The 70,902-nt window shown below is 44.8% G+C and overlaps 7 protein-coding genes and 4 non-coding genes across 11 annotated transcripts; 4 read left to right on the top strand and 7 right to left on the bottom strand.

Annotated features, from left to right (window-relative positions):
* Positions 1–5,555: 5,555 nt before the first annotated feature.
* LOC124691232 lies at positions 5,556–9,389 on the top strand. The gene is made up of 6 exons (XM_047224504.1): positions 5,556–5,654; positions 6,020–6,152; positions 6,290–6,393; positions 6,821–6,965; positions 7,050–7,190; positions 7,307–9,389. Exons 1-6 carry the CDS (start codon positions 5,614–5,616, stop codon positions 8,999–9,001), a joined length of 2,259 nt encoding a protein of 752 aa, XP_047080460.1. The 5' UTR covers positions 5,556–5,613; the 3' UTR covers positions 9,002–9,389.
* Positions 9,390–15,082: 5,693 nt separating this feature from the next.
* On the bottom strand, positions 15,083–15,301 carry LOC124693952. The gene has a single exon (XR_007000391.1). It is a non-coding gene; the product is annotated as a small nucleolar RNA U3 (small nucleolar RNA).
* A 1,693-nt stretch (positions 15,302–16,994) lies between these two features.
* On the bottom strand, positions 16,995–17,212 carry LOC124693942. Its single transcript, XR_007000381.1, has one exon. It is a non-coding gene; the product is annotated as a small nucleolar RNA U3 (small nucleolar RNA).
* A 2,832-nt stretch (positions 17,213–20,044) lies between these two features.
* On the top strand, positions 20,045–21,825 carry LOC124689164 (pentatricopeptide repeat-containing protein At1g71060, mitochondrial-like). The gene has a single exon (XM_047222735.1). The coding sequence runs from the start codon at positions 20,045–20,047 to the stop codon at positions 21,725–21,727; it is 1,683 nt and encodes a 560-aa protein (XP_047078691.1). The 3' UTR covers positions 21,728–21,825.
* A 2,417-nt stretch (positions 21,826–24,242) lies between these two features.
* Positions 24,243–24,453, bottom strand: LOC124693954. Its single transcript, XR_007000392.1, has one exon. It is a non-coding gene; the product is annotated as a small nucleolar RNA U3 (small nucleolar RNA).
* Positions 24,454–37,620: 13,167 nt separating this feature from the next.
* Positions 37,621–37,818, bottom strand: LOC124693899. Its single transcript, XR_007000343.1, has one exon. It is a non-coding gene; the product is annotated as a U2 spliceosomal RNA (small nuclear RNA).
* Positions 37,819–44,873: 7,055 nt separating this feature from the next.
* On the bottom strand, positions 44,874–45,342 carry LOC124689163 (auxin-responsive protein SAUR36-like). The gene has a single exon (XM_047222734.1). The coding sequence runs from the start codon at positions 45,282–45,284 to the stop codon at positions 44,874–44,876; it is 411 nt and encodes a 136-aa protein (XP_047078690.1). The 5' UTR covers positions 45,285–45,342.
* A 1,765-nt stretch (positions 45,343–47,107) lies between these two features.
* On the top strand, positions 47,108–47,527 carry LOC124689161 (auxin-responsive protein SAUR36-like). Its single transcript, XM_047222733.1, has one exon. The coding sequence runs from the start codon at positions 47,108–47,110 to the stop codon at positions 47,525–47,527; it is 420 nt and encodes a 139-aa protein (XP_047078689.1).
* A 1,791-nt stretch (positions 47,528–49,318) lies between these two features.
* LOC124689160 (auxin-responsive protein SAUR36-like) lies at positions 49,319–49,747 on the top strand. Its single transcript, XM_047222732.1, has one exon. The coding sequence runs from the start codon at positions 49,319–49,321 to the stop codon at positions 49,745–49,747; it is 429 nt and encodes a 142-aa protein (XP_047078688.1).
* A 1,269-nt stretch (positions 49,748–51,016) lies between these two features.
* LOC124685916 (auxin-responsive protein SAUR36-like) lies at positions 51,017–52,055 on the bottom strand. The gene has a single exon (XM_047219940.1). The coding sequence runs from the start codon at positions 51,449–51,451 to the stop codon at positions 51,017–51,019; it is 435 nt and encodes a 144-aa protein (XP_047075896.1). The 5' UTR covers positions 51,452–52,055.
* Positions 52,056–52,427: 372 nt separating this feature from the next.
* LOC124685917 (auxin-responsive protein SAUR36-like) lies at positions 52,428–53,384 on the bottom strand. Its single transcript, XM_047219941.1, has one exon. It carries the CDS (start codon positions 52,895–52,897, stop codon positions 52,478–52,480), a length of 420 nt encoding a protein of 139 aa, XP_047075897.1. The 5' UTR covers positions 52,898–53,384; the 3' UTR covers positions 52,428–52,477.
* Positions 53,385–70,902: the final 17,518 nt, after the last annotated feature.

Here is a 70,902-nt window from a genome sequence, read left to right as displayed (position 1 = left end):
TTTTTAGCATATGAGAATTAACTAGTTTTTTAGCATATGAGAATTAACTAATATGAGGCTTTAGTTTGTCGCTAAATTTGAGAACTCTACTTTTTTTTTTTTTGAGAACTCTACTATGAGGCTAGTATTTTATCCTTGTCCTTTGGCAAGTATTGGCCGGCCCTAGCTGCAGCGTGGTAGCAGGCTATCAGCCCAGCGCAATAGAGGTAGTGTAAAAAAATAGTGTGGCCACTGCCGCCGGTTGCAGAATACAGCCGGATCCAGTCCAGTCCCAGTTTTTTTTCAGGAAAGGAGTTCCAGGTCCATCAGCAGCCCATGCCCGAGTTCAGCTCGGTTCTTCCTCCACTCGAGCGGAAACGTTGGGCGAGTGCAGGCGAAAGAAACGGGAAAATGGAGCCGATGATTTGGATCGGCTCCGGCTCGGACGGACCACCACACCACATCCCCGCGCCCGACAGTCGTCATCCGAGCCGAGCGAGCGCGGCCTCCGTCCGCACGCCACGCCAACTTTTAACGCGCACTGAACACTTTGTTAATGGCGGTGGACCACCCGTGGACGACGTGGTGTGGTCCTGCTCCACCACCACCCAGCGCGAGCTCGGCCGCCGGCCGGGTCTCGCCTTTCGCCTCGTCCTGATCCGGTGGTCCTCCCCGCGCGCCCATCATTTCCGACCCAAAATCTGACCGTTGCGCGCAGGAATCCGTCGTGTTGCCCACTTTTCCGGCTTTCTGACGCTGCCTTCCCAATCCATCCAATTCCACTTCTGTCCTTTGTGCGTCGTTGCGTATTGCACCGCACAACGGTTGAGGATACTAGGATAGGGCATCCAATCATGTACACTGTGCCACATACTAGCAGGAGTAGCACCAACGCACTCTCGAATGTTCTAACGGTAAACTAACCATCAGGTATAAGGGCATCTACAATGGAGACGCTTGTTTAGGAGCGCCAGGAATTTTTACCCAGCCAATCGGCAGTTGTTAGACGTAATCCCTGTTGATGGGCGCTTATATTCAGGCGCTGATGCTAAAGTTTGCGCCGACGCTTCCTCAGTTTTGGGCTTGTGCGGCGTAAAACGTGGACTGAGTCTGTTAGAGAAATAAGCGCTCTCAGATTGACTGCCGTTGGAGATCTTAGTTGTTGCCCTGACGCTAGGATTAATAGCCTGCCTTTTTTCCACTTAAGCGCCTAAACAAGCGCCTACCATTGAAGATGCCTAATCACGGTTCACACAATTTCGATGCACAAATTAGTGGATCACCAATTGAATTTGCTGCATCAAAAAATTGCAGAGTTAGGTCTCAAGAGTTAGGTTATGTTTGAACGGTAGCGGCATTAAGAACAAGGTTTCCCTGAAACCTCGTCGACACCTTGTCGACGGTGCTCTCTTCCCCGATGGTGCTAAGGAGGGGAGGTAATTAATCGGTTGGCCGTTGCTCTTTTGGACTTGTGGATCTATGTTCCTTTTTCAAAGTAGATTCTTCTCCCCCGATGGTGTTGACAAAGGCGGGTAATTAATCGGTTGGCCGTTGCTCTTCTGGACCTGTGGATCTAGGTTCCTTTTTCAAAGAAGATTATTCTCCAACCAACGAGGTTTCTCCTGCTTTGGCTTTGTCCCAGAGATAGTGGGTCCGGTCTCGACGGATTTGTCTGCCTAGATCCGGGGTGCTCATCGAACCCTTTTCATCAATTTCTTCTCTGGGACAAAGCTCTATTTCATACATCATTATCGCCGCCATCTTCTAGCTCAGAGCAACGACTTCTCGGTTGCCGCGTCAACACCGTTTTCGTGGTTGCAACGCGGTCCAAAGGTCAAGAGGCAGCAATGAGGTTTACATAATGTGCACCGCTAGCGAGTGCCTCAGAAAGACAGAGGACATTTCACAAGGACATGTGTGTAATTTCCTTTCTATTCTAAGGCTTTACAAGAGTCAGTTGACTTTTATTTATGTCTTGTGACTTCTTCACCAAAATGAAAGGTAGCAAAATCAATCATAGTTAGGCGTTTAAGTGGATAAAAAGTACTTCAACTTTTTTTTTTCCAATTATGAAGCATGTCGGCTAAGTGATTCTACTTACATTGAACCCAATGCTCAGGTAGTTTAACCTATAGTAGGGTAAGAAATGTTAAATAGTGATGTAGGAGGGTTTCCGAGGAATCCAAATAAGCTTTGGGGGTTTTTCAATAAATTCAAGCAAACCTTTCGCAAATTCAAACAACCTTTTCGTAAATTTAAAAAACCTTTCCGGAAATCTAAACAACTTTTTCGCAGGCATTCTCGGATTGGCTCGGGAGATCGAATTGATTATACAAACACGAGCTTAATTAATAGATTTATGAGTGAACAAGAAAAAAATATTATCTAGACGAATAAATAGATTAACCTTGAAACAACAACGATTACTTACTCTTGCTATAAAACATAAACATGCTCGTATTTTAACTTTTCTTACCATTTCGGAACTATGAGAACACAAAGTAATGTTAAGCCCATTCAATTTCAATAATTACAGGTACCAGACCTTAGTGAAGCCTAATTTTTGGTGAAAACTTTCAAACAAATAATATTTTTTTAAGAACTCAAAAGAATAATCTTACAATCGGACAATGTAAAAGAGAAAAACATATACTCTTACCGATTCATATTACTTGCTATTAAAGTAGATGTGTTTACAATTAAAATATATCTAGATACATTTATATTAATGTCAACTAATATGAGTAGGAGGAAACAGTAATAGTCTAATGAAATTCTTTGGAAGAAAATAAAAGCTCCACATTTTTCCTTTCCTGCAAAGCATCACTGGAAGTCATGAGCTGCATGCATGAGCATGGGTCGGCGGCAGCAAAGCATGTGGCAGCGTCGACACTCCTGACGCCCTTGTCTGCCTGACTGTCACCCGGAGGTGTACTCACAGGGTTCCTTCGGTTAGCCAGTCCAGAGACCCCAATTAATCAACTCTACTTTACTTAATTTGCAGCCTGACCCAGAGAGGCTAATAGATCTGGTACCTCTGCCAACTAATCTTGATGACGCACAGTGTCGATTTAATGGACACTGGCTTAGATGAGATGTAGTGTCAAGAAAGCCGCTGCCTATCCCATCTAATGATCTGCTGCTCATTCCGCATTTGTCGTCTAAAGTTCGAGATTTTGTAGTTGTCCAAAAATTCATGCATTTTCCTTTACCATTTTTAGGGCCTGTTTGATTTAAAGGAATTTAAAACAAAGGAATAGGAAAAACGTAGAAACGGTATGTCATGACATGTGAATCCTATAAAAACGCTTGATTGCATCACATGAAAAATGCAGAAATTTTATAGAGGGATCGAGTGCACATTCTAGTTGTCATAGACATATAGAAAATTTTACAAGAGATCTAACCTTTTGTTAGAAATCCTATGAAATTGTAGTGTATGAAGGAAATTCATAGGAATTTTGAATGGTTCAATCCTTTGAATCAAATGACTCCTGTAGAAAAACTTCTTATGGGTATGAACCCTACAAAATCTTTTACAAATCCTTTGAATTAAATAAGCTCTTAAGTATGATGACACGTCGATGCTTAATCGAGAATTACCACGCAACGGACCACACCAAACGTGCTACCAAGCTGCGCTACATGCCCTAACCTCAGAGGATCTCTAGCATATCCACATAACTTTGGGCCTGAAAAAATAACAGTTACTTTCCAGTTTTTGGGAAAAACGGCACGGGTAGATCTAGTAAATACATTTTGGGCCGGAAGTAATTTTTGGAAGCGTTGGAAATTGGGCGCACGAAAACCCTGTCGGATTTCCTGCTCACCCATCAGTCACGGTTGTTGGTGGAAGGGGTGATTTAGGACGGCGTATTGTCGCTCACCCGTTGCCAATCTCCCTGCTACCGCCCCTTCCAGGCGCATCACTCAATCGCCATCATGGCTCTCCCAAGCCTCTCGACACCGGCGCCCCGATAGCGTTGCCCAATCCATCGCCGACCATGGTGCTCGACGCTCGTATCAACGTCGGCCACGCCCCCAGCATGTTCGAGAAAATGCGAAAGAGGTAGAATTTCTCCCCTTTTGACAAAATGGTGAGACAATTTGGTCATGTTGCTTAGTTCTTTCAGTTTTTCAATTGTGTAGTTTAAATTTGCATTTGGTTACTACATCGGATGTGAACATGTTGAAGGAAACAGGAGTTAACATTGCTAGCACACTACTTGAGGCATTCAGTGTTGGCATGGAAATTGGGAAAAATGAGGCGTAGGAGATCAGAAAGGAGGTGTTTGATGCTTTTCAATAGAAAGGAAAAATAATATGAAGTGCCGATAACATAGAGATTGAAAACCTTTGTTCGATGAATTCGTAATACTGCCTTCATGATCATCCAACCATTTGTTCTCCCCTTTTTGTAGTATATAGTTATACAATAGTTGTAAAACATATACTCCGTAGTAGAAACGCTTTTATGTCTATCGCGATCCTAGAAGCATCTACGCACAAACAAAACAAGGACATACAAAGCAGGACCAATTACGATATGTTTCCATCAACCGGTTCATGACTGGAGCCGGCAGGATTAGTCAGCATTATGTCTGGTGGAGTGGAGAGATAATACTATGATTATAATCTATGCGATGTACATGTACTAGCACCACTGACAGCCTTAAATAAGAGTAATCAGCGCGATTAAGATTCTTCACCTATCATGGATTACATGTGAAGTCTTGAAAGTGGACATATGCTGGTGGTGACGCACAACCGTTTGTTGGCAGGCACCTCTTTATTTTAATCTGAGTGGGGGTCCAGTCTGGTGAGTGCTGTACAAAACGTACATGCTTAAATGCATTATATATTCATTTTTTTTGCCTATATTTTTTGAAGTTGAAATCACCGACAAACTGAGAGTAAATTTATCTGCCAAAAGGGAAGGCAGCAAAACAGGAAGTCATCCTTAAATACCGGAGAGAAAAGAAAAACCCTAATTTTTCATCCTTCCGCACATTTAAATGTCATTTTGGCCATGGTGAATCATCAAGCATGGCTGCAGAAGCTTTTTAAATTTGTCCAAATTGCACATGGAGGTTAGGTCTCCTAGGAAACTTTTTGTCTGCCTCTCCATTGCACAACTTGAAGTTGAAATGAAATGGGCTCGAGTCCATGCAATGCAACCATTCACACATCATCACATGGTAACTGCGCCACAAATGGACAATTGTAACTGAAAGGAGCATAAATAAATTTCCAAGATCAGTTTCTTCCTCTGACTCTATCTAGAAGCTTTTCTTCCTCTCAAGAAAAGAAAATCCAGTCAAAATCTTGTAGACAAACAAACAGAAGGGAGAGGCTTCCGGGACACCTGGCCTCTGTTCAGCACCAGCTAGCTAACATAGATTTGTTGGTCTTTCTTCTCCACCACCTCCACTTCCCCCCACCCCACCATCTCCCTGCTCCCAATTTCTCCTCTCTCTCGCATGCCTTGACGGCCACCATTGCCAGCAGCCGCTTGCTCTCTCCACCCCCGTCCTCTCGCCTGCCGCTATTCCTAGCGGAGGGAGGCGAAGAGAGAGAGAGAGAGAGGCAAGGAAAGGGGGAAGGAGGAGGAGGCGGCGGCAGGGGAGGTGAAAGATGTTTGACAGCCTGCTCAACTCCAAGTTCCACAACAAATGGTACGGCCATGGATCCCTTACTTTCTGCCGATTCGGTTCCGGTTCGCGGGAGCTTCAGCCCTTGAAGCTGGCTTCCTTGCTGATTTTTCAGTTTCTTAGCTGAATTTCGTACTCGCCTACTTTTCCCCATCTTCTGTGCTCGTCTGCTTCTTGATTCGTGTCGCTGTTGCTTTACATGTGTTCCAGCTCCGCTGTTGATTCTATGGCTGGTCTCCCAGCTCTGCTGGGTTGGGAATCTACCGTTTTGGGGATTCTGTTGCTTGCTCGAGCTGCTGCATCCTCGATTCGAATCGCAGTTGTTCTGATTCGATGTCCGTGTTTCCTCTCCTTCTAATTGCTGATTTTTTTACTGCCGTCTGATGCAGCAAGCACGCGATCAAATGCACTCGGACCCGGCTGGATCTGGTGCGGCGGAAGAAGCAGGCCATGGTCAAGTTCCTCAGGAAGGACGTCGCCGACCTCATCACCAACGGCCTTGAGTCGCACGCCTTCGGACGGGTACAGACTGCGTACTCAGCTCACCAGCTTGCATTGTTCAGTAGTAATTATCACTAATAACTAGTGCTCTTAGAAAGGAATTTAGCTTGGCGCAAACAGCGCAATGTTGAGTATGAACATTTCCTCCTGGAATGCAGATGGAAGAACTGATTGTGGAGATGAACCAGGCGTCAAACTACGATGTCATCGAGCAGTATTGCGAGTACATAGCCAAGCAGCTCAACATCCTGCAGAAACAGAGGTACCTGCCATTTGTATGAGATTGTTAACAAAGGACATGTGGAACAATGCTGCAACACCTGACTAGTCTGTTTTGGCTGTCATGTGTTTCATTTGATGACTGCAATGCAGATGCCATGTGTTTCATTCGATGACTAAGCAATAGCTTCGAATTATTTTCTTCACTATGCAAACCATACTCCAATTTCGTCATGAACATGTCTCCTCCAGGTTGAAACCTAAAATGAACCAAATTCACTCAGTATAACTAAGCGAATCAAGCAACTTAGCATTTGCTATTTTCTGTAACTTCTTGTGTGGAGTTTCCAAAGTTGTAGAGGATCTGTAAACTGCAAATCAGCATATACTCCTACTAGTTTTTGCATTCAATTAAGATTACAGAATTTCCTTCTGTGATTGGTCACTAATTGGTGGTGGTCTATTTACAGTGAATGCCCTCACGAAGCCTTGGAACCTGTATCAACTCTGATTTTCGCTGCTGCTAGATACCCTGACTTGCCTGAACTGTGTGACCTCCGACATGTATTCACAGAGAGATATGGGGCTTCCATTGAACCTTTTGTTAGCTCTGAGGTACATATCATGCTGTCCCTTCTTGTGTTTGAGCTGCTCCCTTTTGTTGCACCATGCTGATTAACTTAACAATTCTGTGGGCAGTTTGTTCAGAAGCTTCAGAACAAGTCATTTACTAAAGAGGAGAAGTTGCTAGTGATGCAAGACATTATTGAAGAATTTGCACTCCCATTTAATATCAAGGAAATTGAACGGAAGATATCTGGTGTACCTCAAAATAAAAAGGTATATTTTAGTGAACTTACTGGATTGTATCATCCAATCTTTTTAGTAACTACTTTAATTCTCATTTACTAATTATGTGTGCGGTCATTTACTTGTGATTCTTTTTTTCTCATCAGGATCTTCTGAAGAAGGGTTCATTTAACGGTGTAGAGGTTGAAGCATCAGGGCGCAATGGACACAAGGTTGATAAGCATGCTGTGCTTGAAAGGAAATCTAAATCCATACCTGAAGGGCGTGACCGCAGGCAGGAAGTTCAGATAAAGCCAAAAGATATTCATGTTGTTCCTGATTGCGTTGGTCAAGTTGGCGAGAGAAGCAGGAAGAACTATTCAGATAAACCTACTGAGAAGAAGCATATGGATAATGATGTCCTTCCTTTGGACATGAAGCGAAGGAATGGTCCAACAGAGGTCAAGAAAGATGAGAAAAAGGGTGGTCAATCTTGGAGGGAACTGATGAATGCACAGGAGTTGGATCTTAACGGCTCAAAGAAACAGGAGGTTGCTGCGGCAAAACCTCTTCAGAGAGAAATCAAGAAGATAGTTCCTCCATACACAGAACTAAAGGACACTGAGAAGAAAAATGGCTACCATCGGGCCCACATGGCTGGTGGCACTGATCATAATTGGGGACATGCTGACTTGGGGCTTAAAACCCTGGGCCTGGAAAAGCAAGGAACTGAGTCAGCTAGCACGTTGAACGGTAACACAGCAAACAAAGTTCCTCCTTATTCTAAGCCATACAGAGGAATGAGTGAGAAGCCTGCTGAAGACGATAATATTGGTTTGTATAATCAAACACGGCATATAGGAGAGTTTGGACAGTCTGTGCAAGATAAGCAGCAAATGCCAGAGAAGAAGGCAGTTAATATGCGACCTCCCTATGTTAAGCCCAACACTAACATGAAATCTGCGCATGAAAATCCGACAAATGAAACTGCTAATGGGTACAAGCATAATGGTTCAGAAGCGACAGGTCACCGGAGAGATGGTCTGGCTGCTGATGATGCACCTCGGCCTGTCTCAGTTAGAAGGAGAAGTACCAAGCCACCTGTACATGGTTCTCCATACAATGAAGTGGGTAGCGATGAAAAGATTGCAAACCAAACACCTGGTGGCCGAACAAGACGCTCAGCGTATGATGAAGCAATGAATGATGAAAATATGGCAAACCAAACACCTGGTGGCCGAACAAGACGCTCAGCGTACGATGAAGTGACTAATGATGAAAATGCGGCAAACCAAACACATGGTGGCCGAACAAGACGCTCAAGCAACAGGAATGGTCCTGGTGATGACTACGAACGACGAAAACACTCAAGCAGGCAGAATGGGTCAGCAAGCGGCAGTGACTACCAGACAGAGGAAGATGAGACGGACAATGCGATTGACTTCGGCAATCTTCTGCCGCGGGCACCTAGCTCGCATCGGAAACACAGGAGCAGGAGTGCCCATCCCCGTGAAGGCGGCAGCCACGACGACGAGGAAAGGATGATGGACAAGCTTCTGAGGCACTACAGCAAGAAGGGCATGGAGAGGGAGGAGGAGCACAGGACAAGGACAAAATCCCGGACCCCTCGCCCTCGAGCCGATCACCCTGCTGATGGCAACAAAGAACGATCCAGCAGAGATCACCCAGAAAGAGCCGTATCTCTGCCCACAGAATCTGACTCCCCAGTTGCGAAGCCGAAGACTCCTCCTCCTGCTCGGTCCATGTCACTGCAGCCGGACACAACTAGGGGCAACGTGCACCCGAGAATGCCGGACTTCGACGAACTGGCTGCGCGAATCAGTGCTCTGAAGAGGGCGTGAGCTGCCTACCATGAGTGTGTCTACGCTCTTGAGGCTTCAGCAATCGGTATTGTCCGTGTTCTAATCGCAGCATCTCATGATGCAGATCACATGAATCAGAGGATGATCTCATGATGCAGATCACATGAATCAGAGCATGCTCTTCCTCGGTGGCCTTGTTTCGACCTTTGTTTCTTTCTTTTGGTGGTATACTTGCTTGCATTGCGTTGCATTGCTCCCTGTGTGATGTCTAGGTAGATGATTGGTAGGAGAAGTTGAATGGGCGATTGATAGGCATACCATACGATATGTGCTGAAGTGGATGTGGTTGTTCGGTGTACTCATGTTCTCAGTTGTCGGAGTATAGATGCCGTTGATGAGGCTATAATGAAGTGATGATTCTTCCTTCTGTGTTGTCTACTAGCATGTCTGGATGTGAGTTTTTATGAATTTCAAACTTGAGTTTGGAGGACTAATGTTTACCCTTTTCGCATGCTAACTCGTGGAGTACTAGTGAATCCTGGCTGGAGGTGGATGCTTTACGATTTGCGCTGCCAGACGTGGCATGAGCAACTGAAGACTTGTGATGGCACATGACTACATGTTCTTGAGTCGGTGCATTTTTCGGTTTGCCAGGTAGAGTTCGGCTCAACTGCAAGTATGGTGATTCTGCTAGGGAGATGATGCATGTGGCCGTCAGCCCGTCGGCGCAATAATGCAAACACGTTCTTCTAATTAAGGGACCTTCGAATTAGTTTGGGTGCGTACCAAATTGACAAGCACAAGCCTGATGAGATTCTTTCCTCTATCACCAAGTCATTTAGAACTCCCGAGTCAGACAGACACCTAATGAACTCTCCTAACAAAACATTTTACAGTTACACAGTATGCAGATCGATTGCGGCGAGCAGCTAGCCCAGGGACCTCACGACGCCGACGACGAAATGCAGGATGTAGCTGTCGCCGCCGCCGCCGTCGAGCATGCCGTCGCAGACGAGCCGCTGCAGCGCGGGGTTCCTCGGCAGCGCCCCGCCGTGGTACAGGACCGTCGCCGCCACCGCCGCCGGCGGCCTGCTCGCGACGCAGGCCGCCAGCCTCGCCACCGCCCGGAGGAACAGCGGAAGGAGACCCTGCATATAACCAAACAGCAAGAAATCAGCAACGAAAAACAAGACACGTCGCCATTAATGGATTCCAGTTGCTCACCATCAGCGGCAGAACGCGATCACGCGTGCACCCGCCATCGCGTGGCCATCACTTCAGCTCCGACGATCGATTTGCCTACGTGTTCGTGTGTGTAATTCTAGTTCTTCCACTTATATGTACACCGGGCACTCTGAGCACGTAACTACCTAGGCTCTGCTTGCGGCGCAAGAATTTCTTAAGATACGTCCTAATTAATTGTTTTCTTGGATCACAAGGATTTACCGGATATTGAATTCCGTTTTGGCGCAAATCTGGAAGATATGGGATTTTCATGTGGGGGCCTGACGGGGTTCGCTAGGTTATGTAGCAAACGGTTGGCGATGGCAACAAATGTCGTTACAACCCTAGCTAGTCGCTTGTTTTACTTGCCACGTCTCAAGCTGTGCTCCATGAGCTTTCGGTTCCTTCACCCGGCCGCGATCATGCCAACTATTCACCTTTTTTCATCTAATTATTTGTTTTTCCTGTTGGTTCATGAATGCCAGTAGTGATGAGATGACACAGAATTTACCTTTTCTTTCTTGGACAGCAAATGTACTTTTCAACCTTCTTTTTCTTTCAAAATGGAGAACCTCCCGGTCTCTGCTTCAATAGATGTACACAGTTTTTTTTTCTATCGTGCCACCAATTTAAAGTTTCACAATTATGAATCAGACAAAGTTGAAACATATATCAACCACCGAAAATGAAAATCAACAATAAGCAATATCCATTTTGAAGACTACCGACATCTAGTAGCCTGTAAATAGAATTCTCGTGTAACCAGTACACAACAGCCATAAGCTCACGCTGATCCTCCGAGAGAAGATACGCCCATAGTTCTATCCAATGCTCAACTCATCGAATAACCTGCAAAAAATGGATTCCCTTTTATGTGTTAAAAAAATATCATTCCCGCATGTCCATATTGACCAACATAAAGCTGAGACACCAATATGTATCCAAGCTTTATCATTTTTATCCATACCATTTAACCATTTACCAAAAATATTAGTAATATTAGTTGATGGTGGTATGTTATAAGTGAAATGAACCATTTGTTATATGATTTGAGCGAAAGGGCATGCGAGAAACAAATGTTGTACGCTTTCCAATGAATCGGAAAAACAACACATATGACAATCATTCCAATTAAGTTTAGCAAGATTATCCTTTTTAGTTAACACTAGTTTGTTACTCCCTCCGTTCCTTTCTATAGTGCCTATAGATTTTTGACACGGAAATTAGTGCAAGAGTATTTTTTACACAAGACCCCCTGACTGAACGATTTGAGATTAGAATAAAATTAGGGAAATCGATAACTTCCTAACTTACCATAACAAATCCCACAATTCTGTCTGGTTAACTATCCATATATGTGCAGCCAGATTTAATTATGGAAAGAAAAACATTGCTTCCTAAATCTAAGCAATCCTTGGGGCCATGCATTAGGAATCTCAATTAATTGTTTCCTATTTTGTATGGATTTTTTTTCATGCATGTCGTGTGGGAGTTAACCGGTGGAGGGGGCAATTTGAAAAAAAGCCAAGCTACAGCCTTATATTGTGAAACAAATGCCAAAAATCTATAGGCACTATAGAAAGGAATGGAGGGAGTATTTGGGAACCACATGAGAATTTAAATTTTAAGAGAGATTTTTGTTTTCCATAAATATTTACATAAGAACCTAGCATGACCATTCATTAAGTCTACATACATAGATTTTACCGTAAATATTCCATATTCTGTAAGTTTCCACACAAATTTGTCGGTATTGTTCGTGAGCTAGACCGTCATTAACCGTTGACATAAGTGCAACCATTTATTCCACTTATATATGTTCATTTAACGCCCTTATAAAATCAGTATTCAGAGGAGATTGGGCTATAATATTTTCCACCATAACATTTTTCTGCTGAGAATGTTCTACAATGATGAATATTAATGCACTAAAGGAAGTATCCTAACCAAATGTCTTCCCAAAAAAAAGATTCATCCCCAACTTAAAAAAAAACCCTTAATGAAAAATCATTTTAACCCGCATGAGGCCCTTCCAAAAAGGAGATTGTTGGCTTTTCTTCCACTTTTGTCAAAGTTTTTTTAAGGTATTTGCTATGCAGAAATTGTAGCCATACTCCCTCTTCCATGAGTAGCTTGAACAACCATTTACCGATCAACCATTATTTTCTAATTCCAAAACTTCGACACCTAGCCCTCCTTGGCCCTTAGAACGAGAGACTATATTTCACCTTGTTAATCTATACATTTTCTTTGTGCCATCGGTTTGCCAAAAAAGAACCTTGACACAAAATAGTTCAAATGCTTCCTTACTCCTTTCGAAATTTGGAGAAAAGAAAACATAAACATAGGCAAACTCATCAAAACCAAATTGACTAAAACCGATTTTTTTTTGTTTGAGTATAATTTCTTGACCACTCTCTTAGTCTCTCTCTCTCTCTCTCTCCAGACATTTTTATTCACAATCCTCCACTCTCTCGTTTTGGACATTTTGATGAACTGGTCGGAATGTACAATTCAATAAGGTATCAAGGCCCAAATTTCCGGTTAAAAACATAGGTAGTACTCCCTCCGTTCCATGATTCTTGTTTCTGATATACAATCAAAAAGTTTGCGTCCTACATGTCCACGTGTAGCAACTGACGGAGGCTAGAGATTAGGAATTTTTGATAGATCATCGCATTAGTATTTTGACAAAAAAAAAGGACCACCTTCAAATAAAATTGATAAAACCACCGTGACCGCAAGCCTGACAAACGACACGTGGCTCTTGCCAGCACCGGCTGAGGCGATAGATCCTAGAATAGTATACCCCCTAAGGGTATGTTTTGTTGGTTGCAAAATTTGTGATTCTATAGCATTTGTTTGGGTTGTTCCTAAAATTCGCAAAGATATACCTTGATATGAATTTATGGAACCTGAAGAATTAAAATATTCAAAATAAATACCTTGCCTAAAAAAAATGGCAACGTATTTCTTGCGAATATTCTAGAGATCCACCCTATTACTTTTCTTTAGAGGCCATGGGCACTCCTTAAGTTTTGAACTACTGCCGAGGCTTAAACACGCCAAGCTCAAGCCCAAGGCTCACGACGCTGATCAAGATGGGCCCTAATATGGCCGATCGTAGAACCCCATCTCCGAATTCGTGACGAAACATGTTTGGCACCCCTGCCGTGCCGCGTACGTGTCCGACACGACTCGTAATTCCTTAGGGCAACCCGTGCATATATACACACACGTCCCCACCCCTGCCCTGCATCGCCTCACAATTTCCGTTCGTCCCATCGCCTGTCGCCGCATATCCATAAGATCGTCGTCGACATCGACGAGAGTTTGGTTCGTTCAGTTCGACAACTTCGCTCCGTGCGCAGCCATGCCGCCGAAGAAGCCTCTCAAGGCGCCCAAGGTGGCCAAGAAAGAGTACGACGAGGTATGATTATTTATACTAAGTAATCTATGCAAAGCATATTGCAGTAATCCTCTACTTATCTGTGTCTGCTACACAAGTCGGCGATCTCTAATTACCGTAGTTGCTGTCGAGCAAATCGGCCTCTGTCTCGTGAACCGTCCGACTCCGACGTGTCCCTGCAATTCAGAGTTTATTTGGCACCTTGATGAATATGAAACCTGAAGAACTGAAGTAGCAGAACGATTTTGACAAATCTAAGATATCTTTTATAGGACGAGGGAGTACATAGTTTCAGAGATCAACAGGCGGATTTGTTGTAGCAGTAGTTCAGAGGATTGGACTATTCTGGTTCACTTTGATTTGATTCAGTGCCTACATGTCTAGTTCGTAGTCACCCCTCTTAATGTTGATCATAAGTATATGAAGTACAGAGAGTTAGAGACATTATAATTCATGTTGCGCCCCTTATACAGGAACTCTGAAAACTGTTATGAATAAGGCATCCTTACTTTCCAAAGATTGAGACGAGACTTTGTATTGTTTTGAGGATTTCATATACACTATATATTAGTTGAATATATAGTTAGAATCACATGCAAAAAAAAAAAAAAAAAACTGAAGCACTGACGAGCCTGTGCTTTCTTTCTTGCAGACTGATCTCGAGAATCTGAAGAAGAAGAAAGAGGATGAGAAGGCCCTCAAGGAGCTCAAGGCCAAGGCTGCGCAGAAGGGCGCGCTCGGAGGCGCCGGCCTCAAGAAGAGCGGCAAAAAATGATGCTGCTACTGCTAGTGTTGTCCCTCTAGTTAATTAGAAATTTCTGAAGAAAAAGGCTGGACAAAACTGCTTTAGGATATATATATAGGTTTCAGTGTTTGGGAGCCCCTTTTCTACGAAGAATTGAGTTCTTGTCAGTAAGCTACAAATTTAACTGTGGATATTCTATTGCTATCTTTTTTCTTCATATGATCTTCGTTTGTCTACCTCTGTTCCGAACCAGAGTTTTGCAAATCCTATGCATGGACTGGCTGTAAGACGATTCATCAGCTGTGTTGTTGATCTGTTATGTCCGGTGTGTCGTAACAGAGCGAAGAGGGAAGTCGAATCAAACTGGTGAGAGACCAGAGACTGATTTCGAAAAGTAAGAATGCGATGTTTATATATTTCTTTCCAAATGAAACATCTAAGAGTATAAAACTAAAATTTGTGGCGATGCAAATGCATCTTGGGCATTGCTTTTATGTCAGAACACCAACAATACAATAGGTTAAAAGTGTTAGTTTATAATGTATCAAAACAAACCTTGCTGAGTGGCAAGTGCATTTATAACTGTTGATAGAATATACATTGCTCATTCATCTAAGTAGTTGGATTGGCGGCACTGAATCGTTAATTATGTATTCAAAGTGTGAGCTCTCTGTAAAACACTAGACGGTGGAATAGAAGCAAAAGGATAGTCTGAAGCTTAGGACATGGCAAAAAATATTTGGACCTGTCATACAACCTGTGAGCCACCCTGGTCAGCAGAGCTGAACAGGAACGATCATCTACAGCTATAGATCAACACCAACCGGTGTAATCTGAGCAATTAATCACGCTCTGGCCCACAGGTCAGACTTCATCAACCAGGCTTAAGTGCTTGCCTCCTTATTAGTCAAGGATGCAGCGGTACGATCCTATAGAACAGATCCTGTTCAAGTAAGGTCGTGCTACTAGCTTGCGGAGTCTGCTATTTAAGCTGGTGCAATCAGCCGTAAACTTCCGAGGTGGTACTATCTTCTTCACTAGTTGCTCACTTGCTGGTGCGGAGTGGCGCCCGCGGGGCGCTGGCCTTCCGTATTTTGCTCCGTCAGCTACCATACTGTTGGGCCGGGGGTCCTCTTTCTAGGTAGAAGCCCAATAATTTATGGAAGGATTCTGTCGTGTGATTCATTGATCATTTTTTTTGCCTTCCGTATGAGTGATCTCTTGCCTTTTTTTCCTCCCATGATGATCTCTCGACCAGCACATTAAACTCATGAGCCATTCTAGAAAAAAAAAACCAGTCATTCACTCTTTTCTCGAGTGAAATTGTAACTTCGTCGTATGTCGTAGGCCATGCCGCCGAAGAAGCCTCTCAAGGCGCCCAAGGTGCCGAAGAAAGAGTACGAAGAGGGTATGATAACTAACTAATCTACCGCAAAGCATATCCTACTAATCCTACTTATTTGTGTCTGTTACAGAAGTTCAACGATCTCTAATTACATTACTGTCGTTGTTGACTTGTTGTCAAGCAAATCGTCCTCTGTTTTACGAGCCATCCGCTCCGACGTATCCCTGCAATCCATAGTTTATTTGGTACCTTGATATAAAATTATGGAACCTGAAGAATTAAAGTAGCAGGATTTTTTCTTCTTCTGCGTAGTTATTAAAGCTCGTACATAGTTTCAGAGATCAACCTACGGATTTGTTGCTGCATTAGGTTCAGAGGAATTGGGCTGTTCTGCCTCGCTTTGGTTTGATTCGATGCATGCGTGTATGAAGTGCAGAAAGATTACAGACAAGTCAGACATAAAAAAATACTTTGTATAATTCAGTTGCGCCCACTCTTATTTTAGAAAGCTTGAGGCCAGACTTTGCATTGTTTTTAAGTTGAATCTATAGCTAGAATGGCATGCAGACAAGTAAGGCTAAAACACTAACGAGCCTGTGCTTTCTCTCTTGCAGACTGATCTGGAGAACCTGAAGAAGAAGAGAGGATGATAAGGCTCTCAAGGAGCTCAAGGCCAAGGCTGCGCAGAAGGGCGCGCTCGGACGCGACGGCCTCACGAAGAGCGGCAAAATGACCCCGGTAATTTCTGAAGAAAATGGCTGGAGAAAACTGCTTTAGGATATATAAGTTTTAGTGTTTGTGATCCCCTTTACCATGAAGAATTGAGTTTTTGTCAGTAAGCTATAAATTTAACTGTGGATATTCTATTGCCATCTCTTTTCATATGATCTTTCATTGCCTACCTCTGGTCTGAACCAGACTTTTGCAGTGCCTATGTTATGTCCAGTGTGTCGTAAGAGGGAAGGGAATCACCTGGTCCTGGTGATCAGAGACTGATTTCGAAAAGTAAGAATGCGATACTTATATTTTTTCCAAATAAAACATCTAAGAGTCATCATATAAAATTTGTTGGGATGCAAACGTATCGTGGGCATTGCTTTTATTTCAGAGCACCAGCAGTGCAACAGGTTAAAAGTATTAGCTTATAATGTATCAAAACAAACTGTTCTTGCTCATTCATCTAAGTAGTGAGTTTGGCGGCAATGAATCATTAATTATGTCTTCAAAGTGTGAGCTCTCTCTAAAACACTAGACCGTGGAATGGGAACAAAAGGATAGTCTGAAGCTTAGGATATAGCAAAAAAATTGTGACCTGTCAGACAACCTATGGGCCACCCTAATCAGCTGAGCTGAACAGGAACGATCCTCTACAGCCATAGAACACACCAACCGGTGTGATCTGAGCCGTTAATCACGCTCTGGCCCACAGGTCAGACTTCATCAACCAGGTTTAAGTGCTTGCCTCCTTATTAGTCAAGGATGCAGCGGTACGATCCTATAGAACAGATCCTGTTCAAGTAAGGTCGTGCTAGTAGCCTGTGGTGTCCGCTATTTAAGCTGGTGTAATCATCCGTAAACTTCCGAGGTGGTACTAATCTTTCACTATGTGCTAGTGCGCAATGGCGCCCGCTAGGCGCTGGCCTTCCGTATTTAGCTCCATCAACTACCATCCTGTTGGGCCGGGTATCCTCTTTCTAAGTAGAAGCCCAAGAATTTATCAAAGAATTCTGTCGTGTGAGTGATTGAGTGGGGAGATTGAGTGACCATCTATTTTCCTTCCTTATGAATGCTATGATTCTTCGGCTTTCCTCCCATGATGATCTCTCGACAAGCACATTAAACTTTAAAAGCAGTCATTAGCATTTTTCTCGACTGAAATTCTAACTTTCTTTTTTGAGACAGAGAAACACAAACTTCTAAGACATATACTACCTCATCCCAAAGTTTAATGCTTACATTTTAAAAAAAAAGTCAAACCAAGTAAAGTTTGACCAAACTTTTAGAGAAATCTATCAAAAATTATTACTCCCTCCGATTCATATTACTTGATACTAATATAGATGTATCTAGACACATTCTAACTATAGATACATCTATTTTAGAGACGAGTTATGTGGATCAGAGGGAGTATATTTTGTAGATACTATGTGAAAATATGTTTTATTATCTATTTAATGATATTAATTTGGTATTTTTACATGTTAATGATTTTTTGTAAAGCTTAGCCAAACTTGACATAGTTTGACTTTCTAAAAATAATATAAGCCTTAAGCTTTGGGATGGAGGTAGTAAGTATAAAAGATACATTGTCAGATGCACTCATGGCGGTGCTCCTGGTAGCCACAGAGGGCCTCCCGGTGTTGGTAAGCCTATTTTTGTTCGATTTCATGGAAAATCCATGTGGCCGACAAGGCATCTCCATCCATCGACACCATCAACAGCAAAAACGACTCCGCTCTCCCACCAACACCACGGGAAATCGACTCCTTTCATCATGTAGAGAGTAGCGCAGAGACCTCACGCGTCACTCCTCGCATGTGCCATTCCCCAGGAAGAAGGTGTGGTGCGCCCACTTCGTAGGGAGCTCCTCCCGCACACGCACGGCCCAAGAGCACCGCCACCCAACAAACAGAACCTGGTCATGGACGACGGCGCCGCTCACCTCATTCCATGTCGACGAGCGGAAGTCGGCCTCAAACACAATGATCGCCTCGTCTATCTCGCCTCCGGTCCTCATCCACATTGGCTATACAACAAGAGCCTTGCTTTTCTCTAAACTCAAACCAAGAAGCTTCCAAGGCTAAAGCCAGGGCCGGTCCATGGGCCAGAAAAACATGACCACAAATACTAAAAGTATGTATTTATAACTTACACTATTGGTTCGTATACTTCCTCTACCAAAAAAAATCATATTTTAAAGTACCGATTTTTTTTGAAAATTCTGCATGTACAACTCCATAATATACGTGCATTCGTCAAGTTTCACGAATAACCAATATTTTTTGTGGTCTATAAGAAAAAGAGAAAATTTATCTTGTAAAAAACACTATTTTTAGCACTGAGTTTTGTCTTTTTAGTGTAGCACGTGAAAATGTAATCTCCCATGTTCCAAAACACCACTCCCTATGTATGAAAGACTATTGAATACTGATAATAAACAATATAAAAGTCAAACTTAGTTTACACAAATAATTGCACACAAGGAACCAATACAATTTACCTCACAAGAACAAACAAATAATAGTCTCCACTATGGATGCCTTACAAATGTTGTACTAAAATCTGCTATTTATGGAGCATTCTGTCCTTTCTAATATCGCTCATCGCTACAGTACTTTGAGAGTTAGCGCCGGTGAACCGGGCCAACTAGTGCTCTCAGTGCCGAGGCCAGCTGGAGGTGGTTAGGAGGCGACGACAAAGTTCATATGTAGTAGGCGTAGGGCCCTTAGGTTTTGTTTTCTGTTTTAGCTTTTTTTATGAGTTTTGGATCTATGTTGGGAGGATGGCATTGGGCTCCTCCCTAGGTTGGGTCCGGTTGTTGGCTGCCAGTGCTTCTTCTCGTGGTGGGTGCCAAAGGCTATCAGATATAGGGTTGTCAGAGACTCCAACAATAAGGCATGTGTTGATCGCTTGGCTTCGGATGCGGATGATGCTATGCAAGCTTCTCCATCTTGTGGTGGGGCCTCTCTTAAATCCGATGATGATTCCCAGCGTATCTTCAACATTCCAAGCGGATATCGTGTGAGCAACTCGTGGCGAATCTCCTGGTCTTCTCGAAGCCAACTGGTGTTGTCCCCGACACCGGTGAAGATGGTCATGGTTCGATTCCCATTTTCTTCGGTAGCGGCGGAGGACCTGATTGCATTTTCAAGGATCTTTGCAGAGTATTCTATGTAGAAGTTATGAAATACTTTTAAATAGTTTCATTTCCTCTTGTCCGTTGCACCCGTCGTTGTTAATTAGTGGTATTCATGCCCTTCGGGGGCCTCTCCATGTTCAAATAAAAAAGGAAATACTGTACTATATTAAAGCATGTGCTAGATATATTTTCATGTTTAATTTCACGCAACTTCTTATCCGAGAAAATAACAAGAGCACATATATCCGAGAAAAATATACAGCTCGTTAATTATATCCTGGTAGTGAAGCCTGTATATTTTTCAGGATGTTTTGAGATTGAAAATTTAAGTTTTGGATTTTCAAAAAGAAAACCTAGGTCTAACTTTTTGTTTTTGTACCGCCTGACCTGCCACCGCCGCTCAGTTGGTAGATCATTTCTTCTCTCCTCTCCTCACAGCTCACACCGCTCCGAAATCGTTCTCCACAAAAACAAGCCCGCCACCAAGCTTCACTACCAGGATGCGCTCCCTCCGCCGCACAGCCGCCCACCTGCTCTGCTACGCGAGGACTGTCCCCGCCAATGAAGCCCGCATGGCGTTCGACCAAATGCTTCTTCCGCCTACCACCGTCCTGTGTCGGCCGCCGCGCGTGCACGCCGGCAACATGCTCGACGGAATGCGCGGCTCGTGGTTCTGCAGCCAGGCGGGATCTACCGGCACCCACGAGCTCGCCATGGACCAGAAGTTCACGGTGGTCCCTGGCTCCGACGGCTCCGAGGTGGCAGAGAGGGTCTGCCCCGCCGCCGTGGACCAGCAGTTCACGGTGGTCCCGGGCTCCGACCTCTCCGAGGTGGCAGAGAGGGTGTGCCGCGTTCTCTCCACCCAGCCGGAACCGACGATGGCGCCGGCTCTTGACGCGCTTGGGGTGCCCATGTCGCGGGAACTGGTGGCGGAGGTGCTCAAGAACCTGAGCAACGCCGGCGTGCTAGCCCTCACCTTCTTCCGGTGGGCGGAGAGGCAGGAAGGCTTCGTGTACACAGCCAAGAGCTTCCACAACCTGATTGAAGCGCTCGGCAAGATAAAGCAGTTCAGGCTGGTGTGGAGTCTGGTCGAGGCTATGCGGTGCCGCGGCTTGCTTTCCAAGGACACATTCAGGCTCATCGTCAGGAGGTATGCCCGAGCAAGGAAGGTCAAGGAAGCCGTCGAGACGTTCGAGAAGATGGGCGGTTTTGGGCTGAAAACAGACTTGTCAGATTACAACTGGCTGATCGATGTGCTGAGCAAATCCAAGCAAGTCAGGAAGGCGAATGCCATCTTTAAGGACATGAAGAGGGATGGAAAGTTTGTGCCTGATCTGAAGACCTACACTATCCTCATGGAAGGCTGGGGCCATGAGAAGGACTTGTTGATGCTCAAGTCGGTGTACCAAGAAATGCTGGATGCAGGCATTAAGCCTGATGTCGTCGCGTACGGGATGCTCATTAGTGCATTTTGCAAGTCCGCCAAATGTGACGAGGCCATCAAGGTGTTCCATGAGATGGAAGCCACTGGTGTCATGCCAAGCCCTCATGTGTACTGCATGCTTATCAATGGGCTTGGTTCAGAGGAGAGGCTGGATGAAGCTTTGAAGTTTTTCGAGCTTTCTAAGTCCAGCGGGTTTCCCATGGAGGTACCTACGTGCAATGCAGTTGTTGGGGCTTACTGCAGATCCTCAAAGTTTGAGCATGCCTTCAGGATGGTTGATGAGATGAGAAAGAGTGGAATTGGACCAAATTCTCGGACTTACGATATTATTTTGCAGTATCTTATAAAATCTCAGAAGATTGACGAGGCTTATAATGTTTTCCAGGAAATGGGTAGGAGTGGCTGTGAACCTCAGATCAACACATATACAATAATGGTTGGTATGTTCTGCAGTAATGAAAGGGTTGATATGGCCTTAAAGGTGTGGAACCAAATGAAGGAGAAGGGTGTTCTCCCATGTATGCACATGTTTTCCGCGTTGATCAACGGGTTATGCTTTGAGAACAGGCTGGAAGAAGCCTGCATCTATTTCCAGGAGATGTTGGACAAAGGAATTAGGCCACCTGCTCAGCTTTTCAGTAATTTGAAGCAAGCTCTTATTGAGGGAGGAAGGATTAGTTTGGCACAAGAGATGGCTTTCAAGTTGGATACGTTACGGAAAACACCTTTGCGTCCTTGAGGGAACATGCAAATGATGTAAGGCAACAGCTTGACGGCAATAGCTTGACTCTCTAAATCATTTTCTGCACAATGTGCCATCCTCCAGTTTTGTGATGAACATGTGTCCTCCAGGTTGGCAACCTCAACTGTAGCAAATTTGATCATTCCAGCTAATTAAGCAACTTAGCGTTTGCTATCCTATGCAATCTTTGCATGGTGCTTCCAAAGTTGAAGAGGATCTGGAAACTGTAAATCAGAATATACTAGCTTTCCATAGGATTGTACCGTTGTGGTTGTGTGTGCGTTTCCCAGTGCTTGTAGCTGCGGATAATTCTTTGTTGTTTGTCGAAGTTTACCTGATCAGGGAGTATATGTCAAACTTTCATACTAGATTGAATTTTGTTTATATTTTGCTATCTAATACGAGTTAATTTTGATATATTAAGTCTGCACGTCTTACAGAACTTAGGAATACTTCTGGTTGCATTCAATTAAAATTTCAGAAGATCCTTTTTGTATTTGAGCTGCTCCCACTGACGTCCATATGATGCTGTTTCTTTTTGTGTTTAAGCTGCTCCCTTTTGTTGCTCAAATAAGATAGGCACAAATGCCAGAGAAGAAGGCGGTCAATATGCAGCCTCCCTATGTTAAGCCAAACACTAACAGTAAATCTGACAAATCAAGCTGAAAACAGTACAGGAATAATGATGCACTTTAGCCTGTTTCCTTCGGAAGGAAAATCACAAAGCCACCTGCATATAGTTATCTGGATGATGAAATGACTAATGATGAAAGATGGCAAACGAAACACCTGGACAAGACGCTGAAGCAACGGGAATGGTTGCCCTGACTACTACGAACAATGAAAATACTCAGGTAGGCAAAATAGATCAGCAAGCGGCAGTGCTACCAAACAGAGGAAGATTAGATGGATAATACAATTGATTTTGGCAATCTTCTACCGTGAGCACCTAGTTTGCATCAGAATCACAGGAGGAGTTTTCAGCCCCGTGAAGGAGGCCATGGCGAAGAGGAAAGGCTCATGGATAAGCTTTTGACGCAAGGGCACAGAAAGTGAGGAGCACAAGACAAGGACAGAATCCTGGACACCTCAAGCTCGAACCGATCAACGTGCTGATGGCAATGGAGAACAATCCAACAGAGATGGAGGTCCTTGAAAAATATACATATGGCTGCCCACATAATCTGAATCCCCAATTGTGAAGCTGAAGGCTCCTCCTCCTGCTCGGTTCATCACTCCATCTTGCTGCAGCTGGACACGTCTAGGAGAAACTGGCGACCTAGAATGCCAGATTTCGACGAACTGGCTGCGCGCATCGGCACTCTTAAGAAGGCTTGATCTTCCTGCTGTAGAATATCAATAGTCGTCAACATCGACGAGAGCTTGTTTGTTCAGTTTGACAACTTTCTTTTTTATCACCGCTCCATCTCATTGTTCGCCATGCTGCCGGAGAAGCGTCACAAGGCCCCCCGAAGTGCAGAAGAAAGAGTACGACGAGGTAGGTACTACTAATTTACAAAATATACATGCGTGCTTAGTATGTTCTCACTGCTTTCATTGTTGATCATATATGATATAAGTACAGAGATTAGAGACAAGTCAGAAACGTCAGTATACTTTAGTTAACCCCTTTAACACGAACTCTGAAACATGAAATTAATAATCTTAGATGAGACCTTGCCTTGTTTCTGAATATTGAGATAGTAGTTCAAACTAATCACATACAAGAAAGTAAGCTGCAGCACTGATGAGCCTGTGTCTCTCTCTTGTTTGTAGATTAATCTGGAGAACCTCCTGTAGAACAAAGAGAATGAGAAGGCTCTCAAGGAGCTCAAGGCCAAAAGCTGCACAGGGCGCACTCGGAGAAAAAGCGGCAAAAAATGATCTTCCGCAACAATTTATCTTTCTACTTAGTTAGAAGCTTCTGAAGAAAATGGCCGGAGAAAACTTACTTATTTAGGATAGTTGCAAGTCTTCTTTTCTGTGAGGAATAAGTTCCTGACACTAGGCTACAAATTTGTGTGATGATCTTCTATTGCCATCTTTTTTTATACGTATGGTTTTGTTTTCTCGTCTGACAATTGCAACAGGCTGCAACGTGGAAAGTAATGAGCATACATGGTTACTTGTGTTTGGGTCTGGGATTTATAAATCTTGTGGGTCTGAATGGGCAAAGAAGAGGTTGATTTTGAGGGTCCATGTTTTTTAATTAAATGCATACGAGTCATAGACCGAGCAGCAAATTTTGTGAGGATGCAAAACATAATGCCCACTTTGCCTTCATATCAGAACACTGACAGTGCAGCAATTCAGAAGTGTTAGTCTAAAGTTAAAAACAAACTGGGATACATTCTCTAAACCTTGCAGTAAATGGGGCTAGCCGAGCACGTGAATGATCTCATCATTCTTATTTTAGAATGCGTAGCTCATTCATGTAAAATAGTCAGGTCTGTTTTCCAGTGAAACCGTGGAGCAGAGAATAGCAAGTGCAACAAAAAAAAAGATATAGTTGTACCTGTCAGACAACCTGTGAGCCACCCTGGTCAGCAAGCTGAACGATCCTCTACAGCCGTAGAACACACCATCAGGTATAATCTGGGCCGTTAATCACGCTCTGGCCCACAGGTCAGACTTCATCAACCAGGTTTTAGTGCTTGCCTCCTTATTAGTCAAGGATGCAACGGTACGATCCTATAGAACAGATCCTGTTCAAGTAAGGTCGTGCTATACAGCTGCAGGGTCTGCTATTTAAGCTGGTGCAATCCTCTGTCAACTTCCGAGGTGGTACTATCTTTCGCTAGGTGTTGCTGCCGTCTGTCCACACTGGCCCTGTGCCACTGCGTTGCGTGATTTTGCTGCGGTGCATCAGCTGCACTTCATATTGGGCCGGCCCCTTAACGCTAAATAGAAAAGCCCACCTTTTGCAGAACCATCGTTCTGCTCATTAGTCTACTTTCCGAAATCACTCTGTGCTGTCATCTCCAAAGCAAAACTATGTGAAATGGTACTTCTACCGCACACAAGACAATGTACGTCAGTTTTTTTTAAAAAAAAACTTCAACAATTCTTTGGGGTGTTTTGTGCTGTTCTGTTGGTAAATATAAAAATAAAATAGACTATGTTTCTCGCAAAAGGCAAACTTCAACAGTTTACCAGATTTTAACTGGAAAATAAAGTTTGGGGATTATACCCTATTTAATACCTAAAACATTTCATTCGTTCATTGCAAAGACAAAAAACAGTTTGGACGTCACACGCTGAGCAATTTGAACCTTTTTTTTTTCTGAACTTGGGCTTTATATATCAGGAAGACAGAGTTTGGTTACATTCACGGTTGATCAGCCCCTCCACACAGGGTGGAGCTAACCCAATCAACACATGATGATCCTCTCCACGCCCAAACCTGCTCATGCGCGAACGTGACTTTGTTCGCTGACCGATTAACTTTTCAGAAAACTGACGCCCGCAAAGAACTGAGAATATTTTGAGCTCCCTGGTTGTGCTACTGATCGCAGATCTTGGACTTGTTTCTCTATTTACTTCAGCAATCAGAGTTGCAGTCACTCTCCAGTCTCCACCTGCTCTGAAAATCAACTCTCGGAAATCTGAAAACGAAATCACATAAAAAAGTACTCCGCCAATATGCCTCCATAAATTACATTATAATTTACTAACTAGGACCTCATCGACAGGATGCTCCTAGGTATATGCTGACTCCATCCCGTGGACTCCTTGTGGGCATCTCATCTACTAGCTTACCATTTTTCCTGCATGTTGAGCGCGTGTGCTCCTTAATGATTCTTAGCGAGCGCTCGTTAACGCATAAGTCTTCGGCCACGATTGGAGCATTTTCTTAAATAGTACTATTAATTTTAAACATTTTTTATAGATAATATGTGATTTTAAAAAAAAATCTCGAATCTTGGACTCGGTCGACTGCCCAGCTGCCGATCGGCACTCCGGTAGGCGGTGGCCGACCAGGTACATGGCCGTCACCTGCCAAGTCGTATATTTAGAAAATTCTAAAATCACGTAATAGTTGTAATTTTTTATTATTTTAAAAAAATTGCACTCCTGGATCATAGTGGCGCTATCGGACAGAGAGCTGCCGTGATTTTTTTAAAAATAATATTTTTTCTTAAATTATAATTACAACTATTACGTGATTTCAAAATTTCTAAATCTACGACTTGGTCGGTCAACCAGACGCCGATCGGTCGGATAGCTGCCGACCAGGTATGCTTTTTGGCCACTCAAGCAGGTGAAAGTCAATGCAGGTGATATCCATGCAGTTGGTTGGCTGAGCGATCTGGTCGGCCGAGCGAGTGCTAGATTCGAAATTTTATTAAATCACGTATTATTAAAAATATTCAAAAGGGTTTTGTGATTTTTGGAAAAGAAGGGAAATAAAAAAAAATTGGGGCAAATTTTTTGGGGAAAAATTGTTATCTCAAGGGTATATGTTAGCTACATAATGTACCTATCATTTCCACACCTTGGGTTTTGAATATTAAACGTTGGGTTAAATAAAACAAGACATAAAAGTGGGAGAAGAGATCTTGAGGTGAAACTTTAGTTAGGGTACAAGATCAAGTGAAATATATGGGTTCCAAGGTTCCCATGGAACATGCATGTTGTGGGAGTTGTAGAGTGAGTTGCATAGATAAGATCCATGCCATGTGTTCACCTATAACATGTGTGAGAGTTTAGCAATCCTCTACCAAAGTTTGAATCTTTAAACCCTGCCAAAATAGATTGTTGACTTGGCCTCAAAACCATCAAGGACAAGTGGGTAGATGAAGGATCTGGTCCATGCATTTGGTAGGGTTGGGAAGTGCACATGACAAGTGATGTCTATGTGTGCTTCTATTCTTGTAGACAGTGTTGGGCCTCCAAGAGCAGAGGTTTGTAGAACAGCAGCAAGTTTCCCTTAAGTGAATCACCCAAGGTTTATCGAACTCAGGGAAGAAGAGGTCAAAGATATCCCTCTCAAGCAACTCTGCGATCACAATGCAAGAAGTCTCTTGTGTCCCCAACACACCTAATACACTTGTCAGATGTATAGGTGCACTAGTTCGGCGAAGAGATAGTGAAATACAAGTAGTATGGATGTATATGAGTGGTAATAGCAATCTGAATAAAATATGGCAGCAAGTAAACATGCAGTAGAACAGTAAGTAAACGGTGTTTGCAGTATTGGAAACAAGGCCTAGGGATCATACTTTCACTAGTGGACACTCTCAACATTGATCGCATAATAAATAACTTTTTCTCATATGTGCTACATACACTCTTTTGTTGGATGACAAACACCAGTCGTTGTGTAGGGCTACAAGAGCACCTCAATGCCGGAGTTAACAAGCTCCACAACATTCGATGTTCATATTTAAATAACCTTAGAGCATAATAGATCTTTGCAAAATAAACCAAGAACTAACATAGCATACACACTGTCCACATTACACTATGAAAGGAGGAATAGATCACATCAATACTATCATAATGACAATTAACTCCACAACCTACAAGAGGTCATGATCATAGCCTACGACAAGAACCACGTGGTGCACACACTAGCACCTTTACACCATGCAGGAGGAATAGACTACTTTAATAACATCACATGAGTAGCACATAAACTAGTAGCGATACAAAGCTCATCATATGGATCTCAATCATGTAAAGCGGCTCATGAGATCATTGTATTGGAGTACAGAGAGAGAGATTAACCACATAGCTACGGTAGAGCCCTCAGCCCTAGGGGAGAACTACTCCCTCCTCATCATGGGAGACAATGATGGCGATGAAGATGGCGGCGGTGTCGATGGAGATGGCTCCGGGGGCAATTCCCCGTCCCGGCAAGGTGCCGGAACAGAGACTTCTCTCCCCTGAATTGGAGTTTCGCGATGTGGCGGCGCCCCTGGAGTCTTTCTGGAGTTTCGTCAATTGGTGTCGAAGTTTTAGGTCACGACGGCTTAAATAGGCGAAGAGTCGGAGTCGGAAGAGTCCCGAGGGGCCCACCCCATAGGGTGGGGTGACCACCCTCCGGGCCGTGCCGGCCTATTGGGAGGAGGCCCTGGGCCTCCCCCTGGCTTGCCCTTCTGGCTCCGTGAGTCTTCCGATGAAATAGAATTTCTGTAATTTTTCTGGATTTTTCCGAGCACTTTGGTTTTTGGGCCTTTTCTGCAATAAACAGACATAATAAACAGAAACTGGCACTGTGGCATCTTGTTAATAGGTTAGTCCAATAAATGCCATAATATGATATAAAGTGCAAGCAAAGCATGCAGGTATTGTCATAAAACAAGCATGGAACATCAGAAATTATAGATACGTTGGAGACGTATCAGCATCCCCAAGCTTAGTTCCTACTCGTCCTCGAGTAGGTAAACGATAAAAAAATAATTTTTGAAGTGACATGCTACCAACATAATCTTAATCATACTATTGTAAAGCATATGAGATGAATGCAGCGATTCGAAGCAATGTTAATGCAATGAGTAAACAATTGAATCATATAGCAAAGACTTTTCATGAATAGTACTTTCAAGACAAGCATCAATAAGTCTTGCATAAGAGTTAACTCATAAAGCAATAAATTTAAAGTAAAGGCATTGAAGCAACACAATGGAAGATTAAGTTTCAGCGGTTGCTTTCAACTTGTAACATGTATATCTCATGGACGAGTTGTCAATGCAAAGCAATATAACCAAGTGCAATATGCGAGTATGTAAGAATCAATGCACGAGTTAATACAAGTGTTTGCTTCTTGAGATGGGAGGAAATAGGTAGACCGACTCAACATAAAAGTAGAAGAATGGCCCTTCGACGAGGGAAGCATCGATTGCTATATTTGTGCTAGAGCTTTTATTTTGAAAACATAAAGAGAGCATAAAAATAAAGTTTTGAGAGGTGTTTGTTGTTGTCAACGAATGGTAGCGGGTACTCTAACCCCCTTGCCAGACAAACCTTCAAAGAGCGGCTCCCATTTTATTTTATTTTTGGGTGGCACTCCTTCCAACCTTTCTTTCACAAACCATGGCTAACCGAATCCTCGGGTGCCTGCCAACAATCTCATACCATGAAGGAGTGCCTTTTTATTTTAGTTTTATTATGATGACACTAATCCCCACCTTTGCTTTCTCAAGCCATGGCTAACCGAATCCTTCGGGTGCCGTCCAACAATCACATACCATGGAGGAGTGTCTATTTTTGTTAATTAATTTGGGACTGGGAATCCCATTGTCAGCTCTTTTTGCAAAATTATTGGATAAGCGGATGAAGCCACTAGTCCATTGGTGAAAGTTGCCCAACAAGATTGAAAGATAAACACCACATACTTCCTCATGAGCTATAAAACATTGACACAAATAAGAGGTAATAACTTTTGAATTGTTTAAAGATAGCACTCAAGCAATTTACTTTGAAATGGCGGAGAAATACCATGTAGTAGGTAGGTATGGTGGACACAAATGGCATAGTGGTTGGCTCAAGGATTTGGATGCATGAGAAGTATTCCCTCTCGATACAAGGCTTAGGCTAGCAAGGTTATTCGAAACAAACACAAGAATGAACCGGTGCAGCAAAACTCACATAAAAGACATATTGTAAACATTATAAGACTTTACACCGTCTTCCTTGTTGTTCAACCCAATACTAGAAATTATCTAGACCTTAGAGAGACCAATTATGCAAACCAAATTTTAGCAAGCTCTATGTATTTCTTCATTAATAGGTGCAAAGTATATGATGCAAGAGCTTAAACATGAGCACAACAATTGCCAAGTATCAAATTATTCAAGACATTCTACCAATTACTACATGTAGCATTTCCCGTTTCCAACCATATAACAATTAACGAAGCAGTTTCAACCTTCGCCATGAACATTAAAAGCTAAGAACACATGTGTTCTACGAACCAGCGGAGCGTGTCTCTCTCCCACACAAGCATTTATTCAAACAAAAACATAAACAAAAACAAACAGACGCTCCAAGTAAAGTACATAAGATGTGACCGAATAAAAATATAGTTTCAAGAGAAGAAACCTGATAAATTGTCGATGAAGAAGGGGATGCCTTGGGAATCCCCAAGCTTAGACGCTTGAGTCTTCTTGAAATATGCAGGGATGAACCACCGGGGCATCCCCAAGCTTAGACTTTTCACTCTTCTTGATCGTAGTATATCATCCTCCTCTCTTGACCCTTGAAAACTTCCTCCACACCAAACTTCAAGCAAACTCATTAGAGGGTTAGTGCATAATAAAAATTCACATGTTCAGAGGTGACACAATCATTCTTAACACTTCTGGACATTGCACAAAACTTCTGAAAGTTAATGGAACAAAGAAACTCATTCAACTTAACAAAAGCGGCAATGCGAAATAAAAGGCAGAATCTGTCAAAAACAGAACAGTCCGTAAAAACGAATCTGAAAGGGGCACTTAACTTGCTCAAATGGAAAAACTCAAAACTAATGAAAGTTGCGTACATATCTGAGGATCACACACGTAAATTTTCAGATTTTTTTGATTTGTTTACAGAGACTTCTGCTCAAATTCGTGACAGACAGCAAATCTGTTTCTGCGCAGCAATCCAAATCTAGTATCAACTTTGCCATAGAGACTTTACTTGGCACAAAAACATGATAAGGAGAGGTTGCTACAGTAGTAAACAACTTCCAACACTCAACAAAACAAAAATTGCTGTAGTAAAATAAACACATGGGTTATCTCCCAAGAAGTTCTTTCTTTATAGCCATTAAGATGGGCTCAGCAGTTTTAATGATGCACTCGCAACAAATAGTATTTGAAGCAAAAGAGAGCATCAAGAAGCAAATTCAAAGCACATTTAAGCCTAACCCACTTCCTATGAAAAGGAATCTTGTACACAAATAAATTCATGAAGAACAAAGTGGTAAGCATAGAAAAGCAACACAAGCGCAATTTCAAGATTCTCAACATAAAGAGGGGAAACTTAATATTATTAAGATGCATATAACCATATTTCTCTCTCTCATAATAACTTTCAGTAGCATCATGAACAAACTCAACAATATAAGTATCACATAAAGCATTCTTGTCATGAGCCACATGCATAAAATTATTACTCTCCACATAAGCATAATCAATTTTATTAGTTGTAGTGGGAGCAAATTCAACAAAGTAGCTATCATTATTATTCTCATCAAGTGTAGGAGGCATAGTATAATCATAATAAAATTTACTCTCCATTGTAGGCGGCACCAAAAGACCACTATCATTATAATCATCATAAATAGGAGGCAAAGTATCATCAAAGAAAATTTTCTCCTCAATGCTTGGGGGACTAAAAATATCATGCTCATCAAAACCAGCTTCCCCAAGCTTAGAATTTTCCATATCATTAACAACAATGTGTAGGATAACGTTGCATAGAAAACAAAAAATTTCCTATCGCGAACACACAATCCAAGCCAAGATGCAATCTAGAAGACGGTAGCAACGAGGGGATGATCAAGACTAACCCTTGAAGAGATTCCAAAGCCTATAAGAGTAGGCTCTTATTGCTGCGGTAGACGATCACTTGCCGCTTGCAAAAGCGCGTAGAAGATCTTGATCACGATCGGTTCCGGTGCCACGAACGGGCAGCACCTCCGTACTCGGTCACACGTTCGGTTGTTGATGAAGACGACGTCCACCTCCCCGTTCCAGCGGGCAGCGGAAGTAGTAGCTCCTCTTGAATCCGACAGCACGACGGCGTGGTGTCGGTGGTGGTGGAGCAATCCGGCGGAGCTTCGCTTAAGCGTGCGGGATGTGGTGGAGGAGAGAGACCGCTAGGGTTTGGGGAGAGGGGGTGGCCGGCCACTAAGGGGTGCGGCCAAGCTATGGCTTTGGTGTGGCCGGCCCCCTCCCCTTGGCCCTCATTATATAGGTGGAACACCCAAGAGTTGGTGTACAAGTCTTCGAATAAGACCCCAACCCAAAACCTTCCATGTGTAGGGAAACCTACCCAAGGTGGGATTCCCACCTCAAGTGGGACTCCCACCTTTCCATGAGGGTGGGTGGCCGGCCACCTTGGGGGGGAAGTCCACCTTGGACTTTCCCCTCTAGGGTTTGGCTGGCCAAGCTTGTGGAGTCCTTCCGGGACTCCACCTTCCATAGTGCGTTTCTTCCGGACTTTTCTAGAACCTTCTAGAACCTGCCATAAATGCACCGGATCATTTCCAAACTTGGAATATGACTTCCTATATATGAATCTTATTCTCCGGACCATTCCGGAACTCCTCGTGATGTCCGGGATCTCATCCGGGACTCCGAACAAATATTCGAACTCCATTCCATATTCAAGTTCTACCATTTCAACATCCAACTTTAAGTGTGTCACCCTACGGTTCGTGAACTATGTGGACATGGTTGAGTACTCACTCCGACCAATAACCAATAGCGGGATCTGGAGATCCATAATGGCTCCCACATATTCAACGATGACTTTAGTGATCGAATGAACCATTCACATATGATACCAATTCCCTTTGTCTCGCGATATTTTACTTGTCCGAGGTTTGATCTTCGGTATCACTCTATACCTTGTTCAACCTCGTCTCCTGACAAGTACTCTTTACTCGTATCGTGGTATGTGGTCTCTTATGAACTTATTCATATGCTTGCAAGACATTAGACGACATTCCACCGAGAGGGCCCGAGTATATCTATCCGTCATCGGGATGGACAAATCCCATCGTTGATCCATATGCCTCAACTCATACTTTCCGGATACTTAATCCCACCTTTATAGCCACCCATTTACGCAGTGGTGTTTGGTGTAATCAAAGTACCTTTCCGGTATAAGTGATTTACATGATCTCATGGTCATAAGGACTAGGTAACTATGTATCGAAAGCTTATAGCAAATAACTTTAATGACGTGATCTTATGCTACGCTTAATTGGGTGTGTCCATTACATCATTCATACAATGACATAACCTTGTTATTAATAACATCCAATGTTCATGATTATGAAACTAATCATCCATTAATCAACAAGCTAGTTTAAGAGGCATACTAGGGACTTCTTGTTTGTCTACATATCACACATGTACCAATGTTTCGGTTAATACAATTATAGCATGGTATGTAAACATTATCATAAACACAAAGATATATAATAACCATTTATTATTGCCTCTTGGGCATATCTCCAACACAATGGTGTTCAAAGAGTTCATACTAATATCATTGCTACTAGCATGCAAATAAGATTCCATAGGTTTTTTAATTTTCGCAGCAAACAATCCATGTCTTAACTCAGGAAATAGAAATAAAAGCTCACTGTTGCTTTCCATTATGCCTAACTAGTGTAAACAAGAAACCAAAAGATGCAATTGCAGAATCTAAAGGAAATAGCTTCGAGTACTTACAACGGCGCCGGAAAATAGCTTAGTAGCCGAGATCCGGAGTGTGAGTACCTTTTACCTTTCCTCCCCGGCAACGGCGCCAGAAAATAGCTTGATGTCTACGTGTGCTTCTATTCTTGTAGACAGTGTTGGGCCTCCAAGAGCGAGAGGTTTGTAGAACAGCGAGCAAGTTTTCCTTAAGTGAATCACCCAAGGTTTATCGAACTCGGGGAGGAAGAGGTCAAAGATATCCCTCTCAAGCAACCCTGCGATCACAATGCAAGAAGTCTCTTGTGTCCCCAACACACCTAATACACTTGTCAGATGTATAGGTGCACTAGTTCGGCGAAGAGATAGTGAAATACAAGTAGTATGGATGTATATGAGTGGTAATAGCAATCTGAATAAAATATGTCTTTCACTAGTGGACACTCTCAACAATGATCACATAATAGGACTACTCTACACCCTTTTGTTGGATGATGAACACCACTAATTGTGTAGGATTACACCAACCCTCAATGCCGGAGTTAACAAGCTCCACAATATTCGATATTCATATTTAAATAACCTTAGAGTGCAAGATAGATCAACACAATTACACCGAGAACTAACATAGCATGCACACTATCACCATCACACTATGAAGGAGGCATAGATCACATCAATACTTATCATAGCAATAGTTAACTTCATAATCTACAAGAGATTACAATCATAGCCTACACCAAGTACTACACGAGGCACACACTCGTCACCATTACACCGTGCGGGAGGAATAGAGTACTTTAATAACATCACTAGAGTAGCACATAGATGATATTCAACTAGATCACATAAAGAGAGAGATGAACCACATAGCTACAGCGGAGCCCTCAGCCCGGGGGTGAATTACTCCCTCCTCATCATGGAGACGAGCGATGGCGGTGAAGATGGCGGTGGAGACGGCGGTGGAGATGACTCCGGGGGCAATTCCCCATCCCGGCAGGGTGCCGGAACAGAGACTTCTGTCCCCCGAATTGGAGTTTCGCGATGTGGCGGCGCCCCTGGAGTCTTTCTGGAGTTTCGTCAATCGGTGTCGAAGTTTTAGGTCACGACGGCTTAAATAGGCGAAGAGTCGGAGTCGGAAGAGTCCCGAGGGGCCCACCCCATAGGGTGGGGTGACCACCCTCCAGGCCGCGCCGGCCTATTGGGAGGAGGCCCTGGGCCTCCCCCTGGCTTGCCCTTCTGGCTCCGTGAGTCTTCCGATGAAATAGAATTTCTGTAATTTTTCTGAATTTTTCCGAGCACTTTGGTTTTTGGGCCTTTTACGCAATAAACGGACATAATAAACAGAAGCGGCACTGTGGCATCTTGTTAATAGGTTAGTCCAATAAATGCCATAATATGATATAAAGTGCAAGCAAACCATGCAGGTATTGTCATAAAACAAGCATGGAACATCAGAAATTATAGATACGTTGGAGACGTATCAACAAGGTAGATCTAGGGCCAAGTGCAATGCCTTAGATGACAATGGATAAATAAAGCTAAAGACTCCCAAATTGAATCTGATAACAGTTTTTGACTTAGCCAAATTTAAAGTTGTTCCAAGGTTGCTGTCTAGGGTACGAGGCATAGATGGGATTAGGGAGTAGATAATTTTCAAATCTTGAATAAAGGATAGGGTGAGCTGACGTACATCACAGAGATGATCTTAAGATAGGTGCATTTATTTTGCCACAGTGGGAAGATTTGAGTTAGAGGTGTAAAGGTTGGATTTAAACATAAATTTGGATTAGTCAAGACTTAGTTAAGAAGAAGTGATCTTCATGTGTTGAGGTCCTCAAGAGAAGACACCGAGGAGATGTGACAAAGGGTTTTATGTAGTGGAAAGGAAAATATTTTTCCTTGGCCACATTAGGGTTTTAGTTAGTGAGTTGCTAATTGGTTTAACCTAAAGAAGGGTTTTGTTTTGAGGTAGCTTAAGACAATCTTCTAGCAAGCAGATCAAGACAATTCATCTTATCAAACAGATCAATGCAGTTCATCTAACTCTACCATTTAGAAAAAGTTTTTGTTCCCCCTCATTTTTACACTTTGAACAACTAAACAAGGTTGAAAAGTTAGAGTGTTACAGTTGGTCGGCCACCAGTCGGCGTCTGGACGGCCGAGCGAGTGCTAGATTCGGGAAATTTTAAAATCACGTTTTATCATGAACAAAACATTTAAAGGTTGCAAATGGTTGATTTGCCTTATGATATGATAGAAGTCCGTTTTATCATGAAGACATATCTTGATAACACACTATTGGCACAATCAAACTGTAAAGGAAAATTGGAAACTAGAGTAACATACATGATAACCGAGTGATCAACAAGGTAATCAGAGCCCTCCTCTGTTTTCATACAGTAAACTCGGTAAGCAATAGCATCCTTTCCAATCTCAGCTGTTGTGCCAATTACTTCTATTAGAACCATTAGAAGAGCACCGAACTTGCTCGATAGTACCTCTCTCAGGAAAAACTGTATTGAAAACTAGAACAATTTTTACTTTAGCTTGTTCCTCTGAAGGCAATAAAAGGTTCTTATAAAAACAAATGCGACAAAAAAGTTCTTATAATGATTGGCATATACAGCACCATGACCAAAAATACAGGACAAGCAGAAAATATACTCCGTTATGGAACTGTCTAATAGGGTGCAAGCTCCAGCAGGGTACATGAGTTGTTCAACTCAAAGGCAAATATATAGTCCCCTCCAGAAAGTGGAATCTTCCGTGAAGTTCAGTTAAATAAACCAAAGTCAACTTGGATGTGCATTTCATTCTCTCATACACATGTACCAGCTTCTTTTAGTGCAGTTTATCTGTACAGTAACTAATCACACCTTCCAAGTTGTAAGGCAAGCAATAGTGAAGCGATAACTTCTTAAACTGCTATCTGACAGCCTTATGGTGCATTGGACAAGGATGATAAGGTGATTGGGCACATAATTAGGATATCAATAACATGATTTATCAATATAACGGTATCCAATCAATAACATGATCTATCAGTTACGTCTATGTAATTTCATTCAAACACATGTACTACCTCTGATCACATTTAATCGACGCGGAGCTCTAGTGAGTATTGCTACCTATGTTCACAACAGAGCATCGAGTAAATAGGATCGGAGGGAGTAACATCTTATTTTGATTCAATGTATCGGTAGTGTGGCCAATAGCACACACCACACATACACTTTCTATGATATTGACCAAACATAATGATATCATAAAAGTTCTTAAGTTGGTATCTGGCAGCATCATGGAAAAAGGAAGCTGGGTACATGCATAATAAGGATACAAATTTCATGATTTATGAGCACAATTATACCAAAGAACCCAGATCAACTTGAGTTGCTGATTTTATCAATTCCTGCAGCAATTTCTGAAGTTCATCTGACAAAATGTCAGGGTCAATTTTCCCAAAGAATTTTTTTGGATGATGGCTCCCCGTTATGGTTGAAAAGATTGGATGGGCCACCAGTTGTTGCAGTGGCTTCTGATGGTTCTTGCTTGACAGCACTTGCTCAATTCTTCAACTCCGGTAAAGATTGATCAGGGAACATGATGGACATGAGAAATTTAATACTAACAGATACATGCATATCTTCCCTTTATGTAGATCAAACACTCATGATACACCTGCCCCCATTTGTATAGTGAGTGATTGTGCATACAAATCCAGCAAGTAACGGAACATACTGCATTCACTGGCTGTAAGTCATTAGGATTCCATATCGCATATGATTTGGAGAAAGTGTGCGGACATTGGTTTTAATGACTTCAGTCCTGCAGTTCTTCCTCGGCATACATGTGCAAAATGCAGCAATGTATAAAGAAACTAACTCTAGCGATTTCAGAGACAATACAAATGGATCTCTGACCTTCAGCAAACAAGTTACTGACGGAGAATATCTGATATGGTGCTGGGAAGAATCCGGTAGCTAATATATTATCAGTACATCGGGATCCAAAATCGTCCAATTTGACTTGGCACAAGAGGAAATTCAGCATGCAGTCCTGGTTTCACAAGAGACACAAACAACTGGAGTGGTGGTTCTTACCTTCAATGTGATGCGTCTTCCTTCCCATGGAAGAACCCAGCAATGCATCTGATTTCAGTACAAATTACGCTCACCCTTCCGAACGGTTTCCTCGCGTCCGCTCGCTCAGATTTCCCGGACAGAGCACCGTCCCCTCCGCCGCCGCTCACCGCCTTCGAGATCGAGTTGCCTTGCGCCGCCCGAGCCGAGGGTCGCTGGGGGAAGCAGGCGCCGAGCTCGGTGAGCTGCGCGCGGAGGAGTAGGACGGCCGACGCGTTCCTCATCGTCGCCTCCGCGCCTGTGTGGATAAGTACAGATGTTTATGATTCATCCGACAATACTGCATATCTGTAGCTGTAGGACTTCTCAGGCTTACTTCTGAACAGAGGTTCGGGAAGTTCTTCTTCAGTTTGTTTTGAACACGTATTAAATTTTGATTCAGCTTTGGTTGGGGTGCGCCAGGCACCAGGCAGCAGTGCAACGCCCGGGCGACGCGTGAGAGGCCCAGCAGCAAGCTACTGTGGTGGCCCCTCCCCCACAAAAAATAAATTTAATATCGTTGTGGACCAATGGCCCACATATCAGATATTAAACTGATAAGAACAGATACTACACTTGATCTTAGCCAAAAGGCCGAGAAAGGTATGCTTTTACCCGCTGCCCTCCGCCTCCTTTTATAGCCTCCCTCGGCCGACTCTCCTCTCCCAGGCAGCGAGGTGGGACTAAACGATCGGGAGAGGTTGCTGCGCTTGCGCAACCAGCCACGCACTCTGCGCCTCTCGTTCGCTCGGGCTACACAAAAGGCCCAACACGAAGACCACGGCCCAGTGTCATGGCTTCTTCGTTGTGCTGGCTTCCTCTTGACACCACGAGCCCGTCGCGTTAGCTGCTCCTCCTCGGCGGGAAGAAATTAATTGGCGGCACGATGTACTCCTTACATTGACACTACTAATACAAGCACTGTCCCGATGTAGTTGGTACTTGGTACCATGTACAAGCTATATCCTTTTGTTACTATGATTTTTCAACGTGCGAAACTTGGTTAATGATTCGATAGACAAAAGAATTCTTTTGGTGTTGGTTTCTTTTTTTCCCAACGATTTTGTTACATTAATTTTTACTTTGAAATAAGACGAAGTATTATTAATTAAGCTGAAGAGAGTTGAGCAGCTAATTAATGGGAAACCAAAACCGGCCAAAAATCAGTGCAGGCCTTGCCGATCGTCATGAAACATGACCGTCACGAAGGCACATGCGGCCACCGCTATAACACAGTTTGTATACACACACAACGCCGAAAGTGAGAGTCGTTGTCGAGGTTGTCTAGCAGTGTCAGCGTCATCACTCCTCAACGACTCGGTTTCACCGAAAAGCGACTATCTACAGGACTTCGTCAGAGCAGCACTACAACACATTACCAAACCTAGTCATGTCAACATCATTACCAAACCTATAATGAAGGGAGTACTTCTCTAATTAAAGTGGTGTTCCTGTGCGAATAAGGGTACACGGTCCCTTGGGCAAGAACCCGATCCCGAGGAGCAGGGGGAATCAAGACTCGTGAAGGCCCTGGATCGGACGACGCCAGCCGCAAAACTAACACACTCACCTCTCCGGCATGACAAGCCAGAATCTGCGAAGCCGCGACAAAGCTAGACCTCTTGGCACCCGCCATCTAGGTAATAGCCTCAGCCACGCGGCGCGGACGGCCGAACCTACACGCCACGTCTTGAACATGTGCCATGCACCAAGCAACGTGGCGCTACGGCACACTGTGGTGTCCCCTTAGCAATATAAAAGGAAGCCCGAGCTGCAGGAGGAAGGCAAGAAAGATGCATCTCCCTCCCGGGGAAGAAACACTGTATCGGGAAAAGATCCACCACATACAACATAGTTGCACGACGTAGGGTTTCGGACATCGCTACTTGAACATGGGTAAAAAAACATGCGTCTCTGTAGGATTGTGAGCTCCCTCTCGACCGTCAATAGATCTCGATGTGCTCTTTCCCCGGTGTTCGAATCCACAACACGGCATCTGACGCGCCAGGTAGGGGCCGCAAGCAAGGCGGGTGATCTACTGGTCTCGTTAACGGCAGCAGGAGCCTTGTCCGCCTCGCGGATGATGGCACGGAGGGAAGGGCAGCCCCGTCGGGGAGAGCCACGCAGAGCGGTGCATCCGACGCTTGGTTCAAGCCACGTGGGGCGCATCGGCCCCACCGACGATGGAACGGGTGCCCCCACGTTCGTTCCCTTAGCAGGCGACACCGGTCCATCAGCCCGCCCAGGAGGGGCGGCCGCCTGTGTCCTAGTCGAGGTGGGCAGCGAGCAACCACCTCCCTTGCCCGAGCTTCTCGACCCGGGGGTTGCGCTCGCGACCGTCGACGCCTTATTGCACTTCCAGCCGGAGGCCATCGAAAGCATCCTAGTCGTGGGCTCTTGGCTCGTTCCGCTGTGGATCTGGTGGGTTACTCCCTCCGGTACCACCGGTCGACATGCCCACACTTCGAAGGAATCATGCCCCTAGCAGGGGTGGCTCCAAGACGCAGCCTACCAGGGAACCGAGGATGGGGTGGGCTCTAGATAATCACGCTCCTCCCCCAACACCGGACGTACTCCCATCAAAGGGTAGCACGGGGCCGAGCTCGGCCTAACCTATGGTCGCGTGACGTGTTGTGCATTCAAGGGGGTGCGTAGGCCTTCCCCTCGCACATCCCCGTCAAAGCGGTTGAACATGAAAGTGTGTGTTGGGCAACCTAGCGTGGAGGCGCATTGCCCCCTCAAATGGCCGACCGTGTCGATCACCTTTGATGCCCAGGATCACCTGTCCCGTAGCGCCGGCATGGGGATCCTCCGTTGGTGGTCTCATCAACCATCAACAATGTGAAGGCGTCCAAGATTATGGTTGATGGAGGAGCAGGCCTAAACATCCTATCCGCCCAGCTGTTGAGGCAACTGCAGATCCCGCCATAGCGGTTGTCGCCCACGGGAGCGGTCCAAGGGGCCGGCCCTAGGGGTTACACAACCTCTAGGGCAGGTCATTCTGCCTCCCCCGCGGAACAAGTGCATCGTTGAAGATCGCGGCCTTTACCAAGAAGGTCTCGCTCCTTGAAGGTGGAGGATGCCCCATCACCATTGGGGCAAGCCTCACCGATAAATAGGGCTCATCACCTTCCTCCGAGACAACTCGGGACGTGAAGGTAGCCAAGATCATCCGCAAAGTCCGACACCCGTCATGGGTTGCGAATCCAGTCGTGGTGCCTAAAATGACAGCTCTAACAAAATATTGTGCACTGACTTCACGGATTTGAACACGGCCTGCCCAAAGGATCCGTTCTCGCTGCCTAGAATCGATCAAATTGTCGATTCTACATCCGGTGCGACCTCCTTTGCTGAATCGACCAAAGAAGAAGAAGAAGCGGCATCTTCCCTACCCGTGGAAGCCGACCCGAGCGACCAGGTCATGTACTTCGACGGATCCTACTCCATTAGCGGCTCGAGAGCAGGTGTGCTCCTCATGTCGTCAACCGGAGAGCAGCTAAAGTATGTTTTTCCGGTTCAACGCCTGCCAGCCTGCTAAGATAACTTCTTATTGGGCCGGGGGGGCTTCACACTGAATACAAATCTAAGCTTTTTTTTTCTTCTTCCGGAGTGTTCGTGCGAGCATGGATTTTACTTCCATGGATCATGCTTTTCGTCTGGAAGCAAAAGCTCTAAAAGCGAATCTAAGAGCACCTCAAGTCGCGAGGTCCCTGAACGGCGCCGAATCGAGCGTTTGGGGGACGCCTCCGCTTCGTACCACGTTTGGGGTGCGTCGCGGCCTCCAAACGCGCCCCAAACATTAAATAACTCTTTTTATTTGCATTTTCATTTCAATAGAGAGAAATTTATAGGTAAAATCGAGATTTTAAAAGTAGTGCAACATGTTTAAAATAATTAAATATAAAATCTGCGAAAAATATGTTCAAACTAAATTTTAAACTAAGCTACTTCTTCCTTGATGGTCCCGTCTCGTCATCCTCAGTTCCTCACGGAGGCGCTTCCTGCTCGTCACCTCTTCCGAAGAGGTAGTGGCGTTCGACGCGTCCGAGGAGTTTGTGTCCCCCTCCGACGAGTAGTCCTTCGTGTCTTTATCATCGTCGATGCACGCCGACTGCGCCTCCGCCTTCGCCTTCGCCCGGGCCCTTGCCTCCTTCTTTGCCGCCACCGCCTCCTCAGCCGCCTCCTCCGCCTCCACCGTCTCCACCTGGCATCTTCATCCTCTTCATCTTCCTCTTCCTCTTCCTTCTCCTTGTCCTGGCCGTCGTCAAGAACGGTGCCCCCTCCTCCTCCTGGTCGTCCGTCGATAGGGAGCTAGAGATGCTAGGTGTGGCGGTTCTTTCCCACCAATGACGCCATCTCGGCGGCTTCCCCTCGCTATCGAATTCCGATGGCAAAGAGAGGTTGCTCATGGTCATAGAGGAGAGGTTGCTCTTCCGCCTCAGTCTTTGAGATGCAGGGCGCTGGCCGGTTGGAGATCCGAATGCGCAGACGTAGGGGTCTTATTGAGCGGGAATGAATGGCGGCGCAGATATCGAAGAGGGCCGTGGTTGCTCTTCCGCGGAGTTCGCGCTCTATTTTGGCAGTTCACGTGTTGATCGACGCGGTTGCCATTCCGGCGGTTCCCCTTCCCAACAGTTGGCTGAGAAGACACATCGAGGTAGGCGACGGTTGGGTGTCGTTCGTGTGCCAATGACGCGTCGGGCCTGCCACTTGCCGCCTCGCTTAGCGCTCTGTCCGGCACGTCCGAAGTGTTCCCTGTAGAGCGGGGACAGGCTTGAGGTGCCGGACAACGTATTGGATCGTGCCGGGCGGAAGAGGGTTGAAGTGCACAACTGGAGCCGAAAAAATGTCCGGAGCATAAAAAAAACCTTTGAAGGATGCTTTGAGGGACGCGATTGAAGATGCTCTAACATGATCTCTTTCTCTAGTGAAATACTGAAATGCGTACTTCTATTGCACATTGAAAGAAGGTATATTAACCGGTGTTCACACACGTCGACAGCGCTTCGTCCAGTTTGAAGATTGGAACACACACGGCATGAATTTACAAAACTGCGCATTCTGAAAACATTTAGGACGTTAAACAATCTGAAAACACAAGGTAACGATTCTAAGGCTGTAACAAACTCTTAATCTATCTTAATACAAAAGACACGAGACACTCTGCGCGTGTTCTTACAGAAACCTGCTGAGCTAAATGGACGCAATATCAGAATACACTAGTACTCCCAAAGCGATGCCCAGATGACCAGATCACCACTGTTTACTTGAGTAATGGTCTTTATGTATCTTGCTGTATATTTTGATAAACTACATCTTTGGATCCATCAAGTATCTGAAAGTAGTTGAGCAAAGCTCACAGGGTTAGTCACTGTCTTGCAAATTTTGCAAGGACAGAGCACCGTACTTTGTATGGCTTGGGTCTGGCCATGATATCATGTTGCAGGAGTCCTTGTGGTGGGGAGAGTCCGAAACGATTCGCTCGGGTCGTCCCCCGCGGGCGACGACCGGGCGAACCCTAGCTCCCCTCGCCTCCACTCCCCCTCCTCCCCCCCTCCTCCGCCGCCGCCGGCGCGGGCCGCCGGGCAAAGCCCGCGCGGTGCCGGCGGCGGCGGGACCTCCATTACCCGCTCGCGGTGCGGCTCTGCGCGGGGCAGTAGCGGACGGCGGCGGTGCTCCTAGGGGCTCTCCGAGCTCGGTCCAGCGGCGGCGGGACGGCAGGTCGACGGCGGCTCGTGGCGGAGGGGTGGGCGGACGCGGCGTGCGGCGGATGGCAGCGACGGAAGGCAGCGGCGGAGGAGACGCTGGTGGCGGCGCCGCCCGGATTGGGGCCAGGCGGGCCCCGATCTGGGCCGGACGGGCCTCGTCCTGGACCAGGAGGGTCTGGATGTGGCCAACGCCGGCGGAGCCCCCCATGCTGCACCATCGCTGGTTCCGGATCTGGGCCAGGTGGGCCTAGTTCCGGCGGCCCTCGGCGGCGCGGCCCGCGAGGTTCCTCCTACGTCCGAGAAGGTGGAGGCGTTGCTTTGGCTGCTGTTCGGTGGCGAGTTTGGGGATGCCGACAAATCGACCGGCTTGACCGGCGGCGTGGTGGCATCCGTAACGGCGCGGCTATGTCCCCGGGCGTCGTGGCGGGGGTGCTTCTTTGCGGTGGTGCGCGGTCTCGGCCGGGGCCGTCTTGCGAGGAGTGAGGTTGCGGCGACGCCGTTCATGGCATATGGCTAGCACATGGCGGCTCGGTGGTGGCTTGGGTAGGTCTGGCATGAAGCTGTAGCTGGATGGCGGCGGCAGCCTAGGCGCAGCAGCGCGGCGGCTTGGCTAAGGGGCTTGATCATGGCCTGGCAGGCGGCCGGGCCTAATCTAGGCCTCCTTGGCCATGCTACTGCGTCCGGACGGCGTGCTCCTCTGGCGGCGGTGGGTGGATCCCCTCCCCTAGGATGCCACTTGCTTTGACGGTTGCATGCTATGGTGCTGTCATACCCGGCCCGTTTCGTGTTGCGGTGTGTTGATCATGCCATGGGCTCGAGTTCGTGGGGATGCCGGGGCGGCGGCCTCGGAAGGTGGACTGCGCGGGTGGCTCTACGGCGGGCAACGTGGCGGTGGTGGTGGTCTCTCTCCTCGGTCATGGGGATGGCGAGGAGCAGACGATGGGGGATCCTGGTGTTGGTGGCGCTTCGGCTTTGGCAACTCCCAGATCATGTTTCGGAAGCCTAGCTTGGGGACCAGGGCGGCTTAGTTTCGGGAGCGGTGTGCGGATGCTTCCGGGTGAAAACTCAGCGCCTCGGCGCCAACGGCGGCGATGCCTGCGGGTGTCGTTACCCTCTTGGGGGCGTCGTTGTGGGTATCCGCCCCGTGGTATGGCTCCGGGTGAAAACCTTAGACCTCGCGGTCTCGACGGCGGCGGCGCGCTGCGTCGTTACCCTCTTGGGGGCGTCGTTGTGGAGTCCGGACTCGACTGGGTTCCGTGCAAATGTCTCCAGTGGCAAGTTTAGGTTTTCTGTGTTCTTTTTTTGGTTTATATTTGATCTGCTTTGTAAGAGGTTCTCCTCTCCACCTTGTATCGGTTCGGCCGTTGCGGCTTTATTTATAAAGCGGGGCGAAAGCCTATTTCGAGGAGGAGCTAGAACTCGAGCGTGTTGTAGCCCTACCTGATTAATAAAATACTCTTTTACCCGCAAAAAAATTGTTAGCGTTTTAAGAAGATATATATCTATTATCTTACTATCACTACTGCTAAATCTGAAAAATGTAGGCTGCCTAATTTGAACACCAAGAGGGTGTCTCTATCATTTTACAAAAAAGGACACTTTGGGAATATTGCTGTTGTAAGCTACTTCAGGCTGAAGTATTACATGCATTTCATCACAAATAAACTCCGGTGTCTGAATTCAATTTTCTAATCAAGGTAATTGTCGATTTCTCAGCTGTGAAATTAGAACTGCACACTGATCATATCGTATGATAGCAACTGAGAGCATTGTGTTTGGACTTTGATAAACTATAACAAATAATGTATTTGTTATTTGACTTTGGGGTGGCAAATAATAATAAAAATCTCAGAAACAAAGATATGTTTTGTATCATTTCCTGTGATAATTCAATCTTACATCAGTATGTACATTGCGATTTCACCAAAAACATTTCAGATTCTTAGTAACTAAGCTAAATACAAAGAGCAAATTGATTGGTGCGTCCCATTGATGCATCTTGGCCATGGCAATGCCCAGCAATGGAGCTCAAGAACGCCCTCTCGACCTCCTCAGAGGCATCTCTCCTCACCAAGCACAAGACATACTCCATAACCGCAGCATCGCAGGGCAGAGTGATCCTGCCTCCCTCGCTGCTCGTGAAGCCGAACTCCTCCCCAGACATCCTCAGGAGTTCGCCGAACACCGTCGTGGCAAGGTATGCCAACGGGACCTCGAACCGTGCCCCTTCGGCGGTGTACACCACACAGTGGCCCTTGTCAGCGACTGTGCTGCAGCACTCGTCGGCTTGCTGGCCACCAGCTCCGGCTGAGACCTTCCTCTGCCACTTCTTGGCCAGCTGAGCAAGCTTCTTTGGATGGATCATGGTTGAGTCTGATGTGTTCTTGGCTAGCTAAATTTCACTTTGGTACTGAAAGTGTGGCATAGATTGTGATGTTGCTTGCAGATAAGGTGAAGAAGTTTGTGTTGAGCAGGCAATGGTTTTATAGTAGAAGGAAGAGAGGGCTCATGGCAGTGCATATGTGTGGGTCACATGTAGCTATCAGCAAGAGCGGTGGGCAGGAGACAATGCCATGAGTGCTCTGGATGCAATGTTGCAGCAGCATTGCAGGCTTGCAGCTAGCTGCAGACAATGTGTTGAATGATTTTGACGAGATTTCCATGGGACCAGATTTTGGTTCAAAGTGATCAGCCACTGCACCAACTCAGGCAACTTGCGCTGCATTCCGCGTGAGCCGTTGCAGTCTTGCAGTCTCACGATGGAGTCCCTAGACCAATCCTGCCTAACACTTGCCCCCGGCATAATCTTGGCTCTCATGATCTTTTCTCCTGCCCATGGCTTTCCTGAGATATAAATCCATGGCTGGGTGCCCACAAGACAAAGCATTCCAAGCTCCAACACACAGAAGAATATCTTGAGTTACCATAACACAAAAGGCTACTATGATGTGTCCCAGGAGACTTAGCATGTTGCTCTCTGCAGCTCTTGCGTGCAACTTAGTGTGACCTAAGAAAATAGGGAAAAAGGATATTGTTTATGTAAAGCATTTTGATCTTGAAAGCAAAGAATCAACCAAGAGAGCCAGTACTTAGACTCTTTTCTTTCAATATATATACTTTGTCGCAGAGATAACTGAGTTATCAAACTTGTTGGGACCTATAACATTTTGATAACTCATTTTATATGGCTTCAAACCCAAAATGTTACAAGGAAACGTTGACTTGATCTTCAGCGATTCCTTGCAAAAAAAAAAGGTTCGATCTTCATAGATAGTGAGCAAATTGACCTTTTGAGGAGAAGCTACTGCGTTTTGTTCAAAAAGATAAAATTGTTGAATTATATTTGACTTGGGACCAGAAAACCTGTGAATATATAGAAATTGGGTCTGTGACACGACATGATCTCATTAAGACTTGTCTTTGGCAAAAGAAATTTGATACCGCTATCCAGCTGAAGCAGGTGACCTGGTAAGTGGCCCTTACCAACTGGTTATAGGCCCATTGGAAAATGCAGGGGAGATACAAGGGAAAATTGCCGGCACATGCGATGCTAGAAATCTTGCAGACCATGAGATATGAAGCTGTCAAGCAACTTGCTAGATTTGAAGCAGTCAAAGAACCGCTAAACCAGCCAACAAACACCTAGCATGCGGTTGCAGCTTTAAGTGCAAAGTACACAACCAAAAGCAGTGACGCAAACTCTGTATCTACTCAGCAATGGTCCCACCATATGCAGTGATTTCAATCACCGGGTTGCTGCAAAATTACAAAGGCAGGGTGATCAAACCATCCAGAGAGGATTTCTTTTAGACAAGTTTAACTAGCTTACCTCAATCTCATGAAATAGGACACCAAACCAAATGGAACAGATCCACAAAAGCTGGACCCCAGATGGTTGCATAATGCCTCTACCCAATTTAGTATCGAGGATTGTAGCATGCATCTATGACCAGCCACTAGTCCACTACCATTGCCTCTACCGATAAGCCATGGCCTAGCAAAATCTGATCTGAATCTGGCTGCCTCCCTTCAGAGCCAACATGCATGTGCATTGTCCCTTGTCAACTGCTAGTAAGTCCCATATCTTTATGCCTATATATTCATGAGCTAAGACACCATTACTTCATCAATAAACTCACATACCAAGCATCTCTGAGCAAAATACCTGAGAACCAAGAACACCCAGCCATGGCTGTGATCCATCCCAAGAGGCTTACTCAGTTGGTGAGTAAGTGGCAAAGGGTCAAGACATCATCTATAGACGACCAAGCATGCTGCACAACATCGCGGGTCGCAGATAAAGGTCATTGTGCCATGTACACAGTTGATGGGAGGCGGTTTGAGGTCCCGTTGGTGTACCTCGCCACGACAATCTTTGGCGAGCTGCTAAGGATATCCCAGGAGGAGTTTGGTTTCACATGTGACAGCGGGATCATACTGCCCTTCGATGCAGCGGTGACGGAATATGTTATGTGCTTTCTCAGAAGAAATGCATCGGAGGAAGTAGAGAGGGCATTCTTGAGCTCTGTAGTGATGCCCTGCCAATATTCAAGTTGTACGGTGACACATGTAGCGCTGCACCAGCAGCTTGCAGTTTGTACCTCCTGAATATATTGAACATATGTAGAGTTTAACCCTCAGTGTTCTCATTTTGCATGTCAATACGATGTAAAATAGTTTAACACTAGAGAGTGGAAATTACATATCAGCCTACGAGCTTGTTGCATCTTATGTAGCCCCCCTAATTACAACTATATAAGCAACATAGCATTTGACCAGGGGGTACCTGATAGCTATTTACATCAACCTTGAGCTTCGGAGTACAAATGTCTAGCTCACAGAAGTTAACGCCTAACAAGCAACGCTACGGTTTTTTTATATGGAAATTGGAACACATGATTCCATTACCAAACTCACTGACACACGTACAAAGAGAATCAAAGATGTGAAATTATTTTATGCTAAATAAACCACAAAGCTATATTTATTTATTTATTGATGAAGTGACAGTTTCAAGAAAAATAGTAGCCACCAAAACTCTGAAATTCTTTCATGATCTATAATATATGCAGTTCTCTCAGATAATACATACTCCCTCCATTCCTAAATTTAAGCCATATAGTTTCTGGCACAGAAATTTAAGAACGCATATTTAGAAAAATTCACACCATGTTTGGCTAGGTTTAACCTAAGCAATTGACATGAGCTAATAGAGGACTTTGCATAAGATAAGGAAACCTAATCAAATCCCTAAAAATATTGTCCATACAAGCGGGGCAACGGAATACACCTTATATTATGATTTTTTCTCAAAAAGCTATATGGCTTATACATAGGAACGGAGGGAGTATTATAGAAGCATTTTTTCTGCAATTGCTGAGGGTGTTCTTGTTCAAAATAAAAGAATGGTCACTGGTCAGGCAAAGACTTATCAGCTGACATATCATATATTTTTGCATGAAATCCAAAAATGGAAGAGAAATTAGCAGTACAAACTGCAGAGCAAACTTCTATAGTAAAATAAGTGGGTTATGTCTAACTGTTGCAGATAAACTGAACGTGCTAAGACTTTACAGAGGCGGTAGGCCTGGAAATTCCCAAAGGGAAGGGTGCAACATAAGATTAGTCCATACCTGTCAAACATGACTTTCGGCTAAATTTACAGTTCCCATGCTTGTAGCTGGTTGTAGACCCTCAGGAAAGTGCAGAGAAGGTGCTGAGAAATGGATGCCGCGTAGAAGCCAGGTAGGGCATTAGTTATGAGTTATGGAAATGTTCAGCAAGTTGCTCATGTTGCATCAATTAATGGTGTCCCTCCCCGACAAACATAATCAAAATGCTAATAATTTGCATTGAAGCGCAAACCATATTAGCTAGCCCCATGACACTGGCCATCCAACTGATTGCAATCTCAGGGCTGATGAAATGCAAAGTACAAGACTAAGATTCCCTGATCATTAAGAAATGATTACTCTTGTAAACAAACATAAGTAGCTAATCCTTTACAGTTAGCCATCAATAAAAGGCTGGAGCCAAGATGCCTGCATAAGGGTTGTCTGCCAATATCTCATTACACAATGTTGGAACTCTGTTTGAATGGGGTCCTCATGCCACTTATCCCCCAAATGTGCCACTATGGCAGTACCCATCATGCACCAAACATTTGGCCCTACATAAATATATAAACCCAATATTATTTCCTTGATCTGCATGCGGTATGGCACAAACAAACCTCGTGACCTTGTGCCCTTACCCAGCCATCAATGACACTTGACATGGCTCGTGTCTTCCAGCTATAAATTCTTCGTCCAGTAGCCTCAAATCAACATTGCTTCATCCACAAACAAATCATTTGCAACTCAGCTAGAACTTCCAACTCTCAGCAAAAAAGAACCGACCATGATCAACGCTAAGAGAATCGCTCAACTAGCAACAAAGTGGCAGAGGGTAGCAGCTCTCACGAGGAAGCGTCTGACCAGGACGGCGACAACATCAACCGAAGGGTGCTCAACAGTAGTGGAAGGAAAGGGCCACTGCATCATGTACACCACTGGTGGGAGAAGGTTCGAGGTGCCCTTGGCATATCTCAACACCGTGGTCTTCAGTGAGCTTCTGCGAATGTCCCAAGAGGTGTTTGGCTTTGCAAGCAGAGAAGACAGGATCAAGCTGCCATGCGATGCCGTGGTGATGGAGTACATCATGTCCTTGCTCAGGAGAAGTGCCTCCGCTGAGATAGAGGCGGCGTTCCTCAGCTCCATGGCGATGCCACCCTACTATGCAGCTCCACCTGTGGGAGTTAGCCAGCATGTTATTGTCTGCAGTTGCTAATTGCCGTCCTGTTTTTTGTATGTAAAGTAGTTCGATGTAGGAAATAGGATGTTCTATGCAAATCATTTGTCTTGCAATGGATTAAGCAATCAAGAGAAATGGTTAGAGCCGTCATTCCTCCAATGTATATATTTCAGTAGAGACAAATGATCTGTCGCATTTAGGACTCAAACAGGACAAGTCAGTTACGTGCATGTGTGGCCTCAGACCCAAAATTTACAAAGAAACATTCAGGTGGGCAGGAGAAATGTTCATGAATGAGCTTAAAATACTGTCAAACCATACATCCCCTCTCCGGTAAATCCGTCCAAATGGATTTACTAATAGAATGCCCCGATCCAGTTAAATATTGAGCTTTTAGTACGGAGCCTATGAGGGGTATAGGTGGGACTATGAAATCATTTTTTTTTCATTCGAGTATCTACTAGAAATGGATTCTCTGGCATTTCATTCAGTGTTTTTATTATATCCTGATTGAATATAAAGGGTGGCCCCTGAGATGGAGATATATAGTCTGACTGTTGGTTATGCCCATAACGAAATGTTGCTTAACTCCCAGATTAAAGGTTTCCATATGTCCAAACAACTTGCTTGACAGTCTCACACCGCCTCTTTAGTTAACTCGGATGTAAAACTCCACTTCCCTTGTTGTTTACAGTTTCCTATGGGGTATTAACAGGATTTTTTTATCTTCCTTTTAGTTTTGACCGCCTAGAAGAAGATTGATGATCTTTTAGTTCTAACAGTTGCTTCAAAAGATATAACTTTACCTGGCCATGCCTCCATACCATTTTGCTAAATTAATGCAAAGTTTTCTTCAAATCTTTGGTGTGCTTGCACAAATCAGTAGCTGTAAGAACATAGCTTGTTGTTCTTACAGTTTTTTATGGGATTTTAACAGGACTTTTAGTTTGACCACCTAGAATAAGATGATCTAAGTTCTAACGGTTACTTCGAAAGATGGAGCTTTACCTGAGCATGCCTCCATACAATTTGCTAAATTAGTACTACGTTCTCTTCAAATCTTTGGTGCGCTTGCACAAAGCAGTTTGACATACTCATTAACTTTAGTCTGAACTTTATTTTATGCAATAGAGCCTTGGCTTAATTTGTCACACAAAAGAGTTGCGGGACTAAGCAGTCATGAGCCAAGACAAAGTCAAATGGCCAACTCACAGTATGTTTTTTTCATTTCCTATCTTCCATATAGAACTATTTACATCATCCCAAAAATGGACAGAAAAAATATGTAAAACAAACACTGAATCTTCAGAAGCTAGAAACAGCTACTTGCTGGCTAACTCCCATGGATGGCTCCAAACCATTTCCGTAGTGGCAAGGTCTCACCATGGATCTCAGGAAAGCTCTCTCTACCTCTTCTGATGCATTCCTTCTGAGCAAGCACATGACATACTCCATCACTGCTGCATCACAAGGCAGTGTGATCCTCCCATCACTTGTGAAGCCAAACTCATCCTGAGACATCCTCAGGAGCTCCCCAATGATCGTTGTGCTGAGGCACACTAATGGCACCTCAAACCGCCTCCCGTCAGCAGTGTACATGGCACAGTGGCCCTTCACTGCCACAGACGTGCAACACTCATCAACTTCTTTCGCTGCCGTCCACATGAGCCTCTTCCTCCCAACGGCTGCCACTCTTTGCCACTTCTTTATCATTTGAGAAAGTATCTTGGCACTGACCATGGTTGTATCTCCTTCTTTCTTGGCAGAAAGCTTAGAATTTTGTGTCAAGTGTTAATCTAGTTGTAGTGCTTTGCTTGTGGATGGAACCTGCGGTTCAGAACTGCTCTATTTATAGCTGGGGGGAACGATAAGCATGCAGGCTATCAAAGCAAGCTGGAAAGGGACAAGGCCATGAGCATGGAACATGCAATGTTTAGAGGCTACATCTTTGGTACTTGTTGGAGACAGTGGTGGTAGGGTTTGGTGATTGGATATCTGAATGTGCTGCCATACTGACCTGCTTCATGGCTTAGGGGCATGCTTGATGAGGACTACATGTAAGTCAGGTCCAACGTGTGAACAGTAGGGGACAGTTCTGTTGCCAGTGAGATATCTATTATTTAAAGATTGGGATGCATAGTCTGACGGTATGCCCACAATACTTTGTTTCTGAACAACCAGTTTTAATGTGTTAACTGGTTCAAGCAAGTGAACAACTTGCCCGACTCATAAACTCTTATGTTGGCTGAATGTTTGATTGGCAACATCTAATGTGAACTCCAATTCGTAACTCCTTACACTCTCCAATATGGACCTACTGGACAACAACTAGCTTATTGTTATTATTGAGTTGTAAGCAGTTCTACTGGACCATATTTCTCAGTTGTGACTTGAAGTAAAAAAAAAGTAATCATATCTCAGCTAAATTCGTTGATTAAAGCAGGAACTTACACAATAATAAATGAAAGGCAAACAAACAAAACAGAAAATCAGAGGTACATATTTCTTTTTAAACAACTCTTGCTGAACAATTGCTAGTCATCTATTTTTCAACTTATGCAATCACCTTTTAAAGTTCACCAATGAAGTTGATTCAGTCTATAAGCTATCTGATTCATATCTATAACATTCGCCGAGTAGCAACACTAATTGATGGGTGCGCAAAGAATTGTGAGGAATTTTAAATTTTCAGCGAAGTTATCATACTGGTCTTTTCATTCCTACAAATCTTATAATTTACATCCAATTGAACAAAAACATTTATCTCTAGCTACAAACAGAAAATTGCTGATTAAGTCTAGTTGAGGTCATACAGCATGCACTGTGGCAAGACCTTGCTATGGAGCTCAGGAACGCCTTCTCAACCTCTTCAGAGGCCTCTCTCCTAATCAAACACATCACGTACTCCATCACAGAGGCACCAAAAGGTAATGTGATCTTGCCATCGCTAGAGAAGCCAAATTCCTCTTGAGATATCCTCAGGAGCTCACTGAAGACCATTGTGCGTAGGTACACCAATGGGACCTCGAACCGTGATCCATCAGCAGTGTACATGACACAATGTCCTCTGTCTGCAACAGAAGCAGTGCTGCAGCATCCGTCCACGTCTGCGGTCTTCTGGCCAGCGGCTGCCACCATCCGCTGCCACTTCTTGGCAAGTTGAGCAAGCTTCTTCGAATGCATCATGGTTGTTATGTGTTCTTGGCTCAAATGCACTTCGGCTCTGATGGTTTGGTCTCTTTTGCACAGATTGGGTTGTTTGCTGATGAAGAATTTGTGTTGAGCAGGTCATGGATTTATACTCGAAGGTACAAGATATGTGTAGCTATCAGCGAAAGTGGTGGGTAGGACCGCAGGAGACAAGGCCATGAGTGTTCTGCACACAATGTTGCAGCTGCAGACAATGTGATAAATGATTTTGATCAGATTTACTTGGGACCAGATTTTAGATTATCAGTGAGGGGTGGAGCCAATGCTTCTGGTTGTGTGATTGCTGGTGTGCTGTAGTACTGATTCCCTCAACTGTGAGACAATAAGCTAAGAAAAAAATGGGACCAGCAATCTGTATCGCCCTGTCTCAGATATGTTGTGGCATGAGAGGACTAATGGAGCCCATGGGTTATGTACATGCCCCTACTACCCTTGGGGCCCTGATCAAGTTGGTATTCAACACATACAACTTGCTGCAATATCAAGAGATATGTTCTAGTTATCATCCGCAGCATGCCATGTGATTCGTTTCTTTCAACCCATGTTTCCTGGTTCTGTAGTTTGCTGTGGGCAGTACCTGGTTTCAAATGGGGCAGGCAGGCAGCTGATTCCTCGCCATCAAATTCTAGCGGCATCTAAATGTTTCGAGTTTTGACAAGGACACATTCTGAAATCAATATATATCCACAAGCATGAGAGTATTTAGAGGTAATGGCAACTTACAAGCATTGCAGGAGTGACTTCCGGCCCTCGGCAGCTCAGAAATGGCATGTCCCATGTCAAATAACCTGCTGCCAGTAGTTATGAAAGGTTTAGCCATTTGGGCACAGCTCTTAGGTAGCATTCAATCTGTACTAAGATCTGCCAAATTATGACTTACTAAGCATGCTGTCTCGCTATCAGTGTTGTATCATTACACGACTCTGAATCTTAATTTCTTCGAATCAGAAGAGCAAAAGCAGCGATTAGAAGCATCCTCCACGGCGATTTTAGGAACTGGGCATTGTATTCCCCAGTCAAAACAGGTCTACTAAATCTACCAAAAAAATCTAATGCCCGTGAGCCAGTAACAGGAAAAAAGAAATTATGTGCGCTGCTATCTATAGCTGATTAGAGGGCATATTCGACTCGAAACCCTCACCGGAGTGTGCAGTGGAGAAGGTGCTCGAGCCGCCGCGCCGGCGGCGCGCGCACGCGTAGACCGACACCGCACGGGAATTCACCTCGTATCTCCCAATGGAATGCCCCCGAACATGTGTGGCGGCCTCGGTAGCTCGGACCCCGCGGCGGCGGGCGAGAGCGACGCCATCCAGTAACTTCCTGGGTACAAGCTGTGTAAGTGAGCACTCAACACTCTCCATCTTCACCGCCTAACTTAGATCGGACGGTCACCCAGAAACCCAAAGTTAGGAATACATCCAACAGTTGTATCTCCCACCAAGAACAGCAGTTACATCATGTAAAAGAAACAGTTGCATCAGCTTGAGTTAATTCATTGAAGTTCAAACTTTTGTACTCCCTCCGCGTTTATAGGCCATGAGTATTTTCCTAGATCATCAATTTGATAACATAATATAAATTGTACAACACAAAAATAACTACATCTATCCATAAAAAGATGTTGCAATTTTTTCTAAGTTTAGATGGATCTAGACACTCTTTAGTGCATAGATGCATCTAAATTTAGACAAACCTCGGATATTCTTTTTATGGATGGAGGGAGTATATCATCAGAAAGTAGAATATCAGAACATTTTAATGATATATATTTTGTGGGTCAAATTTACGATATAAGGACCTATAAATCGGGACGGAGGGTACTAATGTCTTACATCACAACGGAGTTTTTGGCATGTTTGGTTGCCCACGGATACTTTTCTTGGCTTTGGTGGGCCAAATTTTGGGCTTTGGCCACGGTTTGAGCTTTCTCGCATGGCCAAGAAACTTAAATCATCCTAACCCCTAGCTCTGGAGGAACGACTGAATGACCCGTTTCCACTCGGACTATGCCAGGCCGGACGCAGAAAAACGACATGCGTAAGGAGCAAACGGGAGACGAAGAATTGGTTGTGCGGTTTAATGCCACTCCCTTTTGGTCGACCACCTCTAGCGAGATAACCAATCAATCCTCATTTTTCATATCGGGTCAAGGTGATTTAGATCTGTGACACATGCTAATCCGAATTCGCATATCTCTGGCACCAGTTCCATCACCCTCTTGCACCCCTCGTATCCAGCAGCGGTAGGGATCACGTATCTCTGACACTATCCTGCCCTCTTTGTCTTTGTCCCCCACCACGTCGTCATATACATACCCATAAGCACCTGTAACCCCCCTCCCGCCCCCACCGTTAGCTCATCAACCATTAGTTTCATCTTATGGCCGATTCCGTAGTTACTTATGCAACATTGATTTAATTAGGACGAAGGGGTGAAGCTTATCATTTAGGTAGCTACCATCACAGTTGTGATACATTCCTAGACAACCAATGAATTCACATGGATAATCCACTAAGACAATATCTTGGTGTTTCAAGCAAGTCATGTATGCAATTGGAGAGCTCATAGGAGAGATGATCAAGCCACCATCTGGTCAAACTCCAAGGAAGATACAAGAAAACTACCGATAATTACCATACTTCAAGGTGGGAAACTCTAGCTTGCAGTTCATGACATGATTATATTGCACCAAAATCTAACAATTTGTTCATGTAAAGATTTTATTGGGGAAGTTGATGGTATTCATGTGATGACTAGGGTGCTTAGAAGCCAATCTTGTGCATATAGGAGGAGAAAGCGCAATATTAGCCAATATATGCTTGCTGCTATTGATTTTGATAAGAAGTTCACATATATATTAGCTAGATGGGAAGGATCTAACCATGACGCAAGCATTATTGTTGATAGCTTGGCTCAACCTGATGGGGTTAAAATCCCGAAAGGTAAGTTCCACATAGAAGATGCAGGATATGCTTGTCGCCCTGGTAATCTCCGGCCTTTGGTTCCACAAGGTATGAGCTAGGAACTCTAAGGAACTTTTCAATCTCAGACACTATCTTTAGAGTCATGATCGATTTGGCATATGTTGCTCTAAAGAATAGATTTAAGATCCAAGTCATTCTGTCCCCCGTCCAAATTAAGATTGTTCTTGCATGTTGCATTATCCATAACTAGATCTTGGGCTTTCACATTGATGAGTTTTTTTTCTTCCAGAAGAGAGTGAGGTGACACCTGAGGGCATTGACGAAGACCATGATGTCCCCCTACATGATAATTAAGCTTGGAAAAACAAGAGGCAAGGGGCGGGCTGACGAAATGTGGGGAAACCAAAGGTCATATCAGGATCTGAAAAGGAGGAAGAAGTGAATAAAAGCAATAAAGAAGTGAAGAAGAATATGATGATGTGTATGAACTACCCATTTTTGTGTATATAACTGATATTTTCTGGTAGCTAGGTTTAAAAAAACTTTAATTTGGTATAGCATGCTAATATCATATGCATAGTACTATTTGGTAAGATCACCACTTGTGAGAAGAGGTGACCACGACACTAGGATTGTATGCAACCAAACAAGCTAAATTTGCATCTTCCCGACCATGATCCTCGTTTGCTCCGAAACAAATATGATGTAAAAATGAGCCCAAAATAAAATGCGGGCAACTAAACAAGATGTGGTATGGACTTGTCTAGTAAATCATAACTATGTGGGGCTATAATCCCCAAATGTCCAAAATAGCTACATGCAATCAAACATGCCTTTAGCGTTTCAGTTAGCATATGCACCTCGGGAGAACGATGTGAGGGTGATGACAACCCGTGTTAACATCGGCCACCCTGAACTGAATTTGATAATTTTCATGATTGTAACATCCCAAATTTCAAATAAATAAAGACAAGGAGTTTCCAAGATGCAAAAATGAGAACCAACAAAAACTTTTTAATAATACATGTGCTATGCATAGAACTCATCTTTAATTATTGTATTGGTGTGCTATTGCCATGATACTTGTTTGTGTGTTGAACAATGATGCTAAAACCCTAACACATGATCCCATGATCAATAATGGAGAAAGAAAAAAAATAGAAAAATAACAATTTCAACACATGCATGTGCTTATGGAAAAATTGCAAATCTTTGATCAAGGCTAATTTGGCTTGTGCCATTGTTTGTAAAATGTTACTAAACACTTAATAAGACTTTCCGAATCAAAGAAACTCAAATCAAATCAAATTTGAAATCAAATTGTGCTCACATAAGATAATGGTCAAATCTGCCAATTTTAACATGACACCCACTTTGAGCCCCTGTTTTGGGAAATTTTCAAACTAAACAATGCCAACTCTTTGTACCTCATCCAAGACAACCTCAAGGTGAACAACTTTGCTCAAAACAACCCCTGCAAATTCTTGCTCAAATTCAAATGGTGATCAAGCAAAGTAGCAACCATGAAACAAAAACAAGATCATACCCAATTTGAATTTTTGCAAACCAACTCAAATTTGACCACCACCACCATTATACTTCAAATATTATATGATTTCAACCCACCAAAATTCACTAAAAATTCCAAACTTAAGTTCTTGCGGCCATTTGGTCGAGCACCTTGTGTGCATGAATCTGCCAACCCTATGCATTGCAATATCAAGTGGATCATCGACTCAACCATCGACCCTAGGTCATCCTCAGTACCCTCATTGACTCCTTGCATCATGCCAGTACTGGAGACAAGCTTGTTTGTGCAAAATAATGGAGAACCATGCCATGCCGTGGCATGACATGGCCACACACCTGCTCTTCCTCTCCCTGCTCGAATCCAATGTGTCAAACCATGTCACATAGCCTCTCCTCACCCTCCTGGACGTGCCAGACACAATGCTCGACAAAGTGGTGCACCACACGCGACGGCACGAACGCGCCTAGACACGCACGCGCACGCCAGAGCGTGCACAGACACGCGCCGGAGCGCGGTCGGCCACCACGTCGCCCCACTCCCCTGCGTCACCCCGTGCCCCCTCTCTGCGCCCCCAGCACCGCCACGACATCAGCAATGTCGTAGACACACCCACTGGCCCGCGGGAACGCTGTGCACGACGCCACCGTCGACGCCATCCGCCGCAGTACCGTGCGCCATCGTCACTCGCCCGTCCTCGTCTTCGCCTCGTTTTCACCGCGATCAAGCCCTGCGTCACCGCCAGGACCTCGCCAACCCCGCTGCGTCATCGCCATCCACTCCGCGCCCCTGTAGCGACGTAGCCATGGCTGACCTAGCCGCAGCACCTCGGCCTCGCCCAGCCGCTATAAAAGGAGGGCTCCCCTCGCTCAACTCTCCACACCAGCACCTTCCCCTCTCCTCTCTGACTCTCCGAACTCACTCGCCACTCAACATTGTCCACCGTAGACACTCAATTGCTTCGCCGGAGCCCATAGCGCCGCCACGGAAGAAGGAGGAGCTAGGAGCCGCCCCCGGAGCCGCCGTTTGTTCGAGGAGCCTCGCCATCGTCGACAAGGCCGCCGCAGCACCTCTCCGACGACCGCCGTGCCGCCGGTGAGTCTCCGACCCCCTGCCCTCGCCATGCCAGTGAGCTGCGCTCGTCGCCGACGACGACGCACGCCAGCCGTCCGATCCAGTTCTGATCGTGCGTCTCACGCCAGCGCGTACCGCTTCGCCGTTTAAGTGGCACTGACAGTGGCCCCCACTGTCAGGCGGCCCACTCGCACGAGACGCTGAGCTGGGCCGGCCCGTTTAAATTTCGCTGTGCAGCCCAGTTATGTTTCCCGCCTAGGCCCAGTGATTCAAATTTGAATATTTCGAATTTGTGAAATTGCTTACTGCATCCATTTTCAAATTTAAATAGAATCAAATCTACTTGGCCAAATTTAACAAAATTTATATATTTGGAAAGCTTATAAAATTATCTAAACAACTACACTTGTTTCAACCCTAGATTCATTATAGAATTAATGTGATAAAAATAACAAGGCAGGGCCTTTTCCAACTTCAAACATTTATTAAAAATCAACCAAAAATGATTTTGAGTTGATTCCAACTCTCAAAAATCACATTTCTTATTGTCTATCAGAATATATAAAAGGAATTTCTATTTTCGTGCCCTCGGGTCCTTAGTTGTGCTCAGTTTTCCCCAGCTCCTTAGTTTTTCATCAGTTTTACCCAAACGTTTGTCTGAAACCATCACACGTGATGTAACGGCCGGTTGCCCGACGGTTGACCGTTATCTTCTGACTAGTGGGGCCATGTAGAGCCTGCAAAGACACGTCGGACGATCCATCTTTGTTTGACCGTAAGCATCGCTGTATCCATGACCAAAACGCGAACGAGTGGGGCTTCGGTATATCAAATGACAAGTGGGGCCATGATGCTGATACAAGGGGCAATACACGGGTAGGATTAGATTTTTAAACGGAGCTCTACAGCGATGGCACGGAGGAGGTGGCATGCGGGGTGCCGAGATGAGATCGACGTCCACAAGAACTGCATGAGGCGAGACCAGACGCATTAGATATATATGAACTAGACGCGTTTAACCATGCAAAGAATAGAAGAAATGGTCGATGACATCAACGACTACCTCAAAACTTTGGCTGACCGTGTCGGACACGAACGCGAGCAATGTAGAGAAAACTTGTGTCTCTACTTTCTGGCGTGTATAGGTGGGTGCTAGGAGAGCGTAGTGGCGAAGGGAAAGACCTCGCGAGCGTCTGTGGCGTCCAGCATAGCGGGGCGGCGTGGCCGTGCCCACAGCGGCGTCCATGCATGTTCGGCATTGGCATCAGCATGTACGTTCGGCATTGGCCTCGGCGGTATCTGCGGTGTGTCGGTGATCGAATGAGGGGATGGGATTGAGGGTGCATCCCGACGTTGACCTAGCAGTGGCGGCGAGCATAGCCGTTCTGACCATGCCGATATCGACATCGGCATCGTTTGGAGGTTGTGGTGCTCGAATCAAGTTGGGATTTGTTTCTCGTAGGCCAAAATGAATTTGAAACAAGTTTCATGTTGAAGGTTAGGTAACGAAAGTTTGTAACTATCCCAAAATTATACTAGCGCCATGGTGAGGTTCTTTTTGATAGAGCTATACGGTTGGGCAAACTTTTTTGACACTTTTTAGATAGGGTTCCTTGTTGTTACACGTATGGCATCATGTATGGAAAATTTGGGGTCATTTGGAGATGTTTGAAAAAATCACTTTGCTTAAGCGCATGCCGTTTCGTCTCGCTGAAACCAGCTTTTCTAACAAGGTGATTTTTTCTACCTTCTCTAAATAACCTCAAATTTCATACAGCTGATCTTCTATACATAGATAGATAGATTGTTTCGTTTTTACATTTTTCTAACTTTTTATTTCCCTTTATAATACCCAATTGATTTTCAGGTCAAAACCTCGAAAAACAGCATCATGTATGGCATCATTTTCACCCTAAATTTCAAATTTTCTGAAACTTTCCCTTTTAGATATTCCTTGTTGTTATAGGTATGCCATCATGTATGCCAAACTTGGTTAGGACTCACTGAAACCAGCTTTTGTAACAAATTAGGTGATGGTTTATCATTTTTTTTGCGTGAAAAGTAATGGCTACAACAAATCGGTTATGGTTTATCATATTTTTTTGCGTGAAAAGTAATGGCTACAACAAATTATTGATGGTTTATCATTTTTTGCGTGAAAAGTAATGGCAACAACAAATCGGTGATGGTTTATCATTTTTTTTGCGTGAAAAGTAATGGCTACAACAAATTGTTGATGGTTTATCATTTTTTTGCGTGAAAAGTAATGGCAACAACAAATCGGTGATGGTTTATCATTTTTTTTGCGTGAAAAGTAATGGCTACAACAAATTTTTGATGGTTTATCATTTTTTGCGTGAAAAGTAACGCCTAAAATATTTTATAATTTTTAGCGCGTGAAAAATAATACAGAAAACCGCCCTTCAGCATACTTAGAGGGTGGAAGCTAATTAACCGCCAACAGAGAGAGAGAGAGGGGTTATCCTGCCCGTTCCCTATATCATACGATCAACGGTCGGCGGGCACGATCCGCGTGACATGGGGCGATGATGCACGTCTGCGAGAATTTGTGAAGAGAGAGGGCAAAACTGAGTACTATCAAGAAACCAAGGGCACTTGAGTAGTAAATAGACTAAGGGATTCAAATATGAGATTTAAAAAATGGAAAATGCGTGTTTTGTACAATGAAACCCATCTTGGCCTACCTCAAACTATTTGCAATACCAATATACATCAGTGTGAGAATTGTGGCCTCATTTAGACAAAGTATGATTTGGGGGAAGCTGTTTTGGGAAGGGCTTATTGTGGAAAACCATGCACCTTCATAGCTACTAGGTGATTTGAGAAGTTGCAATTTGTGGTAAAACTTGATTTATCTATGATTTATCTATGATTTGAGAAGTGGCAATTTGTGGTAAAGACTCCATGAGTAAGTGCCACTCTTTTTTGGATTTTTGTGCACATTAAATGACTCATTTAACTAGTTAATCCCATTTGTTGACTCTCTGTTGACCAGCCACTTGAGGGTAAAACTGAGTATATTGCACTAGCCAGTATTAGCACTCGAGGGGAAAATTGAGCACACAAAAAATGCTAGTATAAGACTCGAGGGTATACCTGAGTATATCTAAATTTCCAGGGTTAGACTCGAGGACACGTGCAATTGTTGACGCGTAGACGTGGGTCGCGGTGGAGAAGTCGAGACGTGCAATCGTGGACGCGTGTCGCGTTGCGAAGTCCAAGACGTGCGGACGTGCACCGTGCACGCGTAGGACGCGGGTCGCATTAACCACCCCTCGCCTTTATAGACGCCTCCTCGCACTCTCTCTGTCACTCTCACTCGCTCACGCATCGCCAACTCTCTCACGTCCCATCATCTTCTCCAAAGCAAAAAACCCTCTCCCTCTCCCTCTTCCTCTTCCTCCGCCGGAGAGATGGACAAGGAGAATGCCAATCCCATCGTCGAGGTTGGCTCGAAGCGCGACGCCTCCATCTTCGGCGCCGTCCCCTCTACGGACGACGCCGCCGCCCGCCGTCGCCGGTGCATCGGAGGCTGCCTGCCGCCGGTGGCGATCGGATCCCGGCGGGATGGGACCCCTACGACCCCGTGCCGTACGTCCCGCCCCCGAACCCCTACGACACCTCCCTGGAGGACCCATGGAACGAGGTAACTACGGTTTGCTTCCTTTTTTGTTCCCCATTCCTTTTTGAACCCTATTTTTGCTGGTGTAGATGGATCTGTAGATGGATGAGTATTGGGCTAATATTTGCGCCGATTTTATTCCATTTTGTTTTGATCACTTCTTGATTTCGTTTAAGATTTGGGGTTCGGCTTGTTCGGTTAATTTATGCAAGTAATATTGGATCTCAATCGGTTAATTTATGCAAGTAATCATGGGATCTCAATCGGTTATTTTATGCACTAATCAAAAGATATCAACCGTTTAATTTTGCAAATAATCTCGAATGTGTTCAAGTTCAGATCTAGTTCGGATCTAGAATACTGTTTCTTTGCCTATGATGAATGGTTGGGCACAAATTTTTACGGGGAGGGTTCGGCGAACCATTGCTTTGTATACAAATCTGTTGTGCATGAGCTTTAGTTCGCTAACTCCTTCCCTGTAGATATATAATCATGTCCACTCTAGCCGAGGCTGACTCTGTTTTCTTAACTTTGTTATCATGTACGTTAGTCATCGTTGCAACTCATTCACTAGTTTACGTTTGATATGGATCGGATGTACGGCAGCGACGTCGGCGGTGACGAAGAGGAGGAGGACGTCAAGACTCGCCAAGTGCTCGCGGAGGCTGCAGGTCGGCCGATCCATCTCCTACTTCGCCAAGGAGTTGTACGGGTGCCACTACGCACCGGGAGACTCGGCGCCACGGACTTCAAGCGCCTCGTCACGCATGCTGAGAACATCGGCAACACCTTCCCCAACGTCGGCACGGCGGTGAACGTCCACTCCTTCCGCGCCAAGCACGGGGCGCTCGGCATGCACCTCCGCGGCTTGCGGCGGGTGGAGATCGGCGCCGGGCGCATGCCTCCGCTCAAGCCCAAGGCTCCCAAGGGGAGCAAGAGCAACAAGTGGAGGCAGAGCCGGATGGGGTAGGCGGAGTCCTCGGACGTGTCTTTGCTCTGCTGCTGCTGCCTCCTAGTTTGTTGTTGGGATCCCTTTGTTGTTAGCTAGGGATCCCTTGTTGTTATGTTAGTATGATGGTCGTTGTGAAGAACCTGTTACTATGTTGGCTGCTTGTGTATGCGGCCTATTATCTATCCATATTATCTAGGGATTATCTATCCCTAGTCTACTATATTTTGTTGGCCGTACTTAGTTTTCTTGATTTACTATGACTGTGAATTTATCGTACATTATCCTGGAGATTTGCTTCTAGATTTAACTACATACATATGGACCGGAGGGAGTACTAGATTTGCTGCCATATTGGGCAAACAACGAGGGCCAAAAGGCACAAATAATTGAAGAAAGTCAGAAATGCAAGCTTCTCTAGATTTTATACTAATTTGGTGAAAAGGACAGAGAGAAAGAGGGGAAAAAGGTGCACTTAATAATGCCAATTTTGGGCCGAGAGAGACGGAACCCAGCTCCTGCTCACGTGCAACCAAACGCTTCTCGTCCTGTCCCACGCGGTCCCTTTCTACCAGCCCCACGCGACGCGAGCCCACACGACGCGGCCCCACACAACGCGGCCCCACACGTGACAGAACGGTCAACTAAACGGGAATCCTGCCGTCTGAGCTGCTTCTGCGGGTTTCAGACAAACGTTTGGGTAAAACTGAGGAAAAACTAAGGAGCTGAGGAAAACTGAGTACAACTAAGGACCTGAGGGCACGAAAATAGAAATCCCTATATAAAAATAGGACATAGTTGTTTGTATGATCATGGTCAAGATTAAAAAATGGCTCTATGGCTATCTCTATTCCATTTAAATTGTTCAAAATTATTTATTAAATAGTATGGGAGCTATTCTCTCATTTAAATCTTGTCTCAAGTAACTCAACATGAGGTAGTGACCATGGTCTATTAAATCTCATATTGAATTATTTTGATGACATTAAATCACTACCATGTTAGTATTAAATTGCATGAGGTGTATCACCTCATTTAAATCATTTTCCCAAATGATGATTATGAAGAAGTTGACCTTGGTCAACCTAGGTCATATATTATTATTTAAGGAGATTAAATCTTAACAAGATTCAATGAGAGAAAATTATTCCTCCAAAGAATTAAATAGAAACCCTAATTAATATTTGTAATGAGAGGAAATTATTTTTCTGAAGAAGAGAACAAAGTCAACCAACATAATAATAATGTTGTGATGCTAGCCTAGCTTGTGTGACTCATGTGTGTGCTTAGCCTAGCTTTTAAGCTTTGTTTGGTGATTGTGTACATCGTATTCGTTTTTAGACGCTAGTACCGAGGAGTATCAAGAGGAGGAGGAGGTCTACTTCCAAGGAGAAGAAGACCACTTTGATCAATACACCACCCAAGGCAAGCTAATATTCTTGCAAAGTGCAAAGCTCTACAAGAGCAATGCATCACCACATTTTACTTTATGCTTAATGGTCCTATCCCAAGTTTTTTTTTACTTTACAAGCTTTATTAATTTTGATTTATCAAAGTTACTTTTTGATTCATGATTCACTTGGTCTAAAGTAGCACAAGAGCATCAAATTTAGCCTAGAACAATCAAAGCTAGTTAGCACCCCTCATGACTAGTTGCTAGTGCTAAACAAATAAAACTGACTACTCTAGATGGGAACAATGTGAAATGAAATGACTTTGAAAGCTTTTGAAGGTGAAAGTGACTTGAATGACATGATGAATTTGATAAAAACTGATGGTTGGGTTCGGATGCGATACCATTCCAATTATTTAGTACCCCCACAATTCCTGATTATGGGTAGGGCTTAACTGGAAGTTTATGTATCTTAGTATGTGTTTCCTCTAAACAAGCGTCATAGGGGTTATGCCGAGGCTGCCTCCGTTGAAAGTGAAATGATGTGAAATGACGTGAAATGAGGTGAATGTCCGGCCCAAGCCCTGTGCAGTTCCCGAGTCGACGGTTTGTCTTCACTGGGAGGCCAAGCTCATGGGGAGAGGTGCCTATACTAGGGTATGTAAGTGAAAGGTTATGGTTGATGATCCACGTACTGAGTTACGATTATTCAGGGTTATCCCTGACGGATGTAATCAAATGTTGTGGCACAAGTGTGCAACCTCTGCAGAGTGTAAATCTATTCGAATAGCCGTGTCCACGGTTACAGACGATTGGAAAGGCCATACTGTTTCGTCGTCAGATGTTTTCTTAAAAAGGAATGTTGAATTGAAATGGTGACTTGAATTGAATCACAACTGAGTTGTGGGAATGACACTAATGTTCCCACTTGAGTTAAGTTAGCAAATGAAGAGTCTTGTATGAAATGCTTATGAACTAAAATTGGCTTTATGCAAATAAACCTAGAGCTTAGCACCCCTTGATTAAAATTGATAAGTACTTACATTAGTATTAGTTTGCGAGTACTTTAAAAGTACTCACGGCTGTGTCCCTGGCTATTCAAATGGCCAGACTATGAAGATGAGCAGCAGTATGAAGATGACGGCCAGCAGGACGTCTACAACAACTAGGAGTTCTTCTAACGTCAAGCGTTGGCCTGTGGATTAGATAGCCACTACTTTTACGCTTCCGCTATTTGTGATGTTCGTTGATCAATAGATCAACTATTATCGTAATATTGGATCATGTGATCTACTTTTGTAAGACGATGATGGTCTGTAATGAATGATGACTTATGATATCAACTGTTATGTCTCGCAACAATAATCTTCCTGGGATTGCGATGTATGGCTGTTGCCTGCCAAAACCCACCGACGAGCAGCGACGAGCAACACGGAGAGCCGGGAGGCTCCCAGGACTGCTGGTGGGCCCTGGTCCCTCGGGCGACGGCCCGCAATGCTCCGGCACACGTCCTGGTGACTGCAAGGGCGTGCCACCTGACCTATACCTGGTCAGGAAGGTGTTAGATTGCTTCAGTTGGTTTCCTACATGGTAGACACGTAAACATTAAATGAGCCTCGATCGGCTCTCAGGTTACCCTGTGAATCGGCTCAAAGAGCCGATTAACCCATGGTTCATAATGGATCTACAATAACATGGGGGTTCTGCTTTATCAATGCTGAGCTAAATCAACCTACGACAGTTTAGGGTTTTCACCGCATAACCGGAACGTCCTACACGTAGTTGAGCCTGGCAGATACGAAAGATAACAGCAAACTAACCCAAAACGAGGCCTAAAAACCAACACGGAGTCGATTCCCGGAACATCCCTTCTTGGATCGGCAAACCGTACCTTACGCACTACTGGATCGTTCAACCCGTTTGCAAGGCCTAACCATGCAGATATCAAACTAATCCTCGAAGAACAAGGAACAACTATAACAGATCGAATCTACTAAACAAAGATAAAGCAAGATGCTGCCCTTACACCTAAAATAGGTGTAAGGACAGCTAGATATCCAGGGGCAGCACAGCTAAGTAAATATATCAGAAAAGCATGGATGCAAGCCCTAAAACATCTACGATAAACAATGTTACTCGCCATCAAAAAGGCTTCAGCACGAGCAACACCAAACAATGAATAAACAGATACTGCCTAGATCGCAAGATGCGATCTAGGCAGCATGATGCTTACCCGGAAGAAACCCTCGAAACAAGGGGTGGCGATGCGCCTGGATTGTGTTTGTTGTGAACGTGATCGTCCTCCTTTCTCAATAACCCTAGATACATATTTATAGTCCGTGGACTTTCTATCTTTAGAAAAGACCTAACTGTGTACGAGCCAAACTCTATCTCTTAATTTTAAACTAACATGCGATCTACCATAATGTACAGATACACGGGCAATGCAGCCTAAATTCACACACGAGGCCGATTCAGAAATACATTATGTGTATATCCTTCAAGCCCATCTCCATCGCGGCCCATCTCCTGATTTGGCCAAAATCTGGTGATAACACATGCCCCCTGGTTTTGGCAATAATAATTCCAAAACCACTCTGTTTTCCTTCACCATGATTTGACATAACAGAGCAAAACCACGTTGCAGAGCCGAACCGCTGCAGTACCCTTTCATCATGATGCCTTGCCTTCTCAACTTCTCCGTATTGCACGATTTGACAGTTTTGGCAACGCATCCTCGAAACTGCCACAACATTGAATCACCTTTCATTATATCCCCTTTATTTAAACTCATCCGGGCAGTTCGCTTCTTCATTCCCCTGTTCCGCACCAGCCATCGGCAAAAAACCCCCCTCTGCAGCCATGTCTTCCTCTTCCTCCTCTGCCTCTTCCGGCCTTTCCTTCCGCTCCTCCTCCTCCAGCGAGCTAGAGCCGGAAGTCAATCTGACGGCCATATACGAGGCCCTCGCCCCCGAGTATTGGGATGCGAGGGATTGGGACTCCTCCATTGAGTCGGAGGGCGACGAGCCCCTCACCGACGGGGAAGAAGACCTCCAGTTCCTCGTCGACGGGGAGCTGGAGGCGGCGAGCGACGACGACCTCTTCTCATGGGAGGCGGACCTCTCCTCCGGCGAGGAGGAAGAGGAGGCGGAGGAGGACTCCTCCTCCGAGGAGTACCCACCGGCCAAGCGCTTCTGCGCCGGGTCGGACGACGACGACAACGACGACGACGAGGAAGATGAAGCCCCTGCCGGCGGCTTCATCAGCAGCGACGAGGACGCCGCCGGCAGCAGCGCCGACAGCGGCGAAGACGGCGACGACGAGGGCAGCAATGGCCCGTAGATTAGGGATTAGTATAGGGCCAGTAGTAGTGCATTAGGCACTAGATGATCCTTTTGAGAGCAACCGACTCTTCCTTGTAAAATCCCTCTTTGAATCAATGAAAATTGTTCCCCCAATTTGATTTTCCGAGTGTCTTCTAATTTTCCGATTGTCAAAGTAGGTCAACGCACCAAGAACCGATAGCAGCGTATCGGTCTTTCACCGTCAAACGCCCATAAGGCCAAACTCAATTACCAAATTAGACAGGTTCAAGCAAACATTCCTCAAATTCAGACGATAACTCGATACCTGATCATAATATCTGTACCTCTAAAGTCGATGGCTGCGCATCGGCTGTTTTATTGTAAAGTCGATGTCTGTGCATCGGCTGTTTCGCAAAAAAAAAATTTACTGGCCGATTTCATGAATCGGCCCCCATATTTCACTGTCCATCATCCCACATACTTGGGAAATACTTCTTGAGATGCTGGCCATTGACAGCCACTGGGAATTTCACACCGTTCAGCTGCTCGAGCATGTATGCATTACCCTTTAAAACTTGGTCGACTCTGTACGGCCCGTGCCAATTTGCAGACCATTTACCACTACATCCTTAGTTCCCAATTGCAATACAGCTTCCCATACCAGATCACCAACGTGGAACTCCTTCGGTCTCACCTTCTTATTATATGCACGAGCTACCTTAGCTTTGTTCTCTTTAATCTTCTCAAGCGACCACAGCCTGAGCTCCGTTACATCCTCAATGCTATCACTCATCAGGACTGCATATTCTTCGGTTGTCAAATCATTCTGAAACGCAACACGTCTCGATCCAGCCGTGATTTCCCAGGGTAGTACAGCTTCTTGTCCATAGACCAGATGATATGGCGAGGTTTTGATCGCTCCATGACATGACATACGGTAAGCCCACAAAGCCTCTGACAATACCTCGTGCCAACGTCTAGGATACTCGTCGATCTTTCTCTTAATCAGCTTGATAAGGCTCTTGTTGGACGCTTCAGCTTGTCCATTTGCTTGAGCTTAATATGGAGATGATCGGATCAACTTAATTCCCATGCCCTCGCAGAACTCTCTGAACTCGTGAGAAACGAAAACCGAACCTCCATCGGTCGTGATAGTCTGGGGAATCCCGAATCTATGAATGACATGTTCTTTCACAAAGCCGATAACATCTTTCGATGCCACTGACTTCATAGGGACAGCCTCCACCCATTTAGTGAAATAATCTGTAATGGCCAGCACCCACGCATGGCCTTTGCTCGATGGAGGATTGATTTTGCCGATCATATCCATGCCCCACCCTCGAAACGGCCACGGCTTGATGATGGGGTTCATTGCTGATGCAGGTACCATCTGAATGCTCCCAAACTTCCTCAAGCATGGTGGGCCAATAAAACCCTGATCGCCTGATCAGCCATTTCATCTTATGAGCCGATTGGTGAGTTCCACAGGCACCTTCATGTACCTCGTGTAAGAGCCGATTCGACTCGGCTGGTCCCAAACATTTGAGAAGTAGGCCTTCCAAAGTCCTATAGAACATGTCATCTCCAATAAGGACATACTTCATGGCCTTGTATCTTATCCGTTTAGGTGCCCCCCGAGCCGAATCCTTCAAGTAATTGAAGATATCGGTTCTCCAATCATCCGGTTCCAGGGCCTGTACCTGAATATCGGCTCCATCCGCTACATCCTTGTAGCCTGACGCCATCTGCGCGAGATCGTTTGCTTCAGTATTTTGAGACCTCGGGATCCAATTGAAGTTTATGTACTTAAATTGTGCCATCAGCTCACGGCAGTGCATCCATAATGGGAAGAGCGACTCGCTCTCACACTTGTATTCCTCCGTGAGCTGCGAAATCACCAATTTGGAGTCTCCAAAAAGTTCCACTGCCTCTGCCCCGGCTTCCAACAACAACTCCATTCCCTTGCATATGGCTTCATACTCAGCAACATTGTTGGTGCAAGGGGTAGGTAACCTGATGGAGAAGGAATATGTTGCCCCCCGGGGCGACACGATTAGAATGCCGATGCCGCAGCCACCATCACAAACCGATCCATCGAAAAACATGGCCCATGCCCGCACAGACAGTGCTGCTATATTAGTGTTGATTCGTTCAGCAATAAGATCGGCCAACGCTTGTCCCTTGACTGCTTTCGCAGGCTGATACCGGATATCAAATTCCGATAATGCAAACATCCATTTACCGAGTCGGCCTTTCAACACAGGAGCCGACAAGCATATGTTTGATGACATCTGATTTGCGAGATGACGACAATCTCCGCGATCGGCAAGATGTGGTGAAGCTTGGTGCGAGGTAAAAAATAGGCGAGAGGCACAACTTCTCAATCTCAGGGTACCTAGTTTCTGCATCCAACATCCTTCTGCTGAGGTAGAAAACGACTCTCTCCAGGCCATCATAAACTTGCACCACCACTGAGGCAATGGAAGTGTCAGCTACTGATAAGTAAATATAGAATGGCCTGTCTTGCTGGGGTGCTGACATAGGCATCCCCAATGGGCCTGCCAAAGATGGTACCCGGGGTTTATTAAAGGCCCAGGACTCGAAGAATAAGAAGACTTGGAAGCCCATTTAGTGTTAAGGAAATATAGTTTGTATTAGGAAAGATAGAGATTTGTAATCTTACGGGTTGGGTAGGAAACCCTCCCGAACTATGTAACTTATGTATTACGAAACCCTCGGCTCCACCCTCTATATAAGGGGGAGTCGAGGGACGAAGAAAGGATCGAATCTATTGTTGACAGAACCCTAGTTTTCATAAACGGCGAGTACTTTTCGGCTGAAACCTTCGAGATCTACTTGCCCTCTACTTCTAGCAAAACCCTAGTCTACAATCTGTAGGCATTGACAAATTAATCCTTTGTCAATTGGCGCCGTCTGTGGGAATTAGAGGTTGCAAGGATCTGATCTCGATGGCACGTCCAGAATCGTCGACTTCGTCGGTGGCCAGCAATGCGATGGATCGAGGTAAACGGGAAAAAACTGATCTAGTCGATTTTATTCCTCACCCGCCCTCCCGTATGGATGCATGTGCTTATCTGGAGGAGCCCATCGTCATGACGTTCGGAGAATTCCGATTTGGCGTCAACAAGGAAGGATCCTACCGTC

The sequence above is a fragment of the Lolium rigidum genome, chromosome 2 (assembly GCF_022539505.1).
Source record: "Lolium rigidum isolate FL_2022 chromosome 2, APGP_CSIRO_Lrig_0.1, whole genome shotgun sequence".
In the NCBI taxonomy this organism is placed as follows: domain Eukaryota; kingdom Viridiplantae; phylum Streptophyta; class Magnoliopsida; order Poales; family Poaceae; genus Lolium; species Lolium rigidum.
The sequence above is the reverse complement of the archived record's forward strand: the minus strand, read 5'-3'. Positions and strand labels throughout refer to the sequence as shown.

Bases quoted from the DNA above. Each gene is read 5' to 3' on its own strand.
- LOC124689164 (XM_047222735.1), top strand. From the start codon at position 20,045: ATGCGCTCCCTCCGCCGCACAGCCGCCCACCTGCTCTGCTACGCGAGG.
- LOC124691232 (XM_047224504.1), top strand. From the start codon at position 5,614: ATGTTTGACAGCCTGCTCAACTCCAAGTTCCACAACAAATG. The intron at 5,655-6,019 runs GTACGGCCATGG...CGTCTGATGCAG, and splicing joins TCCAAGTTCCACAACAAATG to CAAGCACGCGATCAAATGCA. The intron at 6,966-7,049 runs GTACATATCATG...TTCTGTGGGCAG, and splicing joins AACCTTTTGTTAGCTCTGAG to TTTGTTCAGAAGCTTCAGAA.
- LOC124689160 (XM_047222732.1), top strand. From the start codon at position 49,319: ATGATCAACGCTAAGAGAATCGCTCAACTAGCAACAAAGTGGCAGAGG.
- LOC124685916 (XM_047219940.1), bottom strand. From the start codon at position 51,451: ATGGTCAGTGCCAAGATACTTTCTCAAATGATAAAGAAGTGGCAAAGA.
- LOC124689161 (XM_047222733.1), top strand. From the start codon at position 47,108: ATGGCTGTGATCCATCCCAAGAGGCTTACTCAGTTGGTGAGTAAGTGG.
- LOC124689163 (XM_047222734.1), bottom strand. From the start codon at position 45,284: ATGATCCATCCAAAGAAGCTTGCTCAGCTGGCCAAGAAGTGGCAGAGG.
- LOC124685917 (XM_047219941.1), bottom strand. From the start codon at position 52,897: ATGATGCATTCGAAGAAGCTTGCTCAACTTGCCAAGAAGTGGCAGCGG.